The 57377-nt window shown below is 36.3% G+C and overlaps 7 protein-coding genes and 1 long non-coding RNA gene across 13 annotated transcripts in view; 2 read left to right on the forward strand and 6 right to left on the reverse strand.

Moving 5' to 3' along the window:
• The window catches only part of LOC133863795 (putative acyl-activating enzyme 19), a 19285-nt gene extending 18946 nt beyond the window's left edge, over positions 1-339 (forward strand). For 2 of the 5 annotated variants that reach the window (XM_062299890.1, XM_062299892.1), the window contains one exon: positions 1-339. This exon is cut by the window's left edge and continues 15 nt beyond it. In XM_062299890.1, coding sequence (XP_062155874.1) covers positions 1-205 — 205 coding nt within the window. In that variant the 3' untranslated portion in view covers positions 206-339. The other 3 variants (XR_009899443.1, XR_009899442.1, XM_062299891.1) reach the window with 3 other exon arrangements.
• Positions 340-3640: 3301 nt separating this feature from the next.
• Positions 3641-5862, reverse strand: LOC133864605 (uncharacterized). Its single transcript, XM_062300990.1, has 2 exons — positions 5627-5862; positions 3641-4196 (listed from the first exon to the last, which is right to left on the reverse strand). The coding sequence occupies exon 2, from the start codon at positions 4185-4187 to the stop codon at positions 3915-3917; it is 273 nt and encodes a 90-aa protein (XP_062156974.1). The 5' UTR covers positions 4188-4196; positions 5627-5862; the 3' UTR covers positions 3641-3914.
• A 3288-nt stretch (positions 5863-9150) lies between these two features.
• Positions 9151-11138, forward strand: LOC133862447 (BTB/POZ domain-containing protein At5g17580). Its single transcript, XM_062298265.1, has 3 exons — positions 9151-9192; positions 9301-9370; positions 9535-11138. The coding sequence occupies exons 1-3, from the start codon at positions 9158-9160 to the stop codon at positions 11107-11109; spliced, it is 1680 nt and encodes a 559-aa protein (XP_062154249.1). The 5' UTR covers positions 9151-9157; the 3' UTR covers positions 11110-11138.
• Positions 11139-12017: 879 nt separating this feature from the next.
• Positions 12018-13262, reverse strand: LOC133864916 (uncharacterized). Of its 2 annotated transcripts, none has more exons than XM_062301358.1 (2): positions 13108-13262; positions 12018-13019 (listed from the first exon to the last, which is right to left on the reverse strand). In XM_062301358.1, the coding sequence occupies exon 2, from the start codon at positions 12900-12902 to the stop codon at positions 12390-12392; it is 513 nt and encodes a 170-aa protein (XP_062157342.1). In that variant the 5' UTR covers positions 12903-13019; positions 13108-13262; the 3' UTR covers positions 12018-12389. The 2 variants fall into 2 exon arrangements, with proteins under 2 accessions (XP_062157342.1, XP_062157343.1); XM_062301359.1 differs by having other exon boundaries at positions 12018-12287; positions 12374-13262.
• Positions 13263-14399: 1137 nt separating this feature from the next.
• On the reverse strand, positions 14400-15729 carry LOC133864639 (uncharacterized). Its single transcript, XR_009899532.1, has 2 exons — positions 15502-15729; positions 14400-15114 (listed from the first exon to the last, which is right to left on the reverse strand). It is a non-coding gene; the product is annotated as an uncharacterized LOC133864639 (long non-coding RNA).
• Positions 15730-19723: 3994 nt separating this feature from the next.
• LOC133864375 (transcription factor bHLH91-like) lies at positions 19724-22164 on the reverse strand. Its single transcript, XM_062300684.1, has 4 exons — positions 22000-22164; positions 20824-21829; positions 20251-20667; positions 19724-20027 (listed from the first exon to the last, which is right to left on the reverse strand). The coding sequence occupies exons 2-4, from the start codon at positions 21781-21783 to the stop codon at positions 19926-19928; spliced, it is 1479 nt and encodes a 492-aa protein (XP_062156668.1). The 5' UTR covers positions 21784-21829; positions 22000-22164; the 3' UTR covers positions 19724-19925.
• Positions 22165-28398: 6234 nt separating this feature from the next.
• Positions 28399-30138, reverse strand: LOC133862359 (transcription factor bHLH10-like). The gene is made up of 3 exons (XM_062298142.1): positions 29386-30138; positions 28860-29261; positions 28399-28532 (listed from the first exon to the last, which is right to left on the reverse strand). The coding sequence occupies exons 1-3, from the start codon at positions 30094-30096 to the stop codon at positions 28428-28430; spliced, it is 1218 nt and encodes a 405-aa protein (XP_062154126.1). The 5' UTR covers positions 30097-30138; the 3' UTR covers positions 28399-28427.
• A 6020-nt stretch (positions 30139-36158) lies between these two features.
• Positions 36159-53085, reverse strand: LOC133864055 (uncharacterized). The gene is made up of 8 exons (XM_062300252.1): positions 52933-53085; positions 52586-52802; positions 50520-50582; positions 50184-50314; positions 41377-41414; positions 41249-41294; positions 37634-37798; positions 36159-36774 (listed from the first exon to the last, which is right to left on the reverse strand). The coding sequence occupies exons 1-8, from the start codon at positions 53057-53059 to the stop codon at positions 36599-36601; spliced, it is 963 nt and encodes a 320-aa protein (XP_062156236.1). The 5' UTR covers positions 53060-53085; the 3' UTR covers positions 36159-36598.
• Positions 53086-57377: the final 4292 nt, after the last annotated feature.

Consider the following 57377-nt stretch of genomic DNA (forward strand, 5'->3'; position numbering starts at 1 on the left):
TTCCAGTTCTGGGAGCATACGTATACTTCGAGTTATCAACAGACAGGAGAGTGAAACAGGAATAAACGTAGAGGAATTTGCAAGGTTGGATCTCCAGGGAGATGTATTCTCATCACCTGTCATGATTGGTGGCAGAGTTTTTGTTGGATGCAGGGATGATTATGTGCACTGCATTAACCTTGAAATTCAAGGTCTATGGGAATAATAGAGCTTATATGTGGCTGGATTTTGTTATCAACCACAAGCTGTCACCATATCATCGTGGTGCCATCATGATGTAATTCTTTGTGTAAATGACCACAATTACGATAAATAATACAAATCAATTACACACAAGAACATTGGAACTTACGCTGTTGATCACGAAGAAATTTACTAATAAAAAATGGGATACAAAAATAGTGAAGAGAACTATTAAAAATTCTAAGTCTCAATACACTAATATCACATTCTTACATGACAGAAATTTCTTTTACACAGCAAAAGATTTTGCAGCTCATGCTAAAATACCTTATTACGTGGAGGTTCATACTCTTTTTTTTCTCCTCGTGCTCATGCTAAAATACCTTGTTATGCAGGAGCTTAAACTCTTTTTTCTCCTTGTTCTACCGGTGTGTAACCATAGTAGTCTCTATTTGCCAGTAGCACAATATAGGCTTAGACGGTGAGAACAACATACGTTCTTTTAAGTTCGACTGAACCATAGTTTGACCTAGTTTCATTAGGGCATCAGTGAAACTTATAACGGCTAATATTAATAGGATTGATGATTTCCATTTTGAGAGTCGAACTCTCACCCTATTATATGTCGAATCACTTTGGGTTTCTTGAGGCCATTGAACCACTACCATTGATAATTTAAAAGACTTCCTCTTTGTTGTACAACTTATGCAACTATTCTCTTTGATTCCTCAAAAGAGTTAAAACCCCCTCTTTTATAGGAGGTAAGAGTCGGCGAAACATGGTACCGTTTGACAATCTCTTCTCATCTCCTTTCCATATCTTCACTTCTCTCAGAAAACATCAATTTCAAAACATTCTAACTTTTTTATTTTATTTTATAAATTTTTTTTATATCACATCAACACTTTTTTATTACTATTCAAATAAAAAACTCATTACAATACGAATTTTTTTCACTTTTCCATACAAATTATTTTTACTTTATATCACATAATCACTTCTTACTACTACAAAAAGAAAAAAAAAAAAGAAAAAAGAAAAAAGAAAAAAGAAAAAAGAAAAAAGATCACCTCAAATATGGGGGAAGGGATTGTCAAATGGGGCCAAAGACTCCTGCTTGGAGAGGAAAAAACAAAAAATCATGGGTCCCACCGAATTGATAGATTCATTTCACTCATGTCAACAAATCTCCACCTAGACTTGAATCCCATCAAGTATCATAATACGAATCTTTCTTTATATGTCTTCTCTAAAGCCCCTAAATGTAATGACAATCTACAAGTACCATTCAAATTCAAGCATTTCTTGAACTTGAGTATGAGGCATGGTTTAGCCATAACACCACATTTCTCTACAAATCCCATTGAGCACAAAGTTTTTTTAGTTAACTTTTAGCTTCCGAAAGACTCATTTGCACCCTTAGCCTTCTTTTTCTTGAGCAATTCTATCAACTCTCAAGTTTTGCTTTTCTCTAGCGATTCAACCTCTCTATTTCAACAACTTTGGTAGAATTGTCATTTCAGCATTTTGTTCGACCTTATCATGAGGCAGGACTCTTCCTCAATTTAAAGTTGTCTTGTGAAGACCTTGTAGAATGAGATCATCACCCTTCCTCTTTGGATGTAATCTTTCCATGTTGGTGTTAGTTTGGAAATGATAGCGCCAACTTGAAGAATTTAATTGTTGGGCAATTAGTTGTGAAAACTTAAGCATACATTAGTATATATGATTTAGATACCAAATTCATGTCATCAAGTCGTCAACTACATTTTTCTAGTCTTTTTGACTTCAATCAATTGAAACATCTTTCATTTGCCTACCTCTTGACTTCATCTAAATTTTCTAAATAGTTGCAACCATAATTATAAATCCATAAAATGAGAACTTTTACCTTTCAGGAACCTAGGCCGTAAGCTTTTTAAATTTCTATATTTTGCATGCACATAAAGGGAGATAATAACGTCGGAATTGTTTTTATTTAGTTGTTTATCTCAAATCTGCTTCTGGTCTCCTAATCAACACCCACCTCACCCAACTACCAGCCAGAACGCCACCTAAGTCATTCTCAAATTTCTTATTTAGATTATGAGTAATCACACAAATTTGTCACACTGGCGTGAGGTGTCACATGTTTTAAGTGGTTTTTTTTTTTTTTTTTTTAAGGTAGCTAATATAAAAAGCTACTCAAAGCATATCACGTCAATCGGTATTACATAAATATGATAAATATGTATAAAGAGTAGCATTACTCATGGTATATTATTGTCTTAGCAAGGTATTAGGGTATGATTTGAGTGTGCAATGAAACTGAAACGGATTTGATTTAAGCTTTGGTCTTTCATTTCTTACTCCCACAGCCCATTTCAGTCACTAATGTTGGACTGGGCTTACACTTCTGAACTAGTTTTGGTTTGAATTTGTGCGAGTGCTTTCTACAGTCTTTTTAACAAAAGTAATGCTATATATTACATTTTTATCTCAAAAAAATATTTATTGTTTCATAACTTTTGGCAGGTCACTCGGTGAACTAGTGTCAGCAAGTTAGCCACCACGAGTTCCTCGGACTGAAATTCATCATTTTTTATTTTTTAATATTTTCTTTTTAATTAAGAACAATATAACAATCGAGGAAAGAAAAACTTTTCTTAAAAATTAGCGTTCTAACATCTAAAAGAGGATATAAATGTTTTAGAAAATATTTTTTACGGGAGAAGATGAGATTAACTTCATGTTGCAACCCTCATCATCGCAAGTTGCTTAGTTGGGCTAGTTTCATAGATTAGCATTCACAATCACGTCACACTATTTTTACTTCTGTTCAAAATTGTAATATGAAAACCCCAAACGAAAATGATAATTCTTCGGATCACATAACTTGCTTTGTATTAAAAAAAGCTCTGATTGAAGTTGTTGCTCAGAAGCTTCATTGCGTATTGACATGCGCATATGTTAGCATTACCCAGCGGGATGAAATTTCCTATAAATTGGGATGAAGAAATTCTTTAACCCAATTCTAAATGTGACACGTCCCTTGAAAATATGAGAATCACATATTTTTCTGTCCTTACCAAAAAGGCACCGAATAGGATTTAATGTTGTTGCATTTAACGGTGTAAATGATGCCACATCATTTAAACTTTTTGAATAACGTGCCATATTTATCACGTGACATCATTTGCACTGTTAGATACAACGATAATAAATCTTAAAAATGAAATGACTCTTCTCTATTTCACTTGAAATGTGGTCTTATCAAGCAATGCATTAATTCATTCTTTATTTTCATTGTCTTACATGAACGACCAATAAGTTATCGTCCACTAGTTTCCCCATACTAATTGATTATCCCAAACATATATAAGCAATGTTCCCTAAAGATATATGAACAGATTCAGAAGAGAAGCACTTGATAATTGTTCCCCTAAAGATATAAACGATAAATACACTTGAATAACTATAGAACTAAAGAAAGGATTTGAGAATTGTTTGGCTAACTTATAGCTGTATATGGGTGCATAAGAAACAATAGATTCATGTATCACTAACAAAGGACTGAAGTTTTGGTTTCAGTTAACCGGTAGAAATGAGATGTCACATCAAACTGGTTCATCAACATGAGTTTGTTCCATGTATGTATTCATTAAAAAAAAATAAAATTGAGTTTGTTCCATGTGTGTGTAGGAGAGATAAAGAGAGTTCCAAGCGCAAACAGATGGCAGGAGATAACTTACTCATTGTATGTATTTGGGGATTTCACCTTTTCTTAGAAGGGAAAGAGAGTACTCAGCAGTGTCAATAAGGTCATCGATGTTATGCAGGGATCTCTCCTCAGAACCCAGCATGAAAATAGCACGAGCCTCTGCTTTCTTAGCCAGTCTTGCGGCTAAAGTGAGAGCCAAATTTGGGGAGTTGAGGCTCCTCAATATCTGGCGATAGAGAGACAGAACTCGTCCTCTATTCCTTGCCAAATCCTCTGCTGTTGCCCATATAAGACCTTTTGCCATTTCTCTGCACTGCATATTGAAAGGGAAAAAGCTTATGGTGCACTTGTGTTCTAATAAATTGATAGGGTCTAATTCATCTAATACCAAATAGACTTAAATGTTATGATCACTAAATAAACATTAGTTATAGTATGTGCGCTTTGAATTTAATGCCTATTATTACTAGTATCTCATAGAAACTTCTTGATGCAAGCGACAAAAAAGCTGGTTTGATTTGATTTTAGTTTTTCTCAATTTTAGGAGTGAAGGGTATCTCTGTAAACTTCATATTTCTGGAAATGGGTTGTACTTGGTCTAAGTTTGGATTTTTAATATGTTTTTGGAATTTTATTTGTGATTTCTGTTAGCTAGTTAGTTTGGGCTTAATAGTTAGCCTATAAAATTCCAGTCTTATTAAGAGTCTAGTTCTTATTGGTGGTCCTTAGTCTGATTAAGAGTCTAAGTCTTGTTAAGGTTAGATTTAGTTTCCTATAAATATTGGTTTAAGACTTTCTATTCAATACTGAAGATTATGTTTTGCTAAAATTTCAGAGCTATGAAGCTTCCTTTGAGGTTTGTGTGATGGAATCTTTCTCCTACGTACGTATAATACCAAGGGAACCCTAAGTGTGATACTTAGTTTTTTCTCCTCTTTCTTCTATGGATTATACTTTCAGATTTCCAACAATTTTGTATCAAATTCTAACCAAGACTAGAACTGATTTTGCATCTCTTATTTCCATTAAATCCTAAATCCTAAAGAACCCTAAACCACCCATCCAAAACAGCTCCCAAACAACCCCAAAATGCTAAAAATTATTGAGTTACTGTTCATAGCCCCGGAATAGCAATTCAAAACATGAGCCAAGGCATCAGCTATGTCTAAACGAAGTTTTTATATTAACTCAACCTAACAACATATTTTTTATATAGCTATCTTCTCATCCAAGCCAGCTATGCCAAGACTTACCTATCTCCTCTCACGACGGTAAACCAATATGAACTAATTCAGTGCATTTTTGTATTCCTTATCTAAAACCAGGCCAATATTTTTCATACTCAGCTCTCTTTTCACAAAATTCTCTATGACATACTATCAAACAGATAGCAGGCCTCTTTGATCACTTTGTATCGAGCATGTAATATACCATCATTTATTCGCAATGAAACTAAAATTCATGCGCAACTTTTCTGTTCTTTTCCATCACATTTCCTCAGCAAAGCAAATAAGCATCAAAGTAGTACCCAGAATAAAAATTATAAGCTTGTTGGTAATGTATTAAAGAATGGGTGCATATGCATTTTAAGCAACTCTTCCTATTTTATTTGTTTTGAGAAATTCAAGAAATGAAGTCGGGATCAATGCAGCTCCAGAAAATTCGTTGAATTTAGCGAACTAAATCGACCGAAGGAATGAGCATATATATATACTTTTGTACACATATAAACAAGTGAATTACCTTAAGAGTGAGCCGACCAGTCTGTTCGGACGATGGAAAGTGGAAACAGTAACAGCACGCAATTGTTTGTTCGGCCAAAACACGATACAGCTTTGATAAATAGTGCCCAAGGTTGTCCCGCAACACACATTCAAACTATTCAGCCCACTACCCAGACCCAGATGTACTTCAATTTTCTAGAGATGTTTGTACACATTTTTCTTTACATATTTTGTACACACTCATATATATGATGCGGGACTAATGCATGTGCATTCGGTTCCATATACGGTCCAACACCAAATGTAAATGTGTACAAAATATGTACAAATATCATTTGTCAATCTTTTAAGCTTGTTTTTAAAAATAATAGTAAAAAAGAGGATATTTTAGTCATCAATTTTACCGGCCAATTAGGCTTATTAGGTGTTGTAAAAAAAAAAATGCGATAATTTTTTAAAGAAATTAAAATAAAATTTCAAATTTTTTTTTTACAGAAAAAAGAAAAGAAAATATAATTAAATTTGGACCCTTAAAAAGTGACAGCACCCAAATCCTTTATGGGCTAGGATATTCATATTTCATAGTTCATACACCCCCCACCGGCTTAGCTGACTTGCAATGCTGATTTTTTTTTTTAGGAAAAGTTACATTTTAGCCATTCAAATTACTTTTTGTTTTGCAAATAGCCTCACAAACTGTCAACACTTTGACTTCGGCTCCCAAACTACCAAAACCTTTGAAAAATGCTTCATTTGACGAAATATTCCCATATTACTCCTGTCACGTGTCATTTTATATATATATATATAAAGAACTAAAAAAAACTTAAATTTTATTTTTTTAAAAAAATAAGGAAAATGGGGTTTCTGCCAAACACCCTACTTTCTATTTTTAGTTTTTTTTTAATATTTTTAATATTTTTTAATTGAAAAATGACACGTGGCAAGGGTAATATGAGAATATTTGGCCAAATAGGGCATTTTTCAAAGGTTTTGGTAGTTTGAGGGGCTGGAGTCGGAGTGTTAGCAGTTTGTGGGACTAGTTGCAAAACGGGTGGTAATTTGGGAGGCTAAAATGTAATTTTCCCATTTTTTTACTATGTCAGCCCTAACTTATAAATAAAATAAAAAAATAAAAATTGGCACTACCATAGTAGCTTACTAAAATTTTTTCTTTAGCAAATAGATTCATGCGAATTAAGAATTTATTAAACGAATCATTCGGTCCATACTCTGTTAATTTATACATTAAAAGATATCAATTATACTTTAAGAGAAAAAGTTATTAAAAAGTGCCCAAGCGTTGAAGAGATTTTTCTTTTAAGGTGCATAATTAATATTTTTAGCTATTTTGATGAGCCAATTTGATGAAAATTCAGAAAAATCACTCCCAGCAGCCTCACCATTTTAACCAAAAAAATTTGATGACTGAAATTACTAACCAAATTAGAAGAGGCATTTTCACTCAACAACTCACTCACCAAATTTTGTTTCACCTTTCTCTCTCACATGATTAGCACACTTTTTTTCCTTTTTTCTCTCATTTTCTTCTCCCATCTCTTATCTCTCATACGATAATGTCCTTATTTCATGGATATGAATGATTTTTTGTAAAAAGATTATATAGAGAAAAAATAAATAAATATGAAAAAATTATTATTTAAATGGAATAGTGAATATTGACTAGTTAAAATGATGAGGCTGCTGGGAGAATTTTAATAAAGTGGCTCACCAGAATAGAAAAAAGTAATTTTTAGTTATTTTGATGAGTAAAATTTAGTGAGGCTATTAGGAATGCTCCATAAGCATTCTATTAAGAAAATTAACAAAATATAATCATGCATGTCGTTCGGTGTGTATAGGCAGTTTTCCTCAAAATATATATATAAATGTTACACACACTCTCGAGTCTACACTCTCTAAAGTAACGGTAAAAATTACCGTTAAATTCAAAATTTAATGATAATCTAACCAAAATGTAATGTTATTTTGCTAAAATAACATGACTTCTGCAGCATTAAGGCAATTAAAAGTTGACACATGAAACATTAGTGGTGTTTAACTCAGGGTGTCTGGTCTGTATAGTCTACCCAAATACAATTTGTTTATGTTTATGTCAATTGAAGATCTGTTTGAGCCCCCACCAAAGAATGATGAGCGCCCCCACATGTTACATTTTCTTCTACTCAAAATCCGATACCCAAAATAACAGAACCCATTTGTTTAGGAGAAAATCTGATTTTCTGAACGTTGCTTTCTCTCCTTTTGTTTTCACTTAATATAAATTTAAGTCTCTTTTCTTTAGTCTATGCCAAGAAATAAACTGAAACCCCCCAGAAGCTCCAACGCTCCACCATTGTTATTTTTCTCAGTCTCTCTCGCTCTTTGCCAGTAAGTGTCCTTTGCACCTGATCTTCTTCTTGTTCTTGCTCATGAAGCTTTAATGATAGATGTTTATTTTCCATATATAAATTGGTAGATGATTATTACATTTGCGCTACTCCTTTCTGAACGAACATATTTGACTCTCACCATTATAAGATGTCAACTTTAGAAAAGCAGTCACAAATATGTTTTCTTTCTTGGAATGTGTTCATGCACCATTCTAAGACATAAAATTGCTATGTCGATGCCTTAAATTATGAAAAATATTCCTCTACACCTCTCTACAATGGCTCGATTTGCCGTGGTTGTCTGAGTGTGAAGAGATATACTAACAAACAAGAACGACACAAGTTCATTGTTTATTTGGTAGTGTTGAAGATACAGTTAAATTATGAAGAGGAAAACGAACTAGAGACCTACGTACTACAGCTAGCACTCTGATGCAAGTATGTTTATGAGCAGATCAGTTTTAATAAAAAGAAAAGTCATATCTTATGATTTCGACATTGGATGTAGGCAATATTAGTGGCGTTAAAAAGTTTATTCAAAGAGCTAAAAATTCATATTTCATGAATATTTTCCAATTCCAATGTTTATTAGGTCAAAACGGGCTACTAATAAAAGTTCAATGATTTGGTTACAGAAAGCTTCAGTCAATCTGCGGTCAAACGAATTGTCTAGAACTGAGACCCGAGGCATTTGGTCGGTGCCACGGTTGCATCCCGTTTGGCCGAGTACTAAGTTTGGAGGTATCTGGTCAAATGGCCAGTCGGAGCTCATCCGACTTAGAGTATTCATAGGGTTTCATCGCATTTTTCGTTCGAACGAGAAATAATCTCATTCAAACGAGATTGCGGCTGAGTGTTTTAATTTGGTGTTTTACTAGGTTTGGACCTTATTTATTATATAAACCCAATAAGGACAGCTTAGGCCATAGTTTTTGTTGTTTTTCTCTCAATTTTTAAGTTCTTTTTATTATTTTTTTTAAAAAAAAATTGTGAAAGAGTTGTGATCTTTGTTGTTTGTTAATTCTGCAACCCACCATGCCATGCTGCATCACGCTTTCAGGTTCAAAATTTCATTACCAGTGGTTGGTAAGGCGCAAAAACTGCAACAGAAGCTCAGGTAATTTGTAAGTGCAGCAGTGAAAGGAAGTATGCACAAGATGGTTAGTGGACAAAGCAGAAGCGTAACACCTTGGTAAACCTCCCTCAGCCCCCTTCTTATATATTCTTCTATATATTATTTGTGTTAAATCATTTTTTTTTTTAATTCTGTTTTTTTCCCTTCCCCCCTGCCCCTTTTCAGGTTGTCCAAGCCTACATCTTCACTAGAAATGCATCTTCTTGTAGGCGGTGTGCCTTTCAGTCTGGACAGAGTGAGAAACTAATCCCACGAACCTTTCATTTAGTATTTCCTTTGTTCTCCGTTACTGGAGTCTTTTTTCTTTTCCCTGAGAAGAAATGCTGCTGAATATACAAAGTTCAACATGTTCAAGTAATCCTTTCATTTCATTTTGAAGTTATCATTTCGTTTATGTAGGAACTTCTGGCTGCAAGATCGGCCAAAATATCAGCCTTACTTGAAGCGAATTCCCAGGAAGATCTTTCTCATTCCCTCAGAGACATCCCACCTGAACCAGAGACTTTTGAGCTTGTTTTAAGATTCTGCCATGGGTTTGAAGTGCACATGTCCTCTGAGAATGTTGTACCACTCACTTGTTTTGCTTGCTACTTGAGGATGACTGAAAATCACAGCAGAAATAATCTTTTAACTAAGGCTCTTACTTTCTTTGAACAAAGGATATTCCCTAGCTGGAATGAAACCATTAAGGCTCTCTGTACCGTGGAAAAAATATTTCAAGAATCGGTCAATTTTGGCTTGGTAGATGCCTGTTCAGAGTCTCTAATTAAGAAGGCATTGGTTGATCCTAGCCTTCTTGGCGAACCAATTAAGAATTCGACGTGTGTTGATGACAGCGAGGATGACGACAATGTCTATAGGCCAAATGCAAGGAGAAGGCTCTTTGATTCTGAAAGGCAGCCGGAGGATTTGACAATTCTGCCGCTCCGGCTCTATGAGCCCATCATACAAGCAATGAATAAGAGTGGAGTCCCATCAAAGTATGTGGCTGCATCCCTTTGTACATATGCAAAGAAGTGGGTTTTTCCCATATCCACAGGGTCGGAAAAAATGTCCATTAACAAGAGGAATTCTCCAGGGGAAATCATTGAAGCTTTGGAGAGGCTTTTATCTCATGAGAGAGGACTCCTTCCATGCACGTTATTGTTTGACATGCTGCAATCTGCAATAATTTTGGAAGCTAATTCTCATTGTAGAAATGGTTTTGAGGTCAGGATTGGAAAACAGCTAGAGGAGGCGACTGCCAAAGACCTCTTGGTACCTTCTCAGTATGACACTGAGTGCGTGAGGAGGATACTGAAAATTTTCTATGGAAATTACACTTCTTCCGACGTATCAGGGTTAATCACAGTGGCAGAACTCCTTGAAGATTTCTTGGTAATGGGTGCAAGTGACAAAGATTTGAAGCCAGAGGCATTTATTTCATTAGGAGATATATCGGCTGCAGCATCAGTAGGAACCCAAAGAAGCTCTGATGGAATATACAGAGCTATTGATATCTACTTGGCCCAGCATAGATACCTGACAGAGTCGGAGAGAGAGGAAGTGTGCCGGGTTTTGGATTGCCAAAAGATGTCCCCTGAAGCTTGTGAACATGCAGCCAAAAATGAAAGATTGCCATTGAGGGTGGTGGTGCAGGTTTTGTTCGTGGGGAAGTTGCAACTGCATGACGCAATCACCAAGGAGACAAAGGATTCTGATGACAGATTGAGAAAGGAGGAGGAGGCAGGTAAGGATGTAGCGAAGCTGGACTGTGGTGGGCAACAAGCAAGGGGTGAAATGAAGAACATGTGCAGCAAGGTGATGGGGCTTGAGAGGGAATGCCATATGATGAGGAAAGAGATTGAGAGTGGTTTCAGCCGAAGTACTGTGAAAAAAAGGAACGTTAGCATGTGGAGAGATATGAAGAGGAAGTTCGGCTGCATCAATAACATGTACGATTATAACTGCCGACCAAAGAAGAAGAACATGTAGATTCATGTTCCATCTCTTATTTCTTTGCATGTCAAATAGCTTTCCACATTTTAGCCTCCATGTTCTTCCATTAAATGACCACTGTCCTCATTTGTTAGGGGCCAAAAATTTGAACTCAAAATTTTCCTGCTTTGATTGTCATGTCTATTGCTTTGGCACATGTAAATCAAGTCAATAATTAAGATGTGCCACCAATGTTCTGTTTGATAACCTGCTTACTAATTCTTCTTCTGCTTCTGGTAAATAGAAAGGTAGGGCTCGTTTGCTTATATTTTTTAGGACTGCTTTTTGTATCAAACAACTCAACACATGAAACACTCAAAATTACTTTCAATCTTTATGTCACATCACAACAAAAAATAAAAAAGCACTCTTTAAAAAGCATTAGCAAACGGGACGTAATCTCTCACATTCTGCTATGTTGGATGTCCAAATTTAGATTACACAATGAAATCTGGCAGTATCACTTCTGGATCTGCACGAACGAACTTCTAATATGATATTGAGTTACACACAGCACTCTTCTAAGTTGAACTTTTGGCACATGAATGTGAGTGGTTTTTCACCATGAATTTGGATATTATTTCTGATAAATCTATATGAACTCTAAGCTAAAAAGGAAGACCAGGCCGGTTTCATTTATGCTCTGTTTACCTTCCATTTTTTACTGTAACAATTGAAAGATACTCCACATCCAATGGCATTCAAAAAGGACAAGCAATTTTAACACTTTAGCAGCTCAATTAATTTCCTCTAGCATCCTAATCAGTACTAATTAAATAAGCACATTTTCCCAATTTAAAGATGATTAGATTAGCTACATCCAAAGCAAACAGTTAATATCGTCCTACAATTACAATAATATATCAATTCAGTCAGCATTCTTTGACAATCTCCATAGAAATCACTTGACAAAATGGTTGGGTGGTTATAGTTTATTTAAAGATTTGAAATAAGCAAATGATCAAGAATTTCTCAATTTAATGATTTGGAAAGCCTTTCTTAGGGAATATGAATCATATTCTTACCAATACATGCACCAAGCAGGAAAGAGTAATAGCAGAACGCGTCCCAAATCATCCCCCATTAAAATTATGTTCCTATAAGATTTTCCTCTGCTTTTGTCCCTCTCTCCACAGCAAAAAGTAGGTGTTTGGCCGCTTCTCTGCAGCAGGCTTCTGCGTGCCAATGGCTTCGTTTGATAAGAAAGAAACGAAGATCGCCATGGCGAACATATATCAAACACTGCATTATTTTGACGTACCTAAATCTGAATTTTATCAAGACGTCACGGACAACGTCAATGGCATTTCGCTTTCCCTAGATCCAACGGCAAGCTTATCGGCGTCTGCGTCGTCCCTTGGGCCGTGAACTTCCTTTGCATGGTCTAATTCTCTTTGGCCGCCGCAATCCTCGTTTCCACGCACAATGACCGCCCCAAAACGCACGTGGCGTTCACCAACTGGAGAATTTACCGGGGACTCTGCGTTTGATGTATTGGCCGTGGTTGTTGGATCGCTGGCGGGGGCGGCCGGCGGGGCTTGTCCGTGACTGCTCTCGCGCTCGTTGGGTTGTGGGTCTGCGCGGGGCTTGCAGCATCCGTATAAATAAGCGAGAAACCAGAAGGCCCATGGGATCCCAACCAGTACCATTCCTGCAATTGGATACGAAGATGCGGGGTTTGTTTGTGGGAGAAAAATGTAGAGGCAGAGGAGGACTCCCCCGGCAACTATGCAGGCAAAGAAGAGGAACGAGACGACGTATATTCTAGCATCTCCTTTCCTTTCATCCATGGAAGATGAAGATCGATGGACCTCTTTCTCTCTCTCTTCTTCTCTCGTTCTCGTTCTCGTTCTCCTTGTTGGTTAGAGTTGTTTCCCCAGGGATCCATCAAAGTACCGGACAAAATCCTAGACACACCAATAATAAGCGTTGAAAGCGGGACTGATTTCTATGTGTAAATGAGTAGTGAATAACCGTTTTATTTGCTGAGAATACCTTCAGTCGTGTAAAACCCATATTTCACCGCTTGTGCAATCCATGTAGAACCAGAAAGCCACGCTTTTCCCCAGTTTCACACGCCCGTTTCATTTCAACTGTGAGCAGTCTGATTAATTTGACCTCTCTACCCCAGGTCCCTCTCTCTCTCTCTCTCTCTCTCTCTCTCTCTCTCTCTCTCTCTGATATGCGTGTGTAGCTTTCGAGTTTATACTGAGAGCTGTTGAATCAGGGACGCTTAATTGCAGGCTGAGTAGGGCTGTTTCTGCCGTGGTTTCTGAAGAGAACGTAGTTGGGTCGAGTTCTTCTGGCACTGGAGGGTTCAAACACACTTACATAGATGTGGGTTTTGGTTTTCTTGATCTGGGTCTTCCATAAATTTGCTTCATTTGGATGTTCTGTTAACATTTACGTGTAGATTTTTTTTTTTTTGGATGAATTAATATACATGTAGATTTTTTTTTTTTCCTGTGTAGGGGAATAGTTGAATGTGGATTATTTTCTTCCTGAAATCGATTGCTTACTGATTACACAAAGCCTTGATGATCACTGCCATTTGAAGACCTTGAAGCCGCTCTCTGGAAAGTCTCCCCAAATCTTAGAGTCACTCCTGGATCCTCTTTTTAGGAATATATGTACGTTTATTCCTTAAAATGTTTTGTTTAATGTTTGTATGAAGAATTGAACATTCTTTCTAGATGCCCTAAGAGAAATTAGCATATGGACGTTGGCTTAATGATTCCAGGTTATATTGTTAAACTTAATTGGTCGTCTTTTTTATATTTGAAGTTGTTGAACTTGGCTTTTTTCTAGCCTGTTGTGATGGTGTTTCCTGAACTCTACCCTTCTTTACCGAAGCCCCAGCATCACTGTGCTAGGCTTACTGCAACGACCCACTTCAATGACGTAATAGTGTCCGCTTTTGACTCTTCCAAACCAAACTTATCCTGGTACTATTCTCGCAGAACCATATTTAACTGCAAAATTTTGATAGGTTCATAGCCATCACAATTTTAACCGAAATGTTAAGGCACTCATTTGTGAGGTAACAAAACAAAAGCTGTGAGCTATCTGTGCAGAGAAGCACAAGCATGGCCCTCAACCCCTCAGGTTGCTTCAGCTATCAGGACTTGCATCAAGTTTAGTATATAATTTCAGTAGATACCCCCTTTTAAGTTCAAATGAGGGAATAAACGTACCTTTAATTAGCGTATGAGGTTAATGGAAAAAGACCGTATCAAGATGAAGCTAGATGAATATTAGCTATGAAATTAAAGAGTGAAAGGAACAAATTAAGACATAAACCCTAAACTGCCTGCAATTTGGCAGCCTGGTATTCTACAAGAAAATTTCTGCTTCTAAGTATATACAATGAATCCATGTAATCTGATCAAGACAGTAGCGGCCAGATGTTTCAAAATAAATACAATTTAAAGATGCAACCTTTAAACAAACAAAAAGGTGTTTCTACATTGATCGGGATCTCTTTGCCATTCTTGGTAGCTCATATTTGGGGTGGAGCCATCCATTATATGTATAAAACAGGAGTGCCAAATCACTTATCCGGTCAGGTGGATCGAATAAATAGTCTCTCATAATTACCTGTTCGAATTCTTTCAAATTAGACGAATGATTTGAGAGAATTCTAATCCATCGAAAAGTGCCGTCCTCAAGTAGGTCATTCGAAGTATTGGAGTCGTCACCATAAATTATTGGTGTAAAACAATTTTTAAGGATTTCATGACAAAATTAATTACTCACTGCCAGTAATCATGATGACATTAGAAAATTGTATGAACATGAAAAATTCCATATTATGATGAAAAATTTAATGCACAAATAATAACCTGATGAAGAACCTGAAGAACAATTAACAAACTCTCAAATCAAAATAGTAATTAAATTTATTTCAACCTGAATTACCTCTGTTATTTCATTAATGCTTTGCTAATTGTTTCTACTTCTTTGTTATGGTGCCAAATAATGCTGACAAAAGAAAAATATAGGCTGCCCCACCAACCGATTTAGGAAATCAGAGAGAGTATTTGAAATAGAAAAGAAATTAAGGAATCTGAGGAGACAATATTATCATTATGTATGTTGTTTCCCTTTCTCGTGGGGCAGGGAGAGAAGGAAAATAAGAGAAGATAATCCATTTAAAAGTTTTTACATGAAAGTCTAAAACACAGCAAACCCAAAAAAATTTCCCCTTCATTCGGTCAAAAATCAAGACAAAACCCTCAAAATTTCTTCCTCCTTTTCGGCTAACAAAATAGGCCACCCAAAAATTCCATACAAAATCAACCACTCAAAAAAAAAAAAAAAAAACCCCAACTACAAGCAATTTCGCCACCCCCAACCCAAAAGAACTAAAAATTGCAAGAATCTCACCACCTTGCTTGAAGAAACAAACCAAACCACAAAGAATTAATAAAAACCCAAAAGACGGTGTCCTTGAGCGATGGCCTTGGGCAGATTTCGAAGGCGGTGCTCGGCAGACAAGGCGGGGGTGGTTTAGGCATACATGAGTGGGGTAACGTAGAAGGTATTCTTTTTTAGTCGATGAGTATTTTGGTGGGCTAATAAGGTGTTTTCATCTCTAGTGTATTTAATGCGGTTTTAGCTGACTTGTCAAGTTTTTATTGGAGGCTGTAAAATAAGAGTTTTATAGCCCATTCGGATAGAAGGGGCTCTCATTGTGTTATGCATTTTAAAACCTCTTTTTTTTTTTTTTTTTGTTAAAAAATAAAATAAAAATAAAAATAAAAAGAAGCAAAATATCATGAATAAATTAAATATGAGATATTCTTTTATCCATATTTGCTCCAAAGATTGTTGGAGTTATGCCTTCACCAGAAGATGGGATGTCATACTTGATTCCCCTTTGACGTGTTTCACATACCATGATTGGAGCTAGATTATGCAACATCGTCTTCGAGTCATCAATCAAATTTTTGTACAGACTCCAAGATGAGCCTTCCTTCCGAAGGGCGTGTAGTATTTCTAGTGCACCGCATTTCTAATATTATGTATTCTCATATCTCTGCCAAATTCCACAGCCTTTTATGATGCAAAGGCTTCTGCTACATTTTGGTCAATTATATACGATTTGGACGAGCTTGGATGTCTTTAAAACAACAAGAGCAGCATATTAAAACTAGGAAAACATGGCAACACATATTAAAACGGGATTGAGGTTTAGTCTACCTCTTCTTGAGGATGAAGCTTATCAAAAACCACACAGGGCTATTACGTCGACGCTAATAGTAGCTGCTAATTAATCTTCGAAAAAGCTTTATATCAGCGTCGACAAAAAAGTCGCCGCTGATATGTCATCACTAATAACTTGACAGGAATTTTTTCTCGCACACAAATTGAAGCACGAAGATATTAGCGATGACATTCTCCCATTAGCAACAACAAAAGTCGACACTAATAACAAAATATCAGTGTCGACTCCAATATCATCGCCGATATTATATCTAAATTAATATGAAATTTAAAACTCTCATCAAAGTCAACTCAATAGTTGTTGATGTTGATAACCAATTAAAAAAGAAAAAAAGTGTAAGGAAACATCAGCGTCGACCCAACGTGTCGACTTTGATCCCCCATTATCAGCGTTGACATTTGTGTTGACGCCAATGACCAATTTAAAACAATTTTTTTTTAAATAAAATAAAATAAAACATTAGTGTCGACCTGTTGATTCCCCATTATCAGAACTGACTTTTGTGTCGACGTTGATGACTAATTAAAAAATAACATAAAAAAATAATAGCTTATTAATTTTTTTTCAAAAAAGAAAAGTAAAACCTATAGAAAAAAAATTAATTATTTTTATATGATTAGTATAGTTTTCTATTTTTTTTTAATATATATATATAATTCATTTTCTAATTTTTAGATAATTAGAAAAAATTATCCTTTGATCGTATCATAATTGATCGAACTTGACATTACTGAAAGTTTGATCGAACGTCAAATCGATCCTAATGCATTAGTTCGATCCATCGTTATACGATCAAATGATTGATCGATCTCTATGTAGTTTAATTTGTAGTATCTTTGTGCACTAGTCTCATCAATCGTGGTAGGATTGATCAAACTCTTTGATTTTTGTATCATCTCTATGTACTAGTCCAATCGGATCGTGATACTAATTACTAAGGTTGATTGTACTTCTCAAAAAAAAAAATTGCCACGGCCACTGGGCTTCCTCTACAACTTTAGGAAGGTAAAGTTGGGTCATTTCAGTGATCAATCCTGCACATAACAACAGCAATTCCTTAGCCTCATTGTCACCAAAGTCTCTTGCACTTGCGCTTGCACCGAGAATGCAAGGCAACACCTGTTTCCACTGCCTTCAGCGAGGCCACTAGCTAAGAGATTGCCCCTTGAAGAAGCTCCCGGCCCATAAGAAATCTTAGCCCTTGATCTCGATCTGCCATTAATGCTACTTCTAGCCGCCCCTCCTCCTTCTCCTGTGGTTTTGATCGACCCTCATTCGATGTCATGGAAATGGAAATTGCCTTGTACAGACGTACTTCCAAAACGAACAAGAACCCCAGGAAAAAGTTCTACATGCACTTGCCCTGCCGTTCACGTTAGTTATTATTATTATTTTTATTTTATTTTGCTTTCTAGTTTCTATCTATCCTTGGCGTACTTCTTGCACAAAATCTATAGTTTTGATGTTTATTTATCGACAATTGTTTAACCTTTATAAGAGAGTCAATGTGGGTTTTTTCAGGGCCGGCTCGATAAATAATTTTGAGGCATAAGGCGATAAGTTTAAGTGATGCTCATTTTTTATATTTAAATATTAATTAAATTAAATTTATTTTAATATTTATATTATATTTTTTTTATTTAATATGTTAATTATAACACTTTCTTCTATTTAAACATTTTTTTAATAACTTATTAAATATAGAATGACTTATCACTTGATTCAAAAACATAAAATAATAAGATTTAAAGAAAAATGGAAATAAGTTACATAAAGATTGATATGTAATAGAACATAAGGCGAAAAAAATTGTTGGACATTGAAGTCTCACCGAATGTGTAATTTTCTATTTATTATGCACAATACAACTGATGGGAATTTATGCACTTTGAAAGACTTTTTATATTTTTCTAAACATTCAATTCAAATAAACGTTGGAGAAAAAATTATGCACGTTAGACTAATTTCATGAATGTAAAAATGAGAATTTTTTTATTCAAGTGGTGCAACCAAGTAACGTACAAATGGTGAAACTAGCAAGTTCACTCTTCTACTTATCAATGGCTCTATCTATATATATATTTAAATTACCAATGTTGAATGAAAAGGAGATATAAGTGTACGTTGCTAACATTCGAATTGGAGATCTGCCTCTCTCCTTCAAGCAGCTAGCCACCCTACTCTCTTTTTTGTCAATCTTTTTTGTTATTTGCTAATTGCTACATTCAATAGGGAGAGAGTTTTATGGGGAACGTTAATTAGAGACTAATAGCCGTTAGGAATTGGTGTCTTCGACACGGCTTCATCCTTTATATATGGGCCAACTTCTATGCCGGGCTGATACCCCATAAAGGAAAATAGTTGTACACTCAATTAGCCCTTTTTTTCCTCGATCAAATTCTACATGTTCTTTAGGGGCTGCTCTGCAATAAATACAAGCCTCTTTCGTGTAGCTAACCACAAAGATCTCTTTTGTCCCTTCTTTATGGGACACTTTAACTACCATAAATGACAGACCCAAAATACAAGAAAGCCGTGACAAACTGAGACTGCAATCTTAACATTATCAGATAATATGGTATATGTTGGGAATATATAATTTCATTTGGTTCGGCTCATTTTGGAAATTACGAACCCTTAAGTCTATATTAGCTCACTTAAGTCTATATTGGCTCACTGGCATTTGCGGGATCAAAATCCATTAGGTACGAGCCCACGGGTACAAATTTGGATATCTTGGAGTCTCGGTAAGTTATTGCCGTGCAAACCAACATAGCTAACCAGAGGCAGTGATATGCGATCCCGAGAAATCTGGGATCGCACCTAGTTCTTGGAAATCCGAGATCGAATGTAATCCCGAATTTACCGACTGGAATTTTGCTTTGGAATAAATAAGGAACGAGTCCTAGTTTGGGGAAGGTTAGGATTTTGAGTTTAGGTCAAACTCTGACAGCGCTCCTAGTCAAGAGAGGAGCACAGAACCTTAATGCAGTTCGACTTCCACCTCTCAACCTATAAATTGGCCGTTACACCAGGTATAAACCCAAGGCAAAATTATCGTGCTTGAATATTATTTTCCCTCTGAAACTTACTTAGGCACGGAAGTGAGATTCACTGGCAACCCCGGTGCGTTTTCTTGACAGCATTGGTTTTTCGCAGTGAAACAGGGATTCTTGAAACGTGAAGAACATCGATGATCGCCAAATCATGTCATACCGAAAACTATACTAACAGTATATACAATTACTCTTTTTAATACAAAAATAGGAAGCTATGAATAGCTAGACCTATTTACTTTCTTTTCTTTTTTTCCAAGAAATATTAAAGAAAATAATGCTCAAAGATGCTGAAACATTTGATATGATTTCTAATTAACACAAAATGAGCAAGTAATTAGCTTAGTACGGTAACTTCAAATCTTGGAAATAAGTATACATAAATTGTATCGATCCCTTGACCAGCTTTATTGCTTACCACTAGAATCCACTATTATACTCAACATTAAAACTCGATCAAAAGATCATCAGAATTCCTTAATTCCTTAATTCCCTGGGATCGATGTATATATCTTCTCCAACTCTAATAGCTACAGCCTACTGGCAGGTGGAATGGCTGCACACTGTCTGTCCACAACCTCAATGATCTTGTTGGCTATGGAACTCGCATACACAGAAGAGCCTTCATATATCTGCCAAAATAAGAAAAAATAATACATATTAATTAAATGATTAAATCAAAGCAAAAAGGGCTAATTTCCAATCTTATTGGCTTCAAAAAGAAAGTTAAGCTGTGATTTAACAATTCATACATAAACAACACTACTAGTGTGAAAACCCACCACACCATGCACTTATATTAATATATAATGAAAATTTTATGGCACAGACCAAAATGGATATATATATATATACCTTGGTGTTGAACAAGAAGCTGTAGAAATCGCCAATGTGGCCACCAGCAACATGATGGAGATCGAGCTGAAGCTCGTCGAGGACTTTAGAGACAAACAGCAAGCAATTATTCTTTCGCTGAACGAGTTTGATGGTGACCTCGTCGTCGATGATACGAACATCGACCTCGGTCTCTTTGGACTTCCTCTGAAGCCATGAGCTCCTCAGAGATCCGTTGTAGGACTGCTCAGGGTCACCAAGAGGCTTCATGTTGCAGCTCTCCACATCCCCGGACGCATCGTCAGCTTCCTTCTTGTGCCTCTTCGTCCTCTCTCTCCCACATCTCTTTTTCTCCACCAGCAACTTCAGCTCGTTAACTGTCCTCAGAAGCTCTTTGATGTATTCTATTGCATCGCCCACCACAGATGCCCTATCAGGCTTCATATCATTTATAGTTTTGATTCGGCGCCCCACGTACCCCAGAAGAAATTAACATTGATACATAGATCCAAAAAGCAGAAAATATTGTAAGCGTACAGTGATTGAATTAATGTCAAAAGAAAATCAAAGAAATTAATGAAATTCTGTAAATACCTTGGTAGGGTTAGGGACAAGGCTCCTCAAGGCCTTGAACTTGTCGTTCAAGTGCTGTCTCCTCTGGCGCTCTGTGGCAAAGTGTTTGGTTTCGCCATCGACCCTGCCTTTTCCAATACAAGCCATGTCTCTGGCGGTGAACTCCAGTACGCCATTTTCAAACTGTCTCCCATCCCCACTTCCCTCTCTCTCATCCCCTCCTGTACCAAACAGAGAACCATTCCTTGAGCCTGGCAAGCCGTAGCCGTTGGGTAGAGACTGGAACAAACCCCTGAACATAGGAGGCTGTGGAGGCAGGTTTAAATGGAATAGTGGGTCATACAAAACAGATGCGCCGGAGGCATGGTCCGATCCGGCCGGAACGTCTCCCAGAAAGCCCAACGGGTTCTGATAATTTGCGGTCTTCTGGGTCGGGTTTGAGAAGGAGATGGATGAACTGGGAAGCAAAGTGGAGCCTGAGCATCTGGGCAGGTGGAAGAGATTGAGGAGGTCTGGAGTTGGGGGGTACGGACTGTTTGGTAGCGAAGAATAATCGAAGCATTGCTGGCCGTTTTGATTAATGTCCATTTGCTGCAACTGTTGTTGCTGATCTTCATGGTTCTGGTGGTGATGGTTAAAACGTTCCATATCTCGCATCTCGTGGACGCTGTAAGAGTTGTCGACGAGATGAGGATTGTTATGGTTGGTGGGGTTGTAGGAGTCGTCCATATTGAATGCCAGCTGCTGTTGGAGTTCAATCCCCATGGCAGTGGCTGCAGCTGCAGCATCTTCATGGGTAGGAGGCGGGTGAGCGAGGTTGTGGCTGTAGGAGAACTCTTCCATGGAGATCCTGAGATTCTCTTCAAAGCTGTTGTGGGTCGGGAGTGTATGGGAAAATCCATCCTCTGGTATTGCTGCTTCTCCTGCAGCAACTGTACCTTCTGTCATGGGGTTGGGATCAAAGCAACCAGTCTCATACATTTTTGGACCAGAGGGATTTTTGTCTCCTGCCTTTCTGGGTCTCTGTCTGCATCAATTAAAGCAAAATCCACCAAAAAAAAAACAAAAAAAAAAGCACAAAGCAAACAAACAAGAGAGAATGATGAGTACATGAACATCGAAGCTAGAACAGCATTAAAAGAGCCATCACAACTAATTAACACTTAAACCTTAAGATGAACAAGATTACGCACAAACCTAGAAAGAAAGGGAAAACAAACACTCCCTTGAGAGAAAATACAACAAATTAATTAGGAGGCTACAAGGAAAACCCAGATGGAATCACCGATTGAGATAGAGGATGGCCGAGAGAGCAAGAAAGAGAGAGAGAGAGAGAGAGAGAGAGAGAGAGAGAGGTGTCTCAGGAATTCCACCCATATTATATATATTTGATTTATTGTCATAGACCAATGGAACAAGTAAAAGGGGAGGGAAGGGGTTAGGAAGAGGGACCGGTAACTACAAACATATATAAAAGAATTCTTTTTCTTTAAATTAAATCAGATCAGGAAGGTTGTTACTGAGATTCCCGTCACTGGGGTCCACTCATAATCTCCCGTATTCTGAATCCTGATACTCACCCCGCGTGATTTGCAGTGAACCGCACCATTATATAATCGTGAGAAATGATTACGGACTATATAATTTTTGTACTAACTCTAATTTTTTTTTTTTTTTTTCAAAATTAATTATTTTACTCATTTTCTTACATGTGAATTATATATATATATATATATATTTAATAGTTGATTTAAAAAAAAAAAATTGTTAAAATTATATAAAAGTAATATAGAAATTATAAGCGTATCATATGTTCACTATAATGTTTGCCATTTCTTTACTTTGTCTTACAACTACGTACGCTAAGAGATGTGTCAGATGTACAATATTTACACAACAAAACATATTGGTAAGATCTATGTATGTGGGTCTTACATGCATGAATCCTACCAATATCAGTGGTCATGTAAATGTTATGGAAATATCATTTTTCCTATGATAAATGCCATTTCTCCATATTGGTGCATATGTTTCCTCTTCATGTGGGCTAAAATAATTATTTGAAAAAATATAAATTTTTATTTTTTAATACACATTTTAACAGATTTTTTTTTTATTATTATTGTACTTGATATTTTCTTTAAATATTATTTGTATGGGAAAATGTGTGAAAAAAATAGAGAGAGAAAAAGAAAGAAAATAATAATAATATTAAAAAATAAAAGTAAAAAACTCTTTATAGTATGAATAATATTTACACTAGAAGGAAAACATTTATTTTGCCTATATATTGAAAACGAAAAATGAGTCATATGAACCATCCATGTTATACCGATCGACATGACATATTTTAAGTGATCGACAATAAAAATTATTTAAAACACGTAACATTAGTAATAGCATGTGCAAAATTATAATTTCTTTTTTCCAAATTAGCCACGACCTAAAACTTAAATGTGAAGTAACGATGTTTAATATACTATTATACAACTATCATACAAATAGATGATGTGACAACAAAAAACAGCTATTTGATAAATACTTTGTTTTAAAAATAATAATAATAATAAATAACTAATTAATTTTTACTATTACACCATACTGATTGTATGATAATCCTATATATAACGGTCTCCAAAATATCGTTACTGTTATATATATACGTACATGTCAGCTCCCTAACGCTATTGTCCGAAAAAGAAAAGTACCTTGTTTACTTTCGTGATTTCATCTGCAAGAGTTCCATTGTAACACTCTTGATTATGTCTGTGTATAGTGGATGAGAGAGAGAGAGAGAGGTAGGGTCACTGCATGCAAAAGAAGAATGGTAGGCTGGGCTAATATTAATTTGTAGTAAGAGGGACTGAAGCATATATAGATATAGATGGTAATTATTAACAAAGAGGAGCATGACACATAGTATAAACTGAATTAGGGGACCAGATTTAAGTTCATTTTGGTCTTTCTTATTCACTAATGATATATATCACAATTTTATTGTATAATTACTCTATAATACTGACGTGTCAATCTTAACTTACCCTTTATTTTTTTAGCAAGGGTTGATCTAATTGCTGGTTAGAACTATCACGTCATTATTTTAAGATATTTATAGGATAAAATTATAGTATATATGTAGCATTACTCTTCTTATTTATCACTAACATATGTGCTTAAGGGTCCGTTTAGTTTAGCAGTTTCAAAACGTGCAGTTCGAAAAAATAGCGATTTCATAATGCAATTAAAGAAAACGTGACTTTTTCTTTTTCTTTTTCTTTTTCTTTTCTTTTCTTTTTTTTAAAAAAAGTAAATAGCGTTTGGTAAAATCTTTCGGTTTTAAAAACACACATTCTTCCCTGCAATTATGTTTCGGATTGCCCTTTTTCAAACGCACTCCCAAACGAGAAACTTTCCTCAATTTTGTTTTAAAATCTACTTTTGGCTTGCAAAATCCTAGGCCCAAACATACTCTAAATTATATTTTTACAAAAATGCCACGATTTAACAACTTGAATACATGTTTAAATTTTTTTATCCGGTAATAACATCCACAATGGCTTATGCATTTTAAATTTTTATGTAAAATGGCTAATCAACTCCAAAAAAAATCTCCATCGAGTTCTCTAAACTAAATACATTTTTCATTTCATCTACAATTTTACCTAAATGTAAGGAAGCATCGTATTATGAATGCATAAAGTTTTTGTGAATTTTTTTCTCTCTCCCTCACTCTTTTAGTTTATAAATTTTTGTCTCCATCTTCAAATGATATAGACAAATGGCATATATTTGTCTCCTCTATTTAGGGTCGAACTGACATATCACAAAAAATAATAATAAATAAATAATTTCAATAATTTCAGATTAGCCAAAGAGAAAAGACAAAAGGACAAAGCCCTGGAGATATTTCTCTCACATGAACAGTCTGAAAAAGAGGATTCTACTTAGCTTTATTGGGTCAAATTTCCCTACGGACAAATGCATGAGCATATTCTACATTTTGAAAATTAAGTACAATAAAAGCCTAAAATCGGTTGAAAATTACTTTAAAAATGTAAATTGCAATAATAATTACAAAAGTGATCAACAATTTTTGTCTCAATAATAAAATTCGAAAGGTTCCACCTGGTGATTAATGGAAGTTGACAAATTTTCTCTTTTATATACAAAAGAGTGTTGGAGGAAAAGTAGGAGGAATAAATGGAAGTTGACAAAATAAATCATATTATTATACTGGTGTTATCCTTATTTAATAATTTCATCAAATTAATATTTAGCTAATAATGGTAATCCAAGTTTAAATTGGAACAAGGATTCGTTAGAATTAAAACGTGTCCCACAACATGACATAAAGAACACGTGTCTTAATTTTAACGAATTCAATTTCAATTTAGCATTCCGACACTACCTTTTCGTGAATTGCAATAAGTGAGTTATATTTTTCTTGTTCAAATTTTCTATTATATATGCTTCCCTCTCTGACCCACTTAATTAATTAATTAATTTTATTTTTTTTTCACCAATTCAAAAGTTGGATATTTGTTGTAATTAATGTATGTAAAAACATAATTAATATTATGTAAATAAGTTGTTGTTGAAGGCTAGACGGTTGCATTAGTTAGTTCGGGCTGGCGGTTTGCATGGAGGGTATTACTGTCATATTGGGGCCCACATAGAGTCTAACTACTTGTTAAAAGTACGGCTCCGACCTAAACAAACACACTCTTTGGAGGGAGCCACAAATTGCGTGAATCCAAAGGAGTTCTCTAAATTACATCTATGCCATTGCACCCAAACAAACCGATTCATATATTTTATTAGAACATCAATGCATTTGTAAATCAACGTTTGAAAGTGTTTAAGGGTTTAGGGGTGTTCCCTGAATTTTGTTGCTTCTAACCTAGCTGATCACCACACATTTTTATGAAAGATATGAGTATTAAAGTGCACATATATATATATATATATATAGTTTATAGATAAAATGTTTATGATTGATAACAAAGTATTTTAGCGTTTCCGTGAGTGATACTTACCTTTAACGCTCAAATCTAACCTCGGACATACCGAAGCGTCAACTTCTCATTTCTTAAAGTCCATACTCTAATATTAGAAACGATGTCAAGTAAAACCCTAACCGACGCTTAAAAACCCTAATATGCACTTAAAAACTTTAATACACACATTCTACCCCTAAAACATTTGATTGTTACTTGGGGATTGTTGGAACAGTCTTCGATACCGTTGGAATTAGGGGTAAAAATGTGGATGCGGATGCAGTTATTAGCAGTATCTATATCCGTATCCGTATCCGTATCCGTATCCGTATCCGTATCCGTATCCATATAATACGGTTTTTACTTTTAGGTATCCGTATCCGCATCATGCGATTATTATCTGCATTAGTGTGATTCTTGTGATTATTAAATGTGTTATCCGCTATCCGCATATGAGGTAATTAGCATTTTGAGCCTTGAAATTATAATTCATGCTTCTAGTAAATACTAAAAAGGCATTATATATAGTTGAACACCATTATTCAGATAACACTTGCTAATCATTTTGTCATGAAATTTTCATCTTATACATTATTTAGCTTCCTGTATCATCTATCTATAGTTGATAAGATGAAAAAATATTAGAAAATCACTATTTGCAAATGAGGTAACACCAAAACAACGTTGTTTTAATGAATTTAATTAAATATATATTATATATAAAGGGCATGCAGATGCAGTTAATAACAGCCTCTGGATATGAGAATAGTGGTTTTTGCTAATCGAATCTGTATCCGCATATGCGGACAGTGGATGGCTGATAGGCGCAGATAATGGCTATGAGTTGTTATTATCTGCTCACATTTTCACCTTTAAATAGAAAGTTTTGCCCATAATATTTTTTTACCTCAGTTTCACACAACCAAAACCTGATATACCACATTCCCACTACTAGAAGAGATTACAAAATTTCTAAAGGGACTGCACAACAAGATCAAATCTTTAAAAACAACAAAGGTTACAAATACAACTCAAAAACTCCAAAGATCCTAACTTTCTTCACATAGTCACATTTCATTTGTTAAACAACTAAGGACATGTTTTAATGTGTTGAAAGGTGAGTGTTTAAGCACCGGCCACCTTGGGGTCAAAACTAAAGTTACTCCTCAAAGGTCAAACCTTTCAAGCTAAACCACCTAAAAAACCTAGCTTTTAACCAACATAAAGGGAAAAACAACAAGTTGAAAATCAAAAGGTTGTTCTATTAGCCTGTATTCTTGAAAGTGTTCTTCAGAAAGATAGACGCTATGGTATAATCTTGGGAGGTTGCGTATCAATGAATCCGAACATACCGGGTTATATACTCCGGGAGGCACGAATCAACCTTTAAGGATAACGTTTTTGCATGATTTTATAGCATTGTGAGATATTTCCTTATTCTAATTTTATTCTATTTATTTATTATTATTATTTTCAGATTAATATGATTTAATATTAACAAGAATATTTTGCACCATCAAAATTAATTTTACAACAGAAAAATAAAGTGACTACCACCGCAAGTCATCCCTTTAGGCATGTAAAACTTACTAGCAGTTGCAATTACTCCTTAGTTGAATGATATCTACAAAGTTTGAAGAAGCAACATGATTTTTGTTATTTTGGTGAGTATAAAAACGAGAAAATGTAGAAAACTGGAATAGAAGTAGGCATTTTGGTCAGGAAAGGGCAACATGATCACGAGAAGGAAAGATTCGGGGGATCGATGGGTTGTCAGTGAACTTCATGGAGACTTTATTACAAAGTCAGAAAAATATACAATGCCTCTCCAAAAAGAGAAATATATATATATATATATGTACACATTTCAAATTACACCTCTCTCTCTCTCTCTCTCTCTCTCTCTCTCTCTGGCTCTGGTAGTTGTTCCATTGAAAGAACTAATAAATTAAGAAGTAGAAAGTTTAGCTAGGGATTTAAAATTTTTGCAAAGAATTGGAAAATATTAATAATTGCCAAGTTTTAGAATACAAATGAATTCATTGCGTGAGACTTGTATAAACTCAAGACTAAATTATCGTGCTTGAGCTTTATTTTCTCTCTGAAACTTACTTAAGTATCAGAGATTCACCAGCAACTCCGGTGCGTTCTCTTGATGGTGTTAGTTTTTTTGCAGTGGAACAAAGATTTTTGAGATGTAAAAAACATTAGTGATCGCCAGATCATATCATACCGGAAACTGTAGCAACAATATATGTCATTACTCTTTTTAATACAAAAATTAGGAAGTTATGAATAACTAGACCTATTTACTATTTTTTTTACTTTGCAAGAAATATTAAAGAAAATAATGCTCAAAGATGCTGAAACATTTGATATGATTTCTAATTAATTAATACAAAATGAGCAAGCAAGCTTAATTAGTAGGATAACTTCAAATCTTGGAAATAAGTATGCATAAATTGTATCCCTTGACCAGCTTTAATTATTGCTTAATTACCACTAGATAGAATCCATGCACGTTCGTACTATTATACGTACTCAACATTAAAACTCGATCAAAAGATCATCATATATAATTCCTTAATTCCCTGGGATCGATGTATATATCTTCTCCAACTCTAATAGCTACAGCCTACTGGCAGGTGGAATGGCTGCACAGTACTGTCTGTCCAAAACCTCAATGATCTGGTTGGCTATGGAACTCGCATCCACAGAAGAGCCTTCATATATCTGCCAAAATAAGCAAAAACTATATATATTAATTAAATGACTAAGTCAATGATTTTCTATCCGTTTAAGCAGCTTTTAGAATAAATAAAAATTTAACATCAGATCAAAATAATTTCCAATCTTAATTATCTGCATGCCTCACTTTTAATAGAAAGTTAAGCGGTGATTTAACAATTCATACATAAACAGCACTACTAGTGTGAAAACCCACCACACCTGCATGCATGCACATATTAATATATAATGAAAATTTTATGGTACAGACCAAAATGGCTAATTGACAAGCAGAAGGATATGTGTGTATATATATATATATTATATATATACCTTGGTGTTGAACAAGAAGCTGTAGAAATCGCCAATGTGGCCACGAGCAAAATGGTGGAGATCGAGCTGAAGCTCGTCGAGGACTTTAGAGACAAACAGCAAGCAATTATTCTTTGGGTGAAGGAGTTTGATGGTGACCTCGTCGTCGATGATACGAACATCGACCTCGGTCTCTTTGGATTTCCTCTGAAGCCATGAGCTCCTCAGAGATCCGTCGTAGGACTGCTCGGGGTCATCAAGAGGCTTCATGTTGCAGCTCTCCACATCCCCGGACACATCGTCAGCTTCCGTCCTCTCTCTCCCGCATCTCTTTTTCTCCACCAGCAACTTCAGCTCGTTAACTGTCCTCAGAAGATCTTTGATATATTCTATTGCATCGCCCACCACAGATGCCCTATCAGTCTTCATATCATGTATAGTTTTGATTCGGCGCCCCACCCCAGAAAGTATATATTGTAAGCGTAAAGTGATTGAATTAATATATGTCAAAAGAAAATCAAAGAAATTAATGAGATTTTGTAAATACCTTGGTAGGGTTAGGGACAAGGCTCCTCAAGGCCTTGAACTTGTCGTTCAACTGCTGTCTCCTCTGGCGCTCTCTGGCAAAGGGTTTGGTTTCGACATCGACCCTGCCATTCCCAATACAAGCCATGTCTCTGGTGAACTCCAATACGCCATTTTCGAACTGTCTCCCATCCCAACTTCCCTCTCTCTCATGCCCTCCTCCTGTGCCAAACAGATCAGAACCATTCCTTGAGTCTGGCAAGCCGGAGCCGTTGGGTCGAGACTGGAACAAACCCCTGAACATAGGAGGCTGTGGAGGCAGGTTTAAATGGAATAGGAGGTCATACAAAACGGATGCGCCGGAGGCATGGTCCGACCCGGTCGGAACGTCTCCCAGAAAGCCCAACGGGTTCTGATAATTTGCGGTCTTCTGGGTTGGGTTTGAGAAGGAGATGGATGAACTGGGAAGCAAAGTGGAGCCTGAGCAGCTGGGCAGGTGGAAGAGATTGAGGAGCATTTGACTGTTTGGTAGCGAAGAATAATCGAAGCATTGCTGCCCATTTTGATTAATGTCCATTTGCTGCAACTCTTCCATGGAGAGCCTGAGATTCTCTTCAAAGCTATTGTGGGTCGGGAGTGTATGGGAAAATCCATCCTCTGGTATTGCTGCTTCTCCTGCAGCAACTGTACCTTCTGTCATGGGGTTGGGATCAAAGCAACCAGTCTCATACATTTTTGGACCAGAGGGATTTTTGTCTCCTGCCTTTCTGGGTCTCTGTCTGCATCAATTAAAGCAAAATCCACCAAAAAAAAAAAAACAAAAAAAAAAAGCCCAAAGCAAACAAACAAGAGAGAATGATGAGTACATGAACATCGAAGCTAGAACAGCATTAAAAGAGCCATCACAACTAATTAACACTTAAACCTTAAGATGAACAAGATTACGCACAAAACTAGAAAGAAAGGGAAAACAAACACTCAGTTGAGAGAAAATGCAACAAATTAATTAGGGGGCTACAAGGAAAACCGAGATGGAATCACCGATTGAGAGGATGGCCGAGAGAGCAAGAAAGAGAGAGAGAGAGAGAGAGAGATCAGGAGTCTCAGAAATTCCACCCATATTATATATTATATATTATATATTATGTATATTTGATTTATTGTCGTAGACTCGTAGGCCAATGGAACAAGTAAAAGGAGAGGGAAGGGGTTAGGAGGAGGTTGTTATTCCCGTCACTGGGGTCCACTCATAATCTTCGTATTCTGAATCCTGATACTCACACCGCGCGCGTGATTTGCAGTGAACTGCATCCATCATTATATATAATTATATGTTTGTCCTTGCGGTTTTTGTCATTTTGCTACATAATTTCCATATCTTTTCTCCTATGAGCTAAAATAACTATCGAAAAAATATTAATTTTTATCATAATTATTTATTTTTTAATTGATATTTGAACAGATTTTTTTTTTTCTTGTATTTTATATTTTTTTTCTAAAATATTATTTTGTATGGAAAAAAAGTGCGTAAAAAATAGAAAAAGAGAAAAAGAAAAAGAATATTAAAACACTTTGTAGTTTGAATAGTGAATATTTTATTTACTATTCACACTAGAAGGGAAAAATTTATTTTGCCTATGTGTTAAAGACGAAAAATTACTCATAATAGTCAAATTTGACTATTATGAACCATATGCCTATTGTGTTGGCATGGAGATGCTTATCCATGTTATACCGATTGACATGACATATTTTAAGTGATCGACAATGAAATTGATTTAAAACACGTAACATTAGTCGTAACATGCGCACAATCATAGTTTATTCTTTCCAAATAAGCCACGACCTAAGACTTATCTGTGAAGTAATGATGTTTAGTAGACTATTATATCACTGTCATACAAATGGATGATGTGGCGATAAAAAAGACAGTTATTAATTGGATAAAAAAATAATAATAATAAGAAATGATTAATTTTCACTATAACATCATATCATACTGATTATATAATAATTCTATAACAGTCTTCTAAATATGGGAAGAGATGAATAGTTCACATATTGAAAAGAGATGAATAGCTCATATAGAGTGAGTGGTTTATAAAGATATTCATGGGTGCTAATTAGTCCCACATTGCTTAGTTACTAGGTAAAACTGGGCTTTATAAGGAATTCTAGGAAAACTTCAAATTGACTAGTTCTTTTAGAAAGATATCGCAATTCTGACTAGCGCTTTTCTCTTGGTTGTTACAGGGCTACTGTTATCTATTATATATGTCAGCTCCCTGGCGCTAATGTCTGGAAAAGAAAAGGACCTTGTTTACTTTCGTGATTTCATCTGCAAGAGTTCCATTGTAACACTCTTGATTAATTAATGCAAGTTGACAAATTTTCTCTTTTAGCTAGCTAGCCGGGAAACTAAGAGAGTGTCTATCTACTATATATATATATATATATATATATATATATATATATATATATCCGATCCCTTCAAATGTTGGAGGAAAAGTAGGAGGAATAAATGGAAGTTGACAAAATAAATCATAGTATATATATATTAGACTGGGGTGTTATCCTTATTTAATAATTTCATCAATTAATATATATTAATTTAGATAATAGTGGTAATTCAAGTTTAAGTTAAAACTAGGATCAGTTAGAATTAAAACGTGTCCCACAACATGATATAAAGAACACGTGACTTAATTTTAACGAATTCAATTTCAATTTATGCTCCGTTTGTTTCGGCGTAAAATGATTTCCGGAAAATGATTTCGGTATTTTACGGTGTTTGGTAGGGGCGAAAATAACGGTCAACGAAAATCATTTTCGGTTTGACCGTAAAACCTTCTTTAATTTTTGGAAAACGATTTACGATTTTTAAAACCGTAAATCGTTTTCCAAAATTATATTCTTCGTCCTTACACGCACGTTTGATATCTGACTGTCCAAATCCTATAATAGTCGGTCGTTCGAAAATAGGCAGCACCGGAATCCGGCATCATCAAGTCACTGGAATAATGCCGGCGTTGGAATCCGACCACCGGAATTCTGCCGGCTGCCGGAATCCGGCCGCCGGAATACCGCCAGCCGCCGGAATCCGGTTGCCGGAACACCGCCGGCCGCCGGAATCCGGCCATGGACAGAAACCTGCCGGAACCCGGCCTGATCTGACCGGATCCGGCCACTGATCCGGCCGGATCTGACCGGATCCGGCCACTGACCCCGCCGGATCCGGCCAAAATGGCCGGGATCCGGCTGGATCTGGCCCAAATGGCCGGAATCCGGCGGGATCTGACCGGATCCGGCCACTGATCCTGCCGAGATCCGGCCAAAATGACCGGATCAGGCCGGATCTGACCGGGCCAGGAGGTGTCCTGCCGAAATCCGGCTATTTTGGCCGGATCCGGCCAAACATGTTCGCCGGATTCCGGCGACGGCGACCGGTCGTCGCCGGATTCCGGCGACAGTTGCATTTTCACTTTTCGTAATTTTTTCGTGCGAACCAAACGCCGAAAAATATTTTCGAGAAAATAATTTCTTTTGAAATTGATTTCGTCGAAAATATTTTACGACGGAAACCATTTTACGTCGAAACAAACGGAGCATTAGCATTTACTTTGAGACTAAGTTTTCGTGATTTGCAACAATTAATTGGGTTATGCTTTTCTTGTTCAAAAATTTTCTATTATATATATATGCTTCCCTCTCTCACCCGCTTGATTTTTTTTTTTTTTTTTTTTTTTTTTACTTTTTCACCAATTCAAAAGTTGGATATTTGTTATAATTAATTAATGTCTGTAAAAACATAATTAATATTATGTAAATAAGTTGTTGTTGAAGGCTAGACCTAGAAGGTTGCATTAGTTAGTTCGGGCTGGCGGTTTGCATGGAGGGTATTACTGCCATATTGGGGCCCACACAGAGTCTAACTACCCGTTAAAGGTACGGCTCCGACCCTAAACAAACACGCTCTTTGGAGGAAGCCACAAATTGCGTGAATCCAAAGGAGTTCTCCAAATTACATCTATGCCATTGCACCCAAACAAACCGATTCATATATATATATATTTTAGAACATCATTAATGCATTTGTAAATCAACGTTTAAAAGTGTTCCAAGTGTTCGGGGGTGTTCCCTGAAATTTAATTTGTTGCTTCTCCTCTGTTTTAAAGAGAAAAAAATGAGTTAGGAATTACTCCAGCCAGCAATATATAATTAAGCTCAACCCATGTCAACCCAGGCAGCTCATGAGCAATCTAACCTTGCTGATCACCACACATTTTTATGAAAGATATGAGTATCAGAGTGCATATATAGTTTATAGATAAAATGTTTATGATTGATAACAAAGTAGTTTGCGTTTCCATGAGCGATACTTACCTTTAACGCTCAAGTCTAACCTCGGACATACCGAAGCATCAACTTCTCATTTCTTAAAGTCTATACTCTAATATTAGAAACGATGTCAAGTAAAACCCTAATCGACGCTTAAAAACCCTAATGTGCACTTAAAAGCTTTAATACACAGATTCTGCCCCTAAAACGTTTGATTGTTACTCGGGGACCGTTGGAACAGTCTTCGATACCGTTGGAATTAGGGGTGAAAATGTGGATGAGGATGCAGTTGTTAGCAGTTTCTGTATCCATATCCGTATAATGCGGTTTTTACTTTTAGGTATCCGTATCCGTATCATACGATTATTATCTGCATCAGTGCGGTTCTTATGATTATTAAATGTATTATCCGCTATCTGCATATGAGTTAATTAGTTTTGAGCCTTGAAATTGTAATTCATGCTTCTAGTAAATACCAAAAAGACATTATTTATAGTTGAACACTATTATTTAGATAACACTTGCTAATCATTTTGCCATGAAGTTTTAATCTCGTACATTATTTTGCTTCTTATATCATCTATCTATAGTTGGTAAAATGAAAAAATATTAAAGAACCGCTATCGCATATGAGGTAATACCAAAACAACGTTGTTTTAATAAATTTAATTATATATATAAATAAAGGGCATGTAGATACGGTTAATGAACAGCCTCCGCATATGCAAAGAGTGGTTTTTGCTAACCACATATACGGATAGAAGGTGTGAGCGGTTATTATCCACTTGCATTTTCACCTCTATTTAGAACGTTTTGCCCAGAATATGTCCTAAGTTTCACACAACAAGAATTGATATATACCACATTCCCACTACTACAAGATCAAATCTTTAAAAATAACCCAGGTTACAAACACAACTCAAACTCCAAAGATTCCAACTTCATTCACATAGTCACAGTCCATTTGTTAAACAACCAAGGACATGTTTTAAGGTGTTGAAAATGAAAGGTGAGCGTTTAAGCACTACCTTGGGGTCAAAATTAAAGCTAGTCCTCAAAGGTCAAACCTTTCAAGCTAAACCACCAAAAAGACCTAGCTTTTTAACCAACATAAAGGGAAAGACAAGTATAAAAACTACCAAGAAAATCAAAATATTCTCACTTTTTTTACTTTTTATATCACATCAATAATTTTTTTTTATTATTCAAATAAAAAAATTCACTACAATACAAAACTTTTTCACTTTTTTATACAAATTCTTTTTATTTTATATCACATCATCACTTTTTACTAATTTCAAAACTAACCCACTGCTCTGTGCTGTACATATCTTTGCCAAACAAGCCCAATAACTATCCGAGATCTTGCATTGATCTGAACCCCGAAGAATATCTAATTCATTTAAATAAGAAATAATTTTTAAAACATGTTTACAAACTGGAGTCCCTCAACCATTTTAGTGCAAGTGGCTCTGAAGTGGCTTAAGTTATTTACATGGCTTCGTAACAGGAACACATTGCTCGCATGTCGGAGATGGGAGAAAATGACCTCATCTTTATCCATGTGTTGGGTTTTAACTGTCTAACAAGTGGACATATCAACAATTGATGCCTTCCATTAAGAGATTGACGAAAAATTTAACCACTGAACTTATTTTTCACCAGGGAAAAATCTAAGTTTTTAATTGGCAAAATAAGAAATTCAAACCCTTATTTGTCACATGGGTTCAACTTAGATTTTCATAGAAAAATTTTCCTTTCAATTAACCTTCTGAATTGTCGTCACTTTTACAATTACCTTCCCTAAATTGAGAGTTTTTAAAGTTTAAGGAAACAATTTCAAATGTGATGAATGTTCATGAGAGTTAAGCGAAATTTTTCGTTTCAATTATACACTTTCAAGGATATTCACATTTTATTGTTAAACAGTTGCCTTGAATCTTGAGGTCACACCTTGCAAAGGGGAGCTCGTCAATTTGACTCTCTCCCCATGGGAGCCAACCGAACGGGTTAAAACTACATAGTACACATGGATGGGGCCTTCTACGCGTGCACGGGAAAGGTCCCATTTACGGATTGCCATTGTTAATATATATATATAAAACCTTCTCATGGTTAAACTCCTACTCTCTTCTTTTTAATTAAAACGCCTAAGCATCTTATCGAATCAATTTTCCGACTGCTGGAGACGCATTCTCGTTTGTTAAGATTCATCAAGGCCAAGGCAAGCAATAGAAGCACAGGGAGAAACTATGGTCAAGCAAATCATAAAGGAAATAAGTCAAAACTAGCACACAATTATTATCATCACATTCAACTGACATACATATTCTAATACGTCTCAGACAAGTCATGAAATTTGCCCAAAAGTAAAATCAATGAAAATTGACAAGAATTTTATGGACTGACAACATTCGCAGATATAATTGACCAAGAAAAAAAATTCAAGCTAATTAGTTTTTAGCGAATAATATATCTGATATAAGTTGCCAAAATAAAAATTGATACAAACTTTTCAACATCTAGCAGGAGATACTTAGCCTTAAAATTTCTTTAGACCCATATAAGAATGTGTATGCTGTTCAAAACTCTGAATGAAATGAGAACTAAGATCAGTTTCAGAACTAGTAATCTGAGTTATTGGATACTGCCTCAGTTAACTTGTTCGATTGTACAGATTGTGTTTTTGGACATGTAATACTTACCATTATCCGAAAAAACTTGTTCGATTAGCTTGATATTTTCATAGACCCTCAACCCCTTTTCTGCCCTGTATCAAATTTGAAACACCTTTCTCCATAGCATATTGATTACTCGATTGTACAGGCTTTTGTTTTCTCACTCGAACCATTACAGCATAATCTTTCATCTTTCTTTAAAGAACTAGGTAGATTCTTTTAGTGATTTTCAGATAATGCAGCATAATCTTTCACCATCAATATCTCACCGCATAACTTTTGAGGCACATGTTGTAATGATTTCCCTTCTTGCCATGCTTGCCCTACTGAGACCCCTGGTCCTAGATGACGAACATATACAACAACCTGATCGTTGAATGGATACAAATGTTTTACTGCCACAGAAAAAGCAAAAATCAGATTAGGCAATACTCAATGGATCTGCATTGAATATAATCGACAGACACTGAAACCAGCTTTATAGACACAAAATTGACTTGAATCTTTGCAAGTTCAAAGGTTATTTAATTAATTGCCCGGGCAGAAACATGAATGTTTGTGACAAGAAAATACAGTGACTACCACCACAAGTCATCCCTTTAGGCGTGTAAAACTTACTAGCAGTTGCAACTACTCCTTAGTTTGAGTGATATCTACAAGTTTGAAGAAGCAACATGATTTTTGTTATTTTGGTGAGTATAAAAAGGAAAAAATGTAGAAAACTGGAAGTAGGCGTTTTGGTCAGGAAAGGGAAACATGATCATGAGAAGGAAAGATTTGGGGGATGGGTTGTCAGTGAACTTCATGGAGACTTTATTACAAAGTCAGAAAAATATACAATGCCTCTCCAAAAAGAAAAAGGAAAATATATATATATATATATATATATATATATATATATATATATATATATATATATATATATATATATTTCAAACAACCACTCTCTCTCTCTCTAAAATTTTTGCAAAGAATTGGAAATTTAATAATTTCCAAGTTTCAGAATACAAATGAATTCATTGTGTTAGACAGTAAAAGTATAATCTCTCTCTCTCTCTCTAAATTTTTTGAAAGAATTGGAAATTTAATAATTGCCGAGTTTCAGAATACAAATGAATTCATTGTGTTAGACAGTAAAAGTATAATCTCTCTCTCTCTCTCTAAATTTTTTGCAAAGAATTGGAAATTTAATAATTGCCGAGTTTCAGAATACAAATGAATTCATTGTGTTAGACAGTAAAAGTATAATCTCACCTGGTTTTGGGAAGCCTTGTGGATATTCTTGGAGGTCCAAAAGGCCATCCCCAAAATCATATGCTAAATCACAAGGCTGCCCAGTTGACATCACTTCCTTAACTTGTTTCAGTTCAAAGTACAATGGTCTAAAAGAAGTTGCAAATCCAGACAGAACTGATCCACCTGAGCCATTATAATATTCGTTAGACTGAGTGCTATTATTAACAAACAAAAAGAATTATCACCCAATGTCCCTAATGAGAAGGCATTATACGAAAAATATTTTGACTCACTGATATTATGACTTGGTCAGTATCTTGGTGTCTCAAACTTCTACCTTTTATGGATTAGATAATGTCAAGTTTTTGCCATTGGGCCATTGGATCAGGTGGTAAAGGGGTGGGTTGTGGTAGGTCATCGGTTCAAATCTTACCGATCAAAGAAAAAGATCAATATTTGGGTTTTTGTGAATAAAAATGAAGAAAATTCTCAACCAGTCAATTGAGTTCAACTTTGATCATTTTATACCAGGGACTAATAGAGCATTCAAATCCACCAACTTGCTTATAGAAAGGGATTTTGGCTAGAAGGCACATTATGTCATATTATTAATATCAAATAAGGTTATAGCCACTTACAGAACATAGAAGCAAATAGCTTTTGAATCAAATTTGTGGGTAGGGTCTTATACCATTCTCCAAGTTCGTTGTTTTATCCATAATATTTGTTATGGGCCTAATCATGGTTAATGTATTTAATTAGTAGTTGTAGAATTAATGTGTTTAGTAGTTGTGAGTTACGTAATTGAGGTTGATTGTTTATGGGCAGTTATTGTTAGTAAGCAGTTGGCTTAGGGGAAGTTAAGTGTTAGTGGGTCTCAACCGTAGAAGTTATCCTATATTGTGGGTAAGGGGTAGTTATTTCCAACATTCGGAGTTGTATTTAAAGCTTGTTAATATTATAAGAGCATTCACAACAGCTTTCCTATAACCCTTTTCCCTTCCTTACATATAGATAAAATGTAAAAAAAAATCACAAAAAACCACCCACAATAGATACCCATTGGTTCCTTAAGCATTGGGAATCAAAAGAGCTTCCCTATAGCTTCCATATCCGTTATTTTAATACAAAATATTTCTTTCTCCTCTCTCATCTCTCATCTCTTCGCCTTTATTGGGTATTGTGATAAAATTTTGTGGAAAAGGGGGTAATAAGCAGGAACTTGTATTTTGAAAAGAAAAAAAAATAAAATAATTGATATAGGGAAAGATAAAGAAAGCTATTGTAGAGTATATTTAGATAGGAAAGTAAAAAGTAGTTTTGTTCCCTAAATTTAGGAAAAATCAAAGGAAACCTGTTGTAAATGTTCTAATGAAATGAAGGGAAGTAATAACATCTAAAGCCGTGAGCTTATAACCATGTGCTAGAGGAGGGATATTGGCCCCTTGAAGTGTCAAAGTGTTTCTTTATTGCTTTTTATTTACAATTTATCTCTCAAATACCTAGGCTCATTACAAGTGGTATCAGAGCCATGTTCCTGCAACATGGACAACCTCAAAAATGCATTGTACAACCTCAAAATTGCATTAGAGGAGAATTTGAGGCAAATAATAGCAGCCCTCGAGGAGAATTCGAGGCAAATGACATCAAGTCTTAGTCAAGTAGAAGAAACCTTGAGTCACATGCCCACAAAAATTATAGAAGTGGAGAGCAGCGAATATGATGAAGTGCCTAAAGAACAACTCACACAAGTGTAGCCGCATGGATGATTCTTGTTGGAATGTCTTCTTCCGATTCTGACTCCTGATCATTAACCGTTGCTGCATCCGATACAATCATTGTTCCTGGCAATCAAGGAGATGGGTTCTTGTTCTTGGCATATCAATTGGAAAATCCCGAAACAATTTTGGAAGATTCTCAGGCATTGCATGCTATAGATGATCCAACTATTGAAGATGACGAGAAGCTCAAGGATGAAGAGAAGCTTGTCGAACCAACCAACGGATACAATGAGGTTGATGATAAGCAAGAATCTACTTCTTCATAACTTGCAAAAGAACGTGTGAAATGGCTCATATCTTGGGCTGAATTTGGTTAGAAATGGTTTCCATTCACACTACACCTTGTGGCAAGGTGCTTTGAAGGGGTGGCATTTGTTATGGGCCTAACCATGGTTAATGTATTTAATTAGTAATTGTAGAATTAATGTGTTTAGTAGTTGAGTTATGTAATTGGGGTTGATTGTTTATGGGTAATTATTGTTAGCGGCCAGTTGTCTTAAGGGAAGTTAAGTGTTAGTGGGTCTCAACCATAGAAGTTATCCTATATTGTGGGTAGTGGGTAGTTATTTCCAGCATTCGGTGTTGTATTTAAAGCTTGTTAGTATTCTAATGAAAGGAAGGGAAGTAATTGCATCTAAAGTCGTGAGCTCATAGCTGTGTACTAGAGGAGAGATTAGCCCCTTGAAGTGCCAAAGTGTTTCTTTATTGCTTCTTATTTACAATTTATCACTCTCAAATACCTAGGCTCATTACAATCTTCAAGTAATTGCATCAAATGTGATTCATCAAGTGTTTTAATTGAATGTGTGATATCACCATGCTTTGTTGGCACAAAGTCTTTGTAACACTTTCGCTGTTCAAGTAATGGTGTATGCACTAACTCTGTTTTTAAGGTTAGCGCAATATATCTTTGAAAATTATTCGTAGGAAGATAGATATTAAGAAAATTATTCCCTAATAAGAAATATCCATGCATACTAAGGAAACAAAGAATTTTTGGTATAAGAAATTTTAATCATTCAACCAGATAGAAACCTTTTTGGCTTTGTATTCAATCTTGATTTAATAAGTTGCTGAGTCCATGTGATGAAATTTGCCATAAAGGATCTTTCTTAAGAAGATAGGAAAACAGGATTGTCCAAGATTTAGGATAGATTTTGTATTAAGAGAAATAGCTAACGAATGCCTAGCTGCTAAAGCTAAAAAACAGCTTAGGAATCAGACTAGGAACACCAAGTATGGACAACAGTGTTACAATAAGATCCTTAAAGAAAATTGGAAAATTTGATGTGGTCCAACAAGGAAGTCCTATAAGATGAAAAAATTCAAATGGAGGCCCTGGAAGAAAAGGAAAACATTTTCTAAAAAGAAAAAGTATGTAAGAAGGAGAAATGATACTCCTAGCAAAAAGAAGAAAGGATGTAAATGTTACATATGTTATGAAGGACATTTTGCACCTCGATGTCCTAAAAAAGGAAAAGGTGTCAAGAAGATGATCAAGCTGATTGAAGACAAGATCTTGAGGTTCTATTTGGAGAAGAAATATCTGACACAGAAGAAATATTATATGAAATCAATAGTGAAGAAGAGAATATATATTTTTGTAAGTATATATATAATATGGGAAAATCAAGATCACAAAAACTCAAGCAATGGCTAAAACTATATAACAGAAGGAATATGGAGAGCATTCAAAGCTTATGCAAACTATGAAGGGGAATCTAAAAGTATTATTTAGCAAACTCAAAATATGGCGGGTCATGGCTGTCTGAAAATGATTTGACCTACGTACTTTCAATAAAATATGACTAGCGATCTAAAAGTATTATTTAGCAAACTCAAACAAGTTTACCAATAAATCGTCCATAGGACTTCCCATCCTTGCCACAAAAAATAGCCTGCAGATATGAAGAAGATTCAATAAAGTAACTAACGACATAATATACCAGAAAAAAGGAAAATCAAGTGTATAGGATTCACCTTCTTGAAGGAATTCATCCAAGCAATAGGCATTGGTCCTATTTAACAATGTTCAATATCAATGTCATAAAGCTTCTGAAAACTAATAGACATTTAATAAATAATGCAGTCAATAAGAGAAGTATCAGAAATTAGAAGAAAAAAACCAAAACAGGGGGGAGGGGGGGAGAGAGAGAGAGAGAGTGATGGACAGACAAACATTGTTTAAACATAAAATAGTAACTAGTACTTACAAATACAAGACAGCATGGTACGAGAACAAATATGTAATCTCATAGAATTGATGCACCACAAAAAAAAGATATATGCTTCATAAGTCAGAAGAATCATTTCCTACATTTTCCATTCACCATTGGAAGGGTTATAAAAGCAAAAAGGAATTTCTTAATGCCGTTCTCCTCTTCTTTTACCACCATATATTCAGCTCATAAACAAAGTTGAATCAGTTCTTGACAATTTTCTTCTTATCAACCAAAGTTATCTTCGATTTTCAATTAAGTTCTGCATTTGGTATAACTCCTCTCATTGTATCAGAAGACTTGGTAAGCAGTACATTTACAACTTCAAAATTTTATTTTATTTTATTTTATTTTTCGTCCACAGGATCGCACCCTGTTTCACCGCACCAACACCTAACAGCACCACACCCTCCAGGTTCCACGACCCACACAGATTCGCACAGCACAGAACACCAAACTTCACCGCACAGCAACCGAAAACTAAAACACAGGAACCAAAAAATTTAGAACCACGGGACCCAGCCTTCCAAAAAAAATTCACCGCACCTCAGCTTTCCACAAAAAAATTCAGAACACCAAATCGCCGAACAGGATTTCTCATCATGAAGAACACTAGAAGCGCCGAACAGGTCCGTGAAGAACCTGCCAGAAATTCACACGACCAGAAATTCACACCAAAAATCAACACCCAGGATACTGACACTCTCCAAGGAATGAATAACACACTGATTTCACCCGTCCTCGTTCACCGGAAATTCACAGTAGGCCACGGGAGGCCATTCCAGAAATTCACGACACCCACGAGAATAACACGCCAAACAGAAATTCTCGCAGGAGTTCACGACAAACTCCTTCAAAGAAACATTAAACCTGCCTTCTTTTTTTTTTTTTTTGCAACCAAACAGGCTAAACAGCACCCCTTCTTCCCCAAATAAACATAATCAAAACATATCCACTGAGAAAAACAGCTCGCGAGCCCGAGCCTCCAGTTCCAGCTCTCTCCCTTTTTACACCAGTGCTGGAACTGGATGAGAAACAATGCAAACCTCCGGAACCGGTTAAAACCAGAAAACCCAGCTATCCTTATCCAGGATAGGGGACAGCAAACAACCAGAACCAAACAGTGACAGTCTTCTCCAACCAACTTGCTGGGAACCAGCTGGGACTACCAGAACTCACCGGAAACGCCACAGAACACAACAGAAGTCGCCGGAAAACTAAAAAAAACATACGATGAAATCCACAGAACTCACCTCACCACCCGAACCTTCAAAAACAATTGCCCAGACCAGATCGGCTAGGCATAGTACTCGTCCGACAGCACACCCACCGCCGAACACCAGACCCGCACAACCTCTTAACCAGAGATCCCACCAGACTCGGCTGACAGCCACCAAACCAGAGATGGCCGAGAACTCCAAAAGCAGAGAACCACCGCACCCCCGAGAGACCACCGAGAACTCAACAGAGACGGCCGACTCCTTCACCAAGACCGGCCGGGTTCACCAGAAACGGCTGAGAATTCCACAGAAACAGCCGACTTGTCAAGAGACCAAGAGACTGGCCGGAAACGGTCGAGAATTCCACAGGAACAGCCGACTTGCTGCTACCTAGGAACGGCCGACCAAACACCACCGGAAAAAGGGCACAGCCGAACCGCCAGAAAAAAAAAAAAAAAAAAAAAAAAAACCGAACCACCAAGGACATAATCAAACAGAACACCAAAGGAACACGTCGAAAATCATCGGAAATCACCCCAGGACCATCCAACACCGTCAACAACCAAAAAAATTGAAAAACTAGAAGAACCCTAATTTAGATGATTTTGGCTTTGATACCATGTCAAATTGAACTGAATAATAACTGAAATAATAACAGAAGCAAGCGAGAAAAGAGACAGAGAATTTACGTGGTTCGGTCTATGACCTACGTCCACAGGGTAAAGCCCAAATGGCTACATTGTGCTCTTATTAACTTGTCTTGTCTACAATACAAAGGTCCATATTTATAGGGTTTAGAGTAAATACTAATATGGTAATCAAATCCCCATGATTTGATTACAATTCAACGTAAATAGAAAATATTACAATATCAACCAAATAAGGAATATACGGAAAATATAATATATTTTCCATATATTCTAACATTTCTTACGAGTGACAACATGCACATATACTTGTACAGAACTTTTCAGATAAAGCCACATGTTGTCACGGATTAGCCACCTAACTAAAAACCAGAATAAGCTCTGCATCATATATCGACAAGCTAGTTTTAGTTGAGACATTTGCTAATCTCACTCTGTTTGGGAAGTTGCCATTCTCCACCAATGTATGACTTCCACTGCCACAGAAAACACGGCTGCAGCTTCTAAAACCTCTGCATTCTACCTTCTGAAAGAGGCAATTCCCTGCCACTGTCGTATTCCAGCAGTTACATGGTAGTTCTAGATAAACCTCATCCTTGCTCACATGTAAAAGAAATACTCAAAATTAGGGGACAAGGCTATGGAATAAGATATCGCAGTAAGCAAATGGAAAAGTAGTTGGGGCCAGCTTTGGTGTTCATTGTAAAGACCCTGCCATATGCATATACATCCACAAGGTTGACCAACTGTAGTTCCAATGAACAACCTGACTACCCTACCCACATGCATATACAACCACAGGGCTGACCAACTGTATTCTTGCCAGTGGTAGCATTGTGTTCCTAGGCCTTCAAAAGCCAGAAAAAATCCAAGGAGGCTCTGTTGCCAAGTAGCCTAGGCCCTAAAGAGGATTATGTGACCTCATCCCTATCTTATTTATTGTCACAAATTCTTTAACAATATACTAAAGTCAACAAAAAAACAGAGCGCAAGAAGTACATCTCAAACCAGTGTCGACTCAACACATTGTCCTAAAATATGGCAAAGTTTCCTTTGTTTAGCAAAATTTCATCTAGATACTTATGCCATATAATGCAGAACTCATCTCCATTTTCCAGCAGCATTGCAACACTGACAGGAGTGCTGTCACATCAAAATATAAAATCCATTCTTCTTTCTTGCTTTCATTTTTATTTTTAAATTTTTTCAAGGAAATTTTATAAGCTCCACTGATTGAAAATGTGTTTTTGGAAAGAGGACAGATGATATGTACCATTATTGTTATGAGCATCACAACATTTTGAGGGCCCATGATCCAGTACCCTTTTCCTACTACCCCTTCCCTATAAACCCCCAAAGGCTTTTCCCAAGGGGAATGCCCTTTAACCACTGCAACTAATTCAATAAAGGCACTCATTTTAGTAGGCTATCTCTTTCCACATGAAATCTCTGAACCTGATTCATGTCCAATGTGTAATTCACATCTAAAGATGAAATCTCATGCAGCCAAGATAATTCTTTTCACCCTCATACCCCACCCAAATCTGTAGGAAGCAGAATTCAAACAACTCCAAGTAATTTCACCACTTATTATGGTATCTGGAAGAAAAGTATTTTGGTAGAGCTGAGACCGATTTATCAATCTGAAACACAGCGGATCAATTTTTTTTTTCTTATTCTTTAAAGCCATGGCCCAATATAGACCTTGTTGGATAATTGAAATCCAACAGAAAACCAAGACGAGATTAGGCACTGCACCAATGAGACTAAAAACAGCCATGTCTTGAGGCAGAATAATGCATCAAATTATATGAATCATATGAGAAACTTCGAAGAAAATCGTACTCTATCCCAAATAAATAAGGCCATTGAAAATAGCATTTTCTATTGAAACAAAATAAACATAATAAACTTCCTAAAATGCTCTTAGGCCAAGAAGGTAGGTTCAAATTTGAGAAAAGGGTTCAAATTAAAGGTAATGTGGGAAGTTAAAGAGATAATTTTTTAATATTTGAAAACTCTCATGTATTTCGGGACATCCCAAAAAGAAGAGCACCACATTTACTTTTGGACAAAGGAAATAGTAACATTATGAAATTAAGATATATAACAAAAACTGGGTTAGCTACATTTACACCCCCCCCCCCCCCCCCCTCTCTCTCTCTCTCTAACTACCATCCATTTTGCAATGTCCCTCCCAATGTTTCAATTTTTACAATGTCCCCCTTCTGCAACCCAATGTGACAAAAATACCCTCCATAAAAAATGACTTACCTTTTTTTTTTTGAATTTTTTGTCTTATGGAGAGCATTTTTGACATTTGGGTTGGCGGAATTGGGACATTGTAACCCCAATGGTAGATTAGGGGGAACATTGCAATAACTGAAACATTGGAGGGAACATTGCAAAATGGATGGTAGTTAGAGGGAGAGGGGGGGGGGGGGTGTTACGTAGTTTCCCCTAAAAACTATTTTGAAGCTTCACAAGATGTCTATCATATTACTCTAGAGGCTCAAAAGTATTCAGAAATGTCCAGATATAAGATGGGAGTATGAACATAAAGATGTAAACTTCAATCAATTTCTCGAAAAATATAAAAAACTGTAGTCAACATATCTGAAATTAAGACTATAGTGAACATATCTACCAATCAATCTTCAAACTTAACATAAGGAGTAATAACTTCTTTATTTTATTTTCTTTTTATAAATATTGTATATTCATTCAAAGCGCAGAGGAGCGCAACCCAAGTACACAGGATGTATACATGATAACTCCTAATCCATAGAGAGAAGAACATAAATCTAAAAATTCAGAAAAAGTAGAAACATGCAAAGTATTTCACGTCACTCTCCATGTATACAAGGTTTGTAGCACCAACTTCTTTAAATTGAGCAAACTATTCTCACAATCGTCAATACTATGTGCATTCCACTCCCGCCGTAGATACCACATCAAAAACAGTGGAGCCATCCTCCATAAGTGCAACGCCAAGCGGTTGCCCATCTATCCCCAACAACTCGCTCAGCCTTCGAGGCATAACCCACGCAACACCAAAAAGCTGTAAATGTGCACTCCACATCTCTATTGCAACCTCACAATGAAGGAATAAGTGATCGGTGGACTCACATACAACACCACTCCATCACAATAATATTTCTCTTACGTAAGTTATCCAAGGTTAAGATTTTCTCTAGAGTTTCCGTCCACACAAAAAATGCCACTCTCGGGGGAACCTTAACTTTCCAAATAATCTTCCAAGGAAAAGTGGATTGTACAGGAGTAGACAATATCTGATAGTAAAACTTCACTTCAAATGACTTCCTTTTCGATGGGATCCAACAAATTTTATCCTCACCTCCATACCTTACTTTTTGAGAGTACAAAAGCTCAAAAAAGCGAGAGATCACTTCCACCTCCCAATTAGGCACAAGTCAAGTAAACAGAATATTCAAATGAATGTTACCATTTTGGATCTACGGCATCGTTTGGTTCGTGGAATAGACCCTTAGAATGGAATGATTATTCCATAGGAATAGTCATTACTTTGTTTGGTAGGGGTCTATTTTTTGGAATAGTTATTTCCATTTAACTATTCCATTACGAAAAGGAATATCTTCCTCTAAAAAATTAGAGAAATAGCTATTCCTAAAGGAATAGACTACATTTTCCAGAAAAAACAATTCATTATTTTCTATTTTCTCTCAATTTTCTATTTTTTAGGAAAAAAAAAAAAACCAAAACCCTCCTTTACACAGTGGTTGGCCGACCACCATGGGGTGGTCGGCTAGCTACATATGGAGCCAGGGGTGGTGCGACCACCCCTGATGAGTATTTGGGGGTGGCCGACCACCCATTTTCAAAATTATTTTTTTTATTTTTATATAATTTGAGGATTTTTTTTTAACTTTTAAAAAAAAAAATAATGTGCGGTTTTTTTAGTAATTCTAATTGGATTCCAATTAAAGTATATGAGTTATTACCAAACTAAAGAGTAGAAATAGACATTCCATTCCACTCTCTTTTATTCTCGGTAATAACTATTCTATTTCCCAATGGAATACTCATTCCGCAAACCAAACGAGGCCTACATATTCTCCTATACCCATGCATCCTACCACAAGCAATAGTGAACAACTCTAGAAAGATGATCTTCAAAGGTAGTTCTTCACACCACACATCATGCCAAAACATCACTTTAAAACCATCACCTACCTCATATCTCACATGATGTGCAAAACCAGCCCATTGATCAACTTATTACAAATAAAGTGACAATTTACTTCTATACGCTCCATTTGTTCATGAAAGACTGGATTTATTGATATATGAATTGCAGCTTGATTATCACAAAATAGCTCCATAAGAGTACGTACTTCAAAGCCCATTTTTTGAAGAAAATTTCTTAACCATGTAAGTTCAAGACCTATTAGACATAGCTCAATATTCTACTTCAGAACTTGACCTATCAATAACTGGGTGTTTCTTACTCTTCCATGTCACTAAATTTCCTCCTAAGAATGTACAATATCTAGTGGTAGACCTTTGATATAAGGGTGACCAACCCTATCCACACGTGTACCCTTCAATGTGCAAGTACCCATTAGCCTTATATCATAACTCATGTCCTAAAGATTCTCTAAATATCTGAGAATACGTTGTACTGAAATTCAATGCGGCACTATGGGTGTTTCCAAAAATTGACTAACATCACTAACTGCAAAGGAGATATCTAGTCGAGTAATAGTAAGATAATTTAACTTTCCAATGCAAGCCCGGATCATCAAAGAATTCTCCTTGATCAACTGCCAATTGTTTATTTCGATCCATTGAAGTATCAACTGGCTTGGATCCCAATAACCTTGTATCTTGTAAAAGATCCAAAGTATACTTCCTTTGAGATTTAATACCACAAGCAGATTGGGCCAACCTTATACAGAAAGTATTTGAACTTGCCTAAATCCTTTATATGAAACCTGGTATATAAGAAATGCTTCAATTCTTTAATTCCTTTAACATCATCACCACTCGGAATAATATCATCAACATATACCACCAACTAGACATATCCAGCACTGTAACGAGTATGGAAGACATCTTGACATGCCAAATTCAAGTACTGCCTCATTGAATTTACCAAACCATCCTCAAGGAGCCTGTTTCAAGTGATAGACAACTGTTTTGAAAGTACACACCTTCTCATACTCCCCCTGAGCAACAAACCTAAGTGATTGCTCCATATATTCCTCCTTAAAAAGATCACCATAAAGAAAAAGCACTCTTCACAAAGGCCAGTGAAATATTGTAGCTAGAGAAATAAGTATCAATATTGAATAAATTTTAGCAACTGGGAAGAAAGTCTTAGCATAATCCACACCATAAGGTTGTGTATATCCCTTAGCAACAAGATGGGCTTTCAAACAGTCAAAGGTACCATCAAGACGATATTTTATAGTATAGATTCAACAACAACCAACAGCCTCTTTACCATGTAAGGTAATACAAGTGAATAAGGTGGGTTAATTTCTATACACCCATTTAGCTTCTTATTCATTATATATACAAAAACAAAAAGTGACAAATTACAAGAAGCATTTTTAAGATAAACATATCTACAGATAAAGATAGACTACTCCATAAGATAGACGCCTCCAACAAGAATCAATGGATAGTTGGGCTTATAAAAATAGTAGTTCTATTAGTACTTCAAATGGAGTAAGATTTGGGAAACCTCTCTATTCATGCTTGTGGTGTAAGACAGAAAAGTCCTAATTAGTATGAGCATAGGTTTTCTCCAGGTTAAATTACTTCCCGGATGATGCCCAAGACTAGCAATTTGTGAGTATACGAACAGTTCTGAATTGCAAAACAGAGGATGAAGCATGACACAAGATTACCTTTTGGTACCAAACCGCTTGTGCCAATCTTACCATAGGGCCCTGGGGGTGGAGGATCTCCCAAGCATTTTGCAACGCAAACACGTTTCACTTCCAACCATTCAATGGATTGAGCAGCGGGCAACTTCCACTTCTTAAAATCAACGATTCCCCCAACTTTGGCATTCCTACCTAAGCTTAAATAAGAGATGATTCTCTCTCCAAGTAAGAGGGCCAATAAGATGCCAATTATCAAACTAAAAAAATGGATTATCTGTTTCCTACCGGTATCTCGTGTTATGACTCAGGTTTGAGTTTGATGATCTTCAACTATTGTCCAAGAGCATTCTTCTGGACATTTCAGGTCCCAAAAACTCTTATCTCTAGTCAAGTAATTGCGAACCCAACTGGACCAAATGGTATGATCAATATTCGTGAATAAGTGCAAGCCTTAATGCTACTACACAAGAAAAATTCCTTATATTTTTGTGCGTAATGTACTTTGTAGTAGCATTAAGTCTTGCTCAAATAAAGACTAACTTGCACTCAAAGAATATAAATTGAAGATGCTTAGAATATCCTAAAAAAATTCTAGACTCAACTAAATCACCGACCCTCAATTCACAGGAGTGCAGAAAATTACTGATTTGCCCCTCATTATAAAACTAACCACAACTGGTAAATAAAAACCCCAACTATCTTATTTCAATTGGACTTCCCAACACTACATACTAAAAGTTATAAGTCGTCAAAACTGAAAATCAGTCAAAGAAGAGCAACCTGACTCTTATCTCATAGCTGAATCACAAAGTTTGCATGAGTTACCTCCGCTTGTTCGACAGTTATAATTTTCAAGCATTACACCATCCTCAAAAGATAAATTGGATGCAAACTTCTTTGCTAACTTAGGATCCTCATATCGTCCGCCGGCTATCTGCCAAGCTCTTGATATAATCCTGCACAGATTTGTCCAGACATATCAAGCATTCCGAATTCTTTATTAGATGTTAGTATCATTATTCAAGCGACTGTTAATTCAGATTAGCACATATCAAAGAGAATTAGTTAGAGACATGGACAATAAGAGAGAAAATAGATTGAAATAGCAAAATGTAACATTATAAAATCAACATAGCTTAACAAGCTTCATTGAAAAACAACCTGGGTGTTAGCAACTGCAGCAGTCTAGGACGCCTTTCCTCAGGAATATCTTCAATTTTTTTCCTGAAGATCACACCATGGGGATAAAAATATAAATCCAAGTGGTAATTGATCAAGAACAGCTCACTTTCAGCATATAAAAAATAATAATAATAATAATAATAAGAAAGAAAAAGAGAGAGTTGTCCCAAAAGTCTGAGTTTTGCCTTTGTGACAGATAGGATCCGACTTTCTAATTTTGGCAATTAAAGTCCTGAGTTACGCTCTAGTGACAAGTGGATCCCTCCGTCAAATTTCTATTCAATCTTTAACGGAATCTTACCACCTGTCATATTGTCCACATCAGATCAATGAAAACGTGACACGTGTATCTAAATACACGTTAGTTTGCCATGTAAGCAATTATGTCAAATTCTTTTTTTTTTACACAAAAAAAAATTAATAAGGGGTGGAAATCCACCCCACAGAAGAGCAAAGTGGAGAGCTCCACCCCCCACACACCTCGACAACGGCGTCTCTCCACCCCTGCACACTTTTGTGTGGGTGGAGCCACCACATCACCCCCTATGTCAGTACGAAGGGGGCGATGGGGGTGACTCCACCCTCGCACACCTTTGTGGGGGTGGGCAAGAGTGGCTCCACATCCACCGACGCCCAAGAGGTGTGGAGGACTAGAGAGCAATCCCTTAGAGGTGTGCAGGGGTGGAGTTCTCCACTCCCACCACCCCCTCTGTGAGGTAGGGGGGGAGGGGGTGTAGCCACCCTCCACTGCCTCTCTCTGTGGTGTGGAGGGTGGTGGTGTGGTAGATCTCCACCCCTGCTTTTTTCCTAAATTTTTGTGGCATAATTGCTTACTAGACAAGCTGATGTGTATCTAGATACATTTTCATGTTTTCATTGGTCTAACACGGATAATATGACTGGTGGCAAATTTGGCAGAAACTTATATGTCACTCGAGTAAAATTCAAGACTATAATTGTCAATTTAACAAACTCGAATCCTTATCAGTCACAGAGGCAAAACTCATGAACTTTTAGGACAATTTCCCAAAAGAAAAATCAAAAACTTGTTCAAAGAACTTTCTATTCTTGTTTTAAAAACATTAAGGCCATGTTTGGTAATATATCCTCCAAGTCTTTTCTATTTTCATAGAGAAAAAGGCATTTTTCTCATAACCATTTACAAACAATTCAAAAAAACACAACAATTTTTAGAAAAAATTTCACGCCTTCTTGTAGGAATATTTTGATAAAAACATATGCTTAACTTTTTTAGGTGTATGACTAACTTATTATTTATTATTTTATTTTTTAAAAAATAAAAAATAAAAACAAACAAACAAAACAAAAACAAAAACAAAAGAGTGGTGGCTGCACAACCACCCCTCCTCCACTAAAAGTGGCCGCATGGCCACTATTTTTTAAATTTTTAAGTTTTTTTGTAAGTAAGAAGTTAGCTCCATATTTGTTTGTGTTTTCTGAAAATAAGTGTACCCCCCACAAAAAATAATTTCTCAAATGTGGATCCAACGAAAAAACACATCTCACCTTTATATGATATCAAAATACTTTTTCAAACCAAAAACAAAAAACACTTACCCCAAATCACAAACAAACATCGCCAAAGATATTGGTAATGAGTTATAGCTCAAATGACATCTCCTCCTTCAATCACAAGCGGATGAAGGGTGTGGTCCTGGATTAAGACCCATGGGTGCGTCTCTAACTTAAGAATGAAGCAACAGGTAAATGACCATCTTCCTCTCATTTCAAAACATTTATTTATTGTGAAGTTTAATTTCATAACATTTATGAGTACAAAATAACAAATATAAACTAATTTATTACAACAAGTGACCATACTTGAAAAAGTGCCTCACCGGTTACTATTTTCTGGAATGAACCATGCCTTTCGACCACTTTACTGTTATTGTTTCTACCTCTACAGTTCCCACTGACCTTCAAATCCTCATTCTATAGGACCCAAGGAATCCAATTAAATGAGCCTAATATACCTCTTTCACCAACAACAACAAGAAGAAGAAGAAGAAGAAGAAGAACTTTACCAAAGATATGCAGCTGGATTATAAGACGCAGGGTCCAGAGGAATCAACTCCTTGGGGGGATCAAGAAATGTGACTATATCTTGTTCATCCATGTAAGCTCTTTTACCGTTTGGAAGTGTTTCATAAGGTTTCTCATCCCACGGCGACACGTACGATTTCTTCCCTAAATTGACGGCACGGATTGCGCCACGAGGCCCATGTGTATAGAAATCCAGACCTATATTATCAAGGAAAGCAATTTGAAAGTGTTAAATCTTTTATTTACGCTCATGGCCATGGGAGCAATCGGCAGCCACACAAAGGGGAAAAGGGAAGAGGGGGTTAATTCGGACGAGCGATGCAGTCACCTGTGGAGTCTGTGAAGCCCAGACGTGGCTGCCGTTGTTGTGATGGGAAGTTGATTGGGCGGGAAATGGGTGAAGGGTACAGATTGGAGGAAAGCCACACCGGACGGTTGAACGATGTTGCCTTCATTTTCGTGAACGTTGGAAAAGTGTATTTTTTTTTTTTTCCCTTTTTTTTTTTTGGCCTTTTATCAGGAGAAGATAAATTTGAAGGTAAGTTGCCACCTCAGCCTCTCTGATTTGAAATAGTATCTTCTTTATTTTACATATAATCTATTTTACAGGATAAATTTTATTTGGTTATATGGATGCATATAGTATCACATTGTGCATATTTTATTTTATTAATGGTTAATTTTGGTTCTATGTTTTCTAAAAAGTTTAAATGATATAACAGCATATTTGTAATGTCGATATACACCATAAATATGTAAAATTTAAAGTATATATATGATAAATTTTTGAGTAAACGTATAATTTGATATCATTTTTTCACTTTTTCAACATTAGTTTTTTGCGAATTTGAAATAAATCCCTCCATGAGTTTTCTTTCAAGCGTTTTTGTAGACTATTAGTGTCACCTAAGCTTTTTTATCAAATCACTTTAAATTTTTTTTTTTTTTCACTTTATTAAAAAAAAATCTAAAAAATAGAACTTAAAAAAATTAAAAAAAAAAAAAAAAAAAAAAATCTAAAAAATGAGTCACCGTTATCATTGGACACCCCCAACAAAAGGGGTGCCGCCCTTGGGGTTGGGTGTGTTCTCCATTTAAGAGCCTACTTGTCGGTCACACTCTCCTCCTGATAGTATTTTCTTTCATCCATATTTTGTGTTTAGAAAAATGACAATAGGGCAAGCAAGATGTTTGAAGAAATGACACAGAAGAAAAAGAAAAAAAAAAAAAAAAAAAAGAGAAGAAGAAGAAGAAGAAGAGAAGAAGCAAAAAGCACAAAACAGAAAATCATTGGCGGCTACATCTAAATACAGAGGTTGCAAATTGAAGGAGCAAAACAACTCGCTATGACGAGACTCGAGAGATTTCTACGGCAAGGAAAAAAATGGACAAGATAAATGTGTTGTACATCTTTGTTTTCTCTTATGTTTTCTTCATCTGCTTCACACTTCTATAGTCATAATTCATTCATATAAATTTATAGTTAAAGTCTCACGAAGACTACAATCTTGGCATGTTGCTCTGTTCCTTGGTTGGCAATCATGACAATAAATTTTAGGGATAAACACATTTTTAGTTCTTGAGTTTTCACAACTTTATTTTTTAGTCTATGAGTTTCAAATTGCATCACAGATGATACCTCAATTTTAGGAAAAGACCGAATTGGTACCTCGGTTAAGTTTTCCGTCCAAAAACTAACGGTCCGCTCAATGTCAACCTCTGAGGTTGACACGTGGCACTATATAAAAAAATTAAAAATCTTTAAAAATTAATTAATAAATAAATAAATAAAAATTGAAAAAAAAAATTAAAGAAAAAGGGGTGGCTCATGATTGAGGTACCATCTGTGATGCAAATTGAAACTCATGGACTAAATAATAAAGTTGTGAAAACTCAAGGACCATAAGAGTACTTAATCCTAAATTTTATTGACCTCTAAAAAGTGTACTTGAAAATTAGAATCAATATAGGAGGAAAACCCATGTCTTCTACGCTCCCTTTTGATGCAATGCCCCTTTCTTTGTTCACTTCATCTTAGGCCACCCAAAGGGGGCATCCCTACAAAGCTTCGCCTTCCCTTTGCCCACTTCACAGGAGAATCAAGAGCTTCAAGTAGTAGCCTAAGAGGATGACCATTCTATTCAGAAAAAATCGCAATAGGAGCAGTTTGATCATACGGATAACGGGCTTTCTCATCCAATTCTATGAAGCGCTTGGTTGTTTATGAAAGAAAGATAATCACATAGGAAAATAAAGATAATAGCAGAAAGAATCAAAATGGAGAGAAGAGATTTTTTGTGGTTCGGTCTATGACCTACATCCACATGATAAAATCCAAAGGGCTACATTATACTTTTATTTTTTGATATTTTCTCAATATATTAGACTCCTATTTATAGAAGAGTTTGGGTAGATAAGTATGGTAATCAATCAATGTGATTTGAGTGATTTGATTACCATCAAATATGATCACAAACAAATCAATCAATGGTAATCAATCAATGCAATTTGATTGATTTGATTACCATCAAATAAATGAGCAGCACTATTTGCCTCTCTACCCACATGGACCATAGAAGCAACTCCTAGACCTTGTATCTCTGCTGTTATTCCTTCTACAAAATGGCTCGCAGCATTAAGATTTGGGGTTGCTGAATTTACCTTATCAATCACTTGTTTTGCATCCCCTTCCAAGATTACCTCAAAAAAACTTGCTGCCTTACAAAATAGAACGGCCTCTAGAGCCGCTATTGCTTCTGCAACTTTGGGTGGTGCTACAACAGGTTTAGTAACAGCTCTTGCACCCAACACTTCACCATTGTTATCTCTAGCCACAATACCAATTCCCACATATTTCTTTTTAGCATTTATTGAGGCATCCCAGTTTACTTTAATAACACCCAAAGGTGGGGGCTTCCAAACTGAAGAGGGCCTAGGACAGCACGGCACCCCATTGATATTGTTCCTATCATCTTCACGACTGTTACACCGGCGATACTCCTCTAAAGATGATACAGCTTCATTAAACACTACCCGGGGATGGGTGAAAAGAGATTCAAAAATAAATTTATTTCTTCTCAACCATATCCTGCGAGAGATCACAGCCATTAAACTCAACTCTTTGGTATTTAATTGATCCAAACAAAACTCCACCAACTGCATAAAAGTATCCCCCAAGAAGGCACATTTCTGGAAAATCCTTGAGCCCCCTCCCCACACATCTTGAGCAGCCAGACAAGTCCACAGAGCATGAAGACCCGACTCCATCTCCCTGCAACAGCAGGGGCAAATGTTGTCCTTCACTATATTCCTTCTAAAAAGATTACATTTGGTAGGGAGCAGGTCATTACAAGCACGCCACAAGAATATCTTCACTGTATTCGGAGCCCCCAGACTCCAAAGAGCAGACCATACACAATGCCTGTACTCGTCCCTAGATGTACTTCCATTGTTGCGTTTTTTTATTTCCATGCCCATATGGTAAGCGCTTCGTACTGAGAATACACCACTCGTGGTTCCTCTCCAGACAAGCCTATCCGGCGGTAGTGTAGGACATAAGGGAATGGAGGCAATAACCCTAGCCTCTTCCGGGCTGAAAATTGTGGTGATCAGTTCCTCCTTCCACCCACACAGCTCTGAGTCAATCAACACCGAAACATTAGAGTCATCAGGAACAAGCCGTGGAGGTGACTGAACTGAATAAGAGATGGGCGTCGGTAGCCACTTGTCCTGCCAAATTTTGATACTCTTCCCATCCCTGATACGCCATACTAAGCCTTCTGTTAGTAGCTTCTTGGCCGACATCAAGCTTCTCCATACAAAAGAAGGGCGCGATCCAACTTCAGATATCAAGAAAGAGCCATGTGGGAAGTATTTGGCCTTAAGTACCTAAGTAACTAGAGAATTAGGCTCCTGAACAATCCTCCATCCTTGCTTTGCAAGCAAGGCCTTGTTGAAAGTAGTGAGCTCCCGAAAACTAAGCCCCCCTTCCATCTTAGATCTTCCCATTGTTTCCCAACACATCTAGTGCACATTTGACTCCTTTGCCATGTGTCCCCACCAAAAGTGTTGCATCATACCTTGTAGCTCTCTACATAGTGTTGCAAGAAGTAGAAATACGCTCATACTATAGGTGGGAATTGCCTGCACAACAACTTTAAGTAAGATTTCCTTGCTCGCTTGGGAGAGGAACTTGACCTTCCAATTGTTTAATCTTTGCTGGACCCGGTCCTTAATACCGTTAAAGGCTTGGACCTTTGATCTACCAATAAAGGAAGGCAATCCAAGGTATGCATCAATCCATTGAGACTCTGAGAAGCCAGATAAGCTAAGAATCTCTTGCCGTTTGGCAGCACTAGTATTACGGCTAAAAATGATAGAAGTCTTTTGGAGATTTAACTTTTGCCTCGAACCAGCTTTATAGACTTCTAGAATTCTCATTAATCGTCTCCATTCCACCAAATTGGCTTTAGAAAAAAGCAGGCTATCATCTGCAAAAAAACAAATGGCTAAGTCTTGGACCCCGAGGGGAGGTTGGGACCCCTGTGATAGCTCCCGAGTCCACGGCCTGAGAAATCAAAGCACTAAAAGCTTCAGCACACAACAAGAAAAGGTAAGGGGAAATAGGGTCTCCCTGTCGAATACCCCTCGATGGTAGAAAACTCCCTACCGGGTGCCCATTTACCACTACTGAGTATGAAACAGACCGGACACAGCTCATCACCAACTGTACCCATCTATCATCAAACTCTAATTTCTTCATTACAGTTTCCA

This window comes from Alnus glutinosa, chromosome 3, assembly GCF_958979055.1.
Source record: "Alnus glutinosa chromosome 3, dhAlnGlut1.1, whole genome shotgun sequence".
Classification (NCBI taxonomy): Eukaryota; Viridiplantae; Streptophyta; class Magnoliopsida; order Fagales; family Betulaceae; genus Alnus; species Alnus glutinosa.

What these genes read in the sequence shown, in the direction of transcription:
- LOC133864605 (XM_062300990.1), bottom strand. Translation starts at nt 4,187, where the DNA reads ATGGCAAAAGGTCTTATATGGGCAACAGCAGAGGATTTGGCAAGGAAT.
- LOC133862447 (XM_062298265.1), top strand. Translation starts at nt 9,158, where the DNA reads ATGGTTAGTGGACAAAGCAGAAGCGTAACACCTTG. An exon ending in AGCAGAAGCGTAACACCTTG is followed by an intron (nt 9,193 to 9,300) that starts GTAAACCTCCCT and finishes GCCCCTTTTCAG; the next exon opens with GTTGTCCAAGCCTACATCTT. An exon ending in TGCCTTTCAGTCTGGACAGA is followed by an intron (nt 9,371 to 9,534) that starts GTGAGAAACTAA and finishes TCGTTTATGTAG; the next exon opens with GAACTTCTGGCTGCAAGATC.
- LOC133864916 (XM_062301358.1), bottom strand. Translation starts at nt 12,902, where the DNA reads ATGGATGAAAGGAAAGGAGATGCTAGAATATACGTCGTCTCGTTCCTC.
- LOC133864375 (XM_062300684.1), bottom strand. Translation starts at nt 21,783, where the DNA reads ATGTATGAGACTGGTTGCTTTGATCCCAACCCCATGACAGAAGGTACA. An exon ending in TTGTCCCTAACCCTACCAAG is followed by an intron (nt 20,668 to 20,823) that starts GTATTTACAGAA and finishes AATGATATGAAG; the next exon opens with CCTGATAGGGCATCTGTGGT. An exon ending in GCTTCTTGTTCAACACCAAG is followed by an intron (nt 20,028 to 20,250) that starts GTATATATATAT and finishes TTATTTTGGCAG; the next exon opens with ATATATGAAGGCTCTTCTGT.
- LOC133862359 (XM_062298142.1), bottom strand. Translation starts at nt 30,096, where the DNA reads ATGTATGAGACTGGTTGCTTTGATCCCAACCCCATGACAGAAGGTACA. An exon ending in TTGTCCCTAACCCTACCAAG is followed by an intron (nt 29,262 to 29,385) that starts GTATTTACAAAA and finishes CATGATATGAAG; the next exon opens with ACTGATAGGGCATCTGTGGT. An exon ending in GCTTCTTGTTCAACACCAAG is followed by an intron (nt 28,533 to 28,859) that starts GTATATATATAA and finishes TTATTTTGGCAG; the next exon opens with ATATATGAAGGCTCTTCTGT.
- LOC133864055 (XM_062300252.1), bottom strand. Translation starts at nt 53,059, where the DNA reads ATGAAGGCAACATCGTTCAACCGTCCGGTGTGGCTTTCCTCCAATCTG. An exon ending in CTGCAGTTGCTAACACCCAG is followed by an intron (nt 50,315 to 50,519) that starts GTTGTTTTTCAA and finishes AAATCTGTGCAG; the next exon opens with GATTATATCAAGAGCTTGGC. An exon ending in GGATGAATTCCTTCAAGAAG is followed by an intron (nt 41,295 to 41,376) that starts GTGAATCCTATA and finishes TCATATCTGCAG; the next exon opens with GCTATTTTTTGTGGCAAGGA.